The following is a 72089-nucleotide window of genomic DNA, read 5'->3' as shown; positions in this document are numbered from 1 at the left end:
ATGATATAAAATTGAAGAATATTTGAGCACTCTTTCATTATCCAACCTCATGAATTGATCATGCATTTTATCAGCAATGAACTTAGCATAGTCAAACATGATGGTTGGCGGTTGCCCAGGAGAGTAGATGGACATAAAGGCATAATGATTTCATCAACAAACTCACTTGTAGTATAGCCTAACACATTGGATATCATGTCTATGATGTCTCGGCCAAAGTCAGAGAATATGGTATATATGTATGGTGGAGAATCCTTTAGAATGTATTTTTCTTCCCTGATAAAGGTCTGGTATAACTGAGCAAGTTTGATTAAGGTGAGTGTAGGGTATTTTTTCAGCAAATCTCCAATAGAAAGAGGGGTCAGGCTTTGGTTTGGTTCTAACTGTAGCAATTTGTTAATGGACTTAGCAGTGATGGTAAATAATACATAATAGTCAAGGACCCTCACTGCCCTTTGGCTGGGATCATAATTCGTATGGCAATAATGGATAATCTTTGGGAAGATATGGACTCTGGGGAACTGATATTTGGGTAAACCTGACTCCCAAAGCCCTATACAATCTGCATGGTTCAGGTACTGGTTTCTGTACTTGCAGTATAGTTTCAAAGGGGATTCATGGATAGAGGTATCTGAAAATCTGAAAATCTTTATCTGCTAGTGGGAGATGGTCTAAATCCCTGTGAGGAGTAAATATGGGCATGACATTCAATGCAATTGGGACATCCATCCTTGGTTCTTGTGGATTCAAGGATGGGGACGAAGGGTTTTTAGTGAATTTTAGGAAAAAAATTGTCTAATTCAGGTATTTTGGAGTCACCAGGCAATTTTCTTACTAAAATACTTAGGAATTGGAAGCAATTTAGTCCATGTTATGGAACAAAACAAGGTTTTTCAGTGAAGTGGGATAAATACCTGGTTTCGGCTTTTGGACTAGGTAATGGTGATTGTGCATTGTTTGCAGGAAGCACATAAGTCTGCAAGGTGGTTTGGAGTTCAGCAGCTTTGGTAAATTGGTAGTTGGACATAGGTTGATGATTGTACGTACTCTGGTGCTTGCATGGAGGTTAGAGTCCTCTTTTTCACGATAAAACAAAAAACAATGCATTTTTTAGTTTTATTCATAAAGTCAATGATTTTGGCAGGTGCACTAGGAAAAGGAAAGTTGGTGTTAAGTGAGGAACGTGACAGTTTATCGTTTAGTGAGAGGCGGTAAGCAAGATCGTATCCCACCACTTTCAGGATAAAGTGGTTTTAGGGGGAGGCCGCTCGATGCTATTCATCGGGTGCCACGTAGCAACGGAGTGAATAGTGAAACCACCCATACCGGGCGGGTAAAGGTCATCCTTCGGAGGATGCCTGATATGAGCATCGACTGTAGGATCTGAAGGGGTTAGATCGCACGATGATTGGGGCGATGATTTGATGTGAGGTTTAATGGAGGGGTCCAATGGGGTTTTAATGAGTGGAAGGATTAAGTAACTAAGGATTAGGGAGGTTTAATGACGTCGGAAGGGATTTCATTAGCGGGGATAGATTATTAATTAATCACTGATTGATTAATTAATTTCTTTATTCGATGGTGGGTCATGGTTATTAATTAGTCGCTGATCGACTTAATTAATCCCATTTATTATTTTATTAATAAGTTTATGTTTCAAACTTTGGGGCGAGATATTATTAACATATGGGTTTTAATAAAACATACGGGAAAGGGGTATTTTTGGGATTTATTAAATAATGTTAGAAGTCAATATGAAATGAAAGAGGAAAACAAAGTGTGTTAAGTATAATGTAAGTTGAATTTATTTTCTTTTCACATTAAACATTATAACATAGGCCAAATGTGCATTTGTGGGTTTTTATGAAAAAAGGGTTTTGCTTGGGGGGATTACTTTTCCTAGGAAAATGGTAATTTTACCTTAGGAAAAGGGATTTTTTAGAGGAGATGAGTGAATTATGGAGGGGGTGATTGTTTATAAGGGGCTTTTAGTACTTAGACCCTATAAGTTATTGGGCCGAGGGTCCGGTTCCTCCAAAAGTTAGAGAAATGCTCTGAGCCCCTTTAACTTAAGGTTTTTGGTACTTTTGACTTTGCTTATGGGAAATTAGTAAAATTAAAGATAAAATGAATGGGTAAATTAATCACTTGACTTTGTGTACTTTGGTAAATGCTCAATTATCATCCATACTTTAGAAATTTGATGATGAAGGTAAATGATATGATCTTATCTAATCCGTCATCACAATACTTCAACCATCCAACTACTTACCCATCTACTCATCCTAAAAATTTTTCTACTCTTTATTAGGGTGCACTTAAGTTGGCAAACCCTTATCAAAACATTTTTCTTTTCTTTTACAATACAAATCTACCTAAGTCTATCCTTATTACATCCAAGGGCTCAGATTAAATTGTTGATCTCCTTTTATTTAATCTACCTATCTACTTATCTACCAAGATTAAATAGTTTGGTCAAATTTTATTCTCTATCTCTAAGCATAAAATTCAAAACATGGAATAACCAAGATTAAACTGTTTGATTACCATGGATTTTTGCATGAATAACAAGTTGCACACAATCATTATTATACAGAAAAGTAAATAGTAGTGACATTTGTACTTGCACACTTTCATGGTCTTCTTGTTTTTGGGGTTCATATTTTCATATTTTTTTACCTTTTCACTCTTTTTGTCCTTTGATTTTTCTTTTAGGACATACCCTCTTTACATTTTTTTATTTATTTTTTGAATATGGAAAACATTTGTAGGAAGCAAAGGTATGTACATATTACAGTTTTAACCTCAGATATTCAAAAATTATGACACCTATTGGTATAGGAACATAAAAAACACCAAGATTTAAGGTGGAAACCTAATGCAGGACAAAAACCATCTGCTGCTATCTTCTTTTAATATAAGAAAAACCTGTTTACAATCTTGAACTGGTGCAGACTCATACCAGTACACAGGAACCCAGCTACAAAAGGTTACAACCATCTCTTTTTCTCCAGCTTCTACTGGAAGGGAGCTACAACCCCCTAGCTCTTGTACTAGCTAATCTGTTTACTAATACATAGGCGCCGACCTACAGAAGGCTCCAACCTTCACTCATTTTCTAGTTGCTGCTGGAAGGGAGCTCCACCCCCCTGGATCTTGTACTAGCCGATCCATTTACTAATATGTAGGCTCAGGCCTACAGAAGGCTCCAACCTTCACTCATTCTCCAACTGCCACTGGAAGGGACCTCCAACCCTTTGATCAAATCACCAGCGTCTACTAGTAGGAAGCTTCAACTTCCTCACTGAAGGCTTCAACCCTCATCATCCTCCAAGGACCACGTTTCATAAATTATCATACTAGATACTCCTGGTACACAACACTACAATATGAAGGCCACGTTTCATCAAATTTTCATACTAGACCCATTAGCAACATTGAAGCTCAAAATCAATCACCTCTACAATACAACCATCAAATACATCTACATCAACCAATCAATGAAAATAAATCATCAATATCTGAATCAACCATAACTAAATCAATCAAACACTGAACACCTATCATCACTGAAGCACATCACAATTAATCACTCTGAACATTCAGAACATTGTCACTAAAACAAAGTCACCAGAACACAAAGCAGAACCCAGAACTTTGCATCAACCACCAAAACCAACTGCAACTTCAAACATCATATTTCATAATGTATACACTACTTTGATGTGCCTAACCAGCGTGTATACACGCTTTTATCAAAGCAAACTATCATACAGATCTGCAAATTCTGACTTAAAAACTTCACAGTTATTCTAGACTTCAGTCATACATAGATCATAACATTTGCAAAATAAAACATGCGTCAGTATTCAAATCTAGAATATTCATGATCAAACCACATAATGATAATTCATTTCAAGTCTTATGATCCCGATCCATCATCCATCATCAACCACATAGGTGCATCCTTAGTTCAGATCAAGCAAAGCATTAGAAACCCATAACCTTCATATTTTATCTAACACTTCATAAGATATTCAATATTTGCACACATTGGCCTAATGATCTTCTCCTCCTTATATAGTTTTAGGCCTTTCTCAATACCTTAGACCAAAACCACTTAGGACCAATACCTTGGACCAAATACCTTGACCAAATACCTCAGACCAATACCTCAGACCAAATACCTTGGAAAAAATACCTCGGACCAAGACCTTGGACCAAAACCTTGATTTTCCATCCCATACATGCTTTTCCTTCTATGAAAGTGTGTGTATACATATACGCTCCTTTTTTTCTGTTAACCTGCATGTATACGTCGCTTGGACAAAGTGAAGCAGCATATACTTCTTAAACCACTCTCTTTCTTCAATCTCTGGAATCTGATCTATAATCCTTTGTTGTTAACCTGTGGAACTATGAACTATCATCTGTGTGAGTTTCGATTGAGGAAAACACTTGTATCATAATGTCAACATGAAAAGAAAGAAAGGAAATAATGCTCATCTAGATGGAGAAGCCATCTAGAGGGGAATTTATAATTCAAAGGGGAAATGATAACGGCTACAATGTCTACATAATTGGTAAGTGAGTGGTGTGTATGACAATGATATGTTATATGCAGAGCTCATTCAAAAATTATTCCCATGTCTGACATCATATTTACGGGAATGAGTGTTAGACATGATACGTAGGATGTGGTCAGGTACAAAGGTACGACATGGTTCACATCAGAGTTTCGTTAGTCCTTATTGCCATCATTCATCTTTATGGCTATGAAATAGTGGGATCATCATTACTTAAACGACCCATGGAGGTGGAATAAGAGATAATCATATAGTATACTTGCTTAGATTAGGATCAATATTCGGTTAATCATACCCATAGCCATCCCACTCAATCACACAAAAGGATTTTCCTTTGTAACGAAGGTAAGTGGTTTAGGATTAGGATAGGGCTAGCAAGTAAAGGTAATAAAAATGAGGATAATCATATGTCATTGCACAATTAATATGAATCCTTAATAGAAAAAAGTAAAAATATTGATCTCATACCTCCATTACCAGATTACACATAAAACATTTCCTTCAGTACCAGATGAACGCAGAGAACTTCTTCAGTACCAGACGGACACGGAGAGATTCTTTAGTACTAGATGAAAATAGAGAGATTCTTCAGTATTGGATGAACACAAATGTCTTCTTCAGTACTGAATGAACATAGATGTCTTCTTCAGTATCGGATGAACACATATGTCTTAGTAAAATCTCCAAATTGAGATTTTGTAGGCTTCCTCTTGAAACTTAACATATTCTGAAGGTCCAACTAGAGTAGATAATGATAATTGTTGATGTTGTATATGAATTCATTTATTGGAACAAACAAGAAAATGAACAATACACATTGGTGCAGGAATTCAAAAATTTCAATGGAAGTGGTGGAAACTGAAGCAAAAGAAGTCACTAATCAGGTTCCAAGGTTTTGTAATCAAAAGGAATTTTGTAGTTGGATATCTTCCTCTTCTTGGGATCAAGCTGGCCTTTTTTTCCTATTTCCATTTCCATTTTATTGGCACATCACCTAACTACTATTGTTCTATGGATTTTTCTCAAGCTCGGATCAGTTAATGTTCATCTTTATTTTCAATTTTAAGAAGTCTGAAAAACCTAAAGAAAACTCCATTCACTCTCCCGTGGATTTTTCTCGACCCCGAGCTAGTTCATGCTCACCAGTATTTTCAATTTTTAGGAGTTTGAAAAACTTAAAGAAAACTCCAATCACTCTCCTGTGGATTTTTCTCAAGCTCGGGCTAGTTCATGCTCGTTGATGTTTTCAATTTTTAGGAGTCTGGAAAACTTAAAGAAGAACACATTTAACTTATTTTTTTGTTAATAACACAAAAATCATCATATACATTTGCACACCTATATACATATATGTACAAAATGAAATTAATTATGAAACAAAACTTACAAAGGTGGATTAGTGAGAGGATGGTTCCTCTTTCCAACCAATTGCATTTCAGAATTATGAAGAACATGATTGGAAAAATCCTCTTTTGATAGTACCTTGTGATAAACTTTCAATAGGTGTCCGTTGATGAAAAAAGAGGTCTTCTCTCCATCAATAGTCTTGATCTTATCTGAGCCATTGTCATATATTGTCTCTATCTCATAAGGTTCGAGCCATCTAGTTGACAGCTTCCCCTTGAAGTTTTTAAACCTATTGTAGTATAGCAAAGCCCAGTCGCCAGGTTGAAAAAGTTTCTTTTTAAGGAACCATTGAAGCCTTGAAAATCACTGCAACAACATGGGGGAAAACCACTGAGTCGGGGACTTGAATATCATCCCTTATCCATTTGGGATAATGGCTCCGACTGGATATAATGGGACCAATTTCCCAATAAAAATGTGATAGAATGGGTAGATTGTTTATAACTAAAACTAAGTGATAGATGGGATGATTTATAAACTAGAATACATGTATATTAATCTATCTATTACCTAGGTTTTACTTATGTTTATGTGAGCTAGAATAATTTTCCTTAGTGTATAATAATAAAGATTGATCAAACACTTACAGAAATTAAAAGCTTTTAAGATAATTATTTTGATTAAATAGTTAACCAAAATAATTGATGAAACACATATCACATCAAATAACATTCATAAATTTCTTATATGTGTATTAAGGATGACAATTCTAACATGTTCAGAAGTGAATTAATACAGAACTACATTAGAAAAGATACATATAATAAACAATATAAAGAGAAATGACTATCAATTCATAAACAAAATAAATATACAATGATAAAATTACCTATGTATATGAATCTGCTCATGACAGAAATAGTCCTGGTCCAGTCTTCCTCATTAAGATGGTTTGAAAAGTACAAAAGTGAAAGCTTCCAAAAGCCTTCTCTACAAAACTTTATGACCCTAATCTGGTGGTTCTACTAAGACAAACTTCAAAAGTACAGCAGTGCAAGGTTCCAAATTTTTTCTTTATAAAATTTGGGGACCCTTTCTTTGTAGACATGAAAGGGTTTATATAAAAAAAATAAAGTATAAAAATAGACAATAAATGAAGGTTTTAAGGGGGTTAAAACAACTCTCCTTAAAATAAGTGACAAAAATACAGAAATAGAAGTTGTTGAAATGACGATATCAAGAATGCAATTGTGTCTATTATTTCATTCATTGCCTGAGCTCGTAAATATCCATCATTGGCTTAACTTCAGGAGGCTGACCTATCCTCATGTGTAGCTATCCCATGTACACTGCATCTGAAAGCATAGGAATCATATCGGTAGATGAGTCAGCAAGGCAACAGAGCATTAGCCACTGACTGTGTGGCTTCACAAGATATTTCCAATATACTTCCCAGTCGAGTTTGGTCAAATTTTTAATCGCTTCTTCCTTTTCTTTTGAAGTTTCTTGACATTGCATTTCCAGGACTTTGATATCAGGAAGACTACCAGGTGGGCATTCTTGAATCAGGTTAGCATTGTGCAGGTTATCATTGATAGTTTCAATGATATTATTTGTAGCATCGGTTTCCCTAGAGACTTATCTTTCTGCCTATTTCAATTGAATGTACTAATCAGTAAAGAGGATTTATTTGTGATATTACTCTATTCTGGGAAGATTTGTTGCTCTACCTTCTGGAGTATCCTTCCATGTTATAAATCCTGATATTTTATCATCAATGTCATTGAAAGTCACCCTCAAATCAAATGATTGATTCATCAGTGAATCAATATTGACACACAGTGGATTGATGATAGATAAATTTTAAAAGAACATTACTTGTTGCCTTGATAATAGAGTATTTAGCTCTAATGCTTCTTTTATAAAGTCCTCCACTTTAGGGTTGTCCTTTAACTAATCAAGTGAAAACTTGAGCTATTGTATTTGGACATCCTTAGTACTGGTCTCTACCTGATATTGGAGTTTTAACTGATCAAAGCTCTGCTGTAGTTGAGACATTTGTGTCTTCATTTGATGGTCAATACTTTGTCTTTGTTCTACCAACTGATGTTCTCACTGTTGAATTCTTTCTTCTTTTTCTGTGGTCAGTTGTCGAACCTTTGATGCTTTGTCAATCATAGTAGATGCATAAGCACCTTCAAACCATGACAACTTTGTCAAATCATATGAAGGATCAATTGGTGTATCCTTCCATACTATATCCATAGGCATATCACCAGGAATGACTGTTGATGATGGTTCTATTCTTATCCTTTTCCTCTGTCTTTTCACCACAACCCGATTCTTGGGATTGTAAAAGATGTCAAGAGGAGGGATTTATTCCACTTTAAGGACAATATCAGATGAAGGGAAGGCCAAGATGATCTCAAATTATTCTGTAGTGACAGCTTTATCAGAAGCCCTATCAGTAAGAGAGCTCTATCTAGTGTTCTGGGGCGTGTTATATGTTTTCTCCATTTCAACATTTTATGCCCCTTGTTGTCCTTTAATTTGTTGACCAAATTGTTTCCATGCTTCATCCAGTTGATTCTTGAAGGGTGTTTAATCAATATGTACTTCTGTGGATTTATTTTCCACTTCAATATCCTAGGAAACCTTTACTGATTTATGTTCAGAATTCTTTTCTGAACTCTTCTGTGAATTCAGCTCTAAACCCTATTCTGACTTCTACTCTGAATTATACTTTGAACCTTGTTCCAAGCCCTTTTTTGAGTCTTTCTTTGATCCCTATTCTAAATCCTTCTCTTCTTGGATAATCAGTTGAGGGATCATCAACAGATCCAAAGGGACATTTTGCAGTCTTCTTTCTCTGTATTCTTTGAATTAGGCTATCCTTTTTAGATTCAATTTCAACATAGCCAGATGTTGCACTTGCAAAAATACCTCGAAAGATTCAAATAGTTCATCATAGTCATCATATTCATCACTGAATTGTCTAATTTTCACTTGGGTAGTGAAATTTTGTGTAACTTTGTTAGGGTCATACTATCTGCCAGGAATGGTAGCAAGATTCAAACATGTAATATTATCAATTTCAAGCGCAGTATGCTTGAAATCATATAGAGAATAAACACCACATTGGATAGGGAATGAAGTCTAAAGAGATTTCTTGGATTCACTTAGGGACTTTGTCAATCTATCCCTTATAGTTTGATAGGCAATCTCCCTAGCCAATAGTTTATCAAGGACACACAATGGGAGAACATGAGGAGGTGCTAGACTTCCATAGACTCTAACATAGGTAAAACTCTCTTTGCCAAACCATGTGCCTATTGGTATGAAATCAATTTTGTCCTCATCAGACAATCTCGAGACCCTTTTGTCAAAAATGGCTTGGTGAATTGGCAACATAACTCCTTGGGAAATATTATAGAAATGGGTGTGGAAATTAGACTCCCACAAGATTTTGTGATATATATGGATGGGAGTGGGATCTTGAATGGTCCATTTCCATCCCATGGTTGGGAAAATTGTAGTGAAGCAAACCGCATCCATGATATATGCACTCATAAAAAATGGTGGAACTACTCTGGTAGTAACATACCAGTGTTGCCTAAATTCTCGGATTTGGAAGGCAATGTTATTTGAAAGGATAGTGACCCAATCCATTATATAAGAATTGATTGCTGCCTCAATAAGAGGAAACCATTCAACTTAGAACTTAGCCATATTAGGGTGCCCAAACAGTCTACACATCATAACTGCGATATAAGAATGGGGAGCAACAAGGGAAGATATATAATACATACCCGATTTCTCATGTGTATGTTTGTTCAGGTAAGATCTCCATTGTTTAATTGGATCTGATGTTCCCTCATTATCACTTGCAAAGTGATCGAGGAAAGTTTTGTCATACACCTTCTGTGGGTCAGGTATATGATACATTTTCTTCAAATCTTCAGTTGTAGAGGACCCAATGACTATTTTTCTTGAAGTCAAGAATGTCCTATCGGAAATGTTGATATTCTCAATTATCCATTTTACCATATTGGTATAAGGAAGGATTTTGGGTCGAGCAGCGATTTTGTGAAGAAAAGAGCTGGCGGCTTCATAGTTGGAGCCTTCAGAGGACGAAGTATTATCTGTTGTTGCCACTCTTTTAATAACCTTAGGTCCTTCGCTTTCAAGAAATTGGTACATGGATTCCCAATAAAATGTTCCACTATCTATTGTGCATGTAGTGTCTGAGAAAAACGGGGGCACCTCTGTTACATCAGAAGCAGAAGGTGCGGATTGTGAAGACTCCATGGCTTTCTTTCCTTTCTTTGTCTTGGCCATCGTGTTACACAGTTTCTTCTCAGGTTTAACCTACAAATTGGAAACATAGACAAATGAAGAGCAATAGGTGTGAAATGAGGAAGCATAGTTTAAATGCGAAATCTATATACAGTCCATCAAAACACCTTAGGGCTTTAAATCATAAATATCGTTAGAAATCTTTAATAACTGAAATCATGGATTTGTGTGGTAATTTATTATCTCATTAATAGATCACATCTCAAAAACCTTTCAAATGGTGTTTAGAACCTGTTTCCATGTGTTCTGTTGATATGCAATAGCAATATCATTGTTTTGTTCTTTGGATATGGGAAGTGTGCGATGCACATGATTTCAATATCACAATTAGAGGTTTTGGAGTAGTGGGGAATGGATATAACCAAAAGTTTTTTGTGATTATGAAATCATGAGGAATGACATGGAATTAGCTCAAGCCCAACTGATGATTAACAAATGTGATTTTCCTTTAAGGTATTCATTCTAATGATTTTATTAAAGTCACACCTTTTAACAAGTAGCTTTATAGCAATCAGAAGATCGAAGGTGAAAGGAACGACGAGCCTTTTTCTAATTTTTTATTCATCTGAATGTGGAATGTTTATAGATTGTGTTAAATTTTTTATCAGGTCTGGATGATTTATTGCATATCACAATCAGAATGGTCCTCGAGTTTTTCATATATCGTGTTCGCTATAAAATTGCGATACGGGCAAGCTCTGATATATAGCTTTTTAACGATACCTAAGCCTTTTTATTTTTGGACATGTTTTGTTCTTAGGGGCTATTCTTTATCACATTGCAAGTTTTGAAAGGATAAAATGAGGAATTGTTCTTTTTAAGACTTGCGAAATGTAATAGTCAAGATTTATTTTAGGAAGGATCCTTCAATTTGTTCGAGCCTAATGAATTTGGGTTTGTTTATTCAAAAAATTCAAATTTGTCCTTTTAAAACCCTAAACTATTTTATTTTCCTATGTTTCTAAAATTTGAAGGGTCCACATTTATTTATATAATAATTTCCTAAGAGACTTACATATAAATAAATGGGGGGTTTGTTACATAGAATAGCAATTGGAGATTCACTAGAAGAACTAGTTATCTCTGATTTAAAATAATGATATTTCTAAAACATTACTAAGTAAAAATAATTCAAGAAAGGAAGACTATTTTTGAAATATTTAGATAAGTAAATTTACTCTGAATATTAAAAAACTCACTTAATCATAATTCCTTTTAAACCCTCTTATAGATGAAAATACTTTTTGTCTATATCTGTCCTTAATTGGTTTTAAGGATAAAGTATGGGGATTTTTACAACTTAGCATTCTAATATACTCATTTGTCATAGGTAGAGCCACTACTGCTAGCAAGCATTCATAGCCTCAACAAGGTTACCTTTTAAAAATCAATCATTCAGAATCCCATCCATTGAAGAGTGCAGTATTTAGAGATATGCTCATGTGATGCAGGAAAGCGTTCCCTCTGTGGATAGAGGCAACCCCTCTAGCCCTAGAGTGGGTCTAGTCACAAACAAGAACAGATCAACAATAACTTTCCTTAAAAAGTCATAGTTGGAGGCCTACCTCAACCGGTGGTCGATGGAGTTCCATTGCACTACTCCAGCTTCCGCTTCCTTCTCCTAATGAGTGATCAACCTGAAACAATGCAAAGGAAATACAACAAAGCACGTAACCGGAAAACAACAATGATCTATTTACTCACAAAGTCAAGAAGTCATGAGCTATCAAGTAAATTATGTACAAGACATTTGTTGATTGTATTAATAATGAAATAAGAGTAAGCTTACAACCAAAGTCTTGACATCACAAGCCTTCTCAAAGGGATCCAGCCATCATGTTCCTCAAGCATTCACTCTTTGAAGATGGATCTCCCAACATGCAATATTCTCTCTTACTCATAAGTTTTACACAAATTTAAGGGCACTTCACAACCTTCCAAAAGCTATCAACAATCCCACACTTGTCACACTCACACCTCCTATCTAGCAAATTCACAAACTCTAATAGCACTGCTCAACTAGCCAACTATCAAAAACTAGTAATGCATAGCAATGGTGAGAGTTTAAATAGGAGAAGGAGTCTCCATGAAAGGTGGAAGAGTGAGCTTATCTCCAAGGAAGGTAGCACAAATGACGGAACAGCCACACCAGAGGAGGAAAGGTGACACAAACTATGCCAACAACTAGGCCTGGAATCATCCAAAAAGCCGACTGTTGGAACAAATTTGCCCAATCTGGATCATCGCGGGGGCATAACTGAGCTATAGCGCTGACATCGCTAGTGAGTAATGTAGCTAGTCAGATCATCGCTAAAGATTATAAGTAACCTCGCGCTGGGACATGAAATCGGACCATCGCGGGAATCAAATGTACTTCCATGTTGGTAGCGCATCTGACTTTATGATCGCCCTTCAGCGCGTATATTAAATCCACAGTTGCGATGAGACAGATAAATTAGGAAAAGTGGGTCATTTGGCAACATCAGAGAGAATTTGTTCAATATGTGCATGTTTGACTTGGACACATGACACAGTAGAAGGACTGGAGTGAAGGCAGCGACAAATTACTGTGTAACAGATGCCCCCTAAAGTATGAAGCCCGAGAGAGTGGGAGGGGTGAAATTCTTTACAAAACTGACTGAGCTAGAACACCATCTGGAAGAAGCTGCACGCAAGTACAACTGATATCTCTGATAATGAAGTACATGTAGTCTAGGCATGGGCGCAGCCATCCAAAAGACATACAAACTAGGTCTGTGGTGTGGATGCAGCCATCCAGCTAATGAGACCATGATAATGATAAAGGTATGGTCGCAGCCATCCATGAAGACTCAGGTATGGTCGCAGCCATCCATTAATGAGTTATGTAATCACAACCCAATCCACGCAGCCCGAACATGTGTAATCTGAGTTCGGGGTCTTGAACCCAACCGATCATAGTACAAATTCTAGCATGTGAATATATGTGCTGAGGTCGAGCATGATAGAAAATCGCTTGATTACTGGTCAATGATGAAAATCGTTAACAAGCGCGATAAAAACCACCAATAATGCCAATGGTTCTCAAGGTACTGTCGAGCACAATCCACGAAGTGTGAAGAAGGAGCTGAAGTCGAACACTCGTGGAATCACCCAATCGATGACCAATGATGAAAGTCGACTGTTAGGTGCGAAGAACTTGCCATTGAGGCATGCAAGCTCTAAGGTACCAAAGGGGATCCCTAAATCAATCTCCTGGATAATGAGCTAATGTCGATAGGAGACGACCCACTGCAGGAGGGCCATAATGTTTCCCCCATCAACTAAACGAGATAAGGAACAAGTGGTAGATGGCGAAACAGAGTAAAAGAGATGGTGGTAGGTGGTGTTACCTCTGGTATCCTATACAACTTATTTCCCAAAGTAACAATAACTACACGAGGCCTTGATTCATACACAGCATGTCACTTCCACAAGTATGGTTGGCCTAATAATACATCACAAACATCAAGGGGAGCAATGTCACACAATACCTCATTTGTGAAGGGCTTGATGTTGTATGGAAGGCAACACTGCTAGCTCACGCGAAGATCTCATCCTTGGTGAAGCCACCCGATGGTGTACGGTTGTGGATGTGTTGTGATCGGTAAGCCCAGCCACTTCACGACCTTTGCCGAAATGAGGTTCTTTTGGCTCCCGCTGTCAACAATAAACTGTAGCAAGGAGCCCTTTACCCACATCTGGGAATCGAAGAGACGCTCCTCCTCCTCTGGATCTTTAGGTTCCTCCTTCTGGATCTTCGTGGTGGAAGCGGTGGCGTTGGGCTCTGCATCAATAGTATGCTTCCCTTTGTCATTCCCCTTGTTGGGTTCTGACCTAGAGTCAGAACATGCATCTGATTCTGAAACCTTTAGCTGGGCCACCAGTGACTGCTTGGCCCGACACTCACTTGTGTTGTGAGTGGAGCTCTTATGGAACTCACACCACTTTCCCATGTCCTTTCTCGGCTTCGCGGCACTGTTCTTTGCTTGCGTCTTTGGGGGGTTGTCTTGCGCCGCCCCACCTTATCTTTGTCCTTTGTTCTGCAGTTTGGGGTCACCTTTCCCTTGCTTCAGATTCGTAGATCCAAAGTCTCGCTTCTTCTGTTTAAACTTTTGCTCGATCTTGACGGCATATCGGTATGCTGTGCCGAGCAAGGAGATGTTCAGGAATTCTATTTCGTCCTAGATGTACCTGTGCAGACAGCTGAGGTATTTGAGTACCAAATGATGCTCTGAATCCTTGATACCCAACTTTGTGCGAAGGGTATGGAAAATATTAGTGAACTCCGGCACATCTTGTCCCTTCCCTTCCGCAACATGGTCCACTTTATGTATTGATCCTCATAGCTTCCGACAAGGTATTACTACTCCTTGATGGCAGCCTAGAATGAATTCCAAATGGGTGCGGCTGAAAATAGTGAGGTCGTAATTTCATCCTTCTGCTTGCAGTAGGTTTCCCACCAGTTCTTGACGTGGGGGACAGCTTTGAGAAGAGAGAAAGTAATCTTTTCCCAGCCGGAAAAATCATGAACAGAAAAATACCCTTCTAGCAAATTTAACCATTTATCTACGGCATCTGCATCTATCTGACCCTCAAATATGGGAATGTCAAAGTTAACTTGTACCTTAAAGGGTGTGGTGCTTCCAGAGTAGTCGCTGGAAGTAGATGTGTTGCCCCTAGGTAGCCGCTGAAGGATCTGGGCAAAGTTGTCCATCATCGCGTTCCTTTGTCGCTCAAGGGCCTCTTCGAGCAAGAATTTGATAAGATCTCCTACCCCCTCGTCTTTCTTTTCATCCGCCATGGGAAACCGTCGGGATTTGCAAGGCTGGTCTTGCAAAGGTTCGACCAGTTCAAGCCCTAACTCCTTATATCCCGTCCTCGTTGGGGACATGCAAAGAAAGACAAAGAAAGAGTAGACCGCTCTGAAACCACTGATCCAGATTTAAACAAGAACACAACAAATTACAGATATAACCATACATACAGAGTTGCAGCAGAAATAATACTTCATTTCATTACTGTAAAATATTGAAATATGCTTACAAACAGAAATGGAGATAAACTAGCTAGGGCAATGGTAGCTTATCTCTGAGAAGATATGTGGAGGCTACATGCCTCTGAACTACGTTACAATAAGGCTCAAGAGCCTTTTTGTTATTGAGCAATAAGAGCAAACCCTACACAACCAAAACCCTAACCCGAGGAGATGTAACACCAAGAGTTTATGGGCCCCGTTGGGGTGAGTTGGACAGCTAACTTCCCGGGGTCACGACTTGGCCATATTATCTCTGTTTGACATGCATGATAACCCATTGGAAATATCTCTCTGAGGACTACGACGGAAAATATGATTTTAGACAACAAAAAAATCGTGGTAGATTTCCAAAAAAACGTCGTTTAGGGCCTCAAAACGGCGCCAAAAGTTTAGGACCCAAAAAACTGCTAAAAATAGTAAATTGTGCTACAATTAAGGAAACTGAAAAATTGAAAGAAACAATGGTGGGGGTCCAAGTAGAATTGGCGGGTGGCCACCAATATCCACCTGGATCAATGTCCAAACAAGAAATCCAACAAGCATGTTGTAGCGGTAACAGGAGGAGAAGCACTCTCTTCTTAGTTCGAATTGGATTTTTCCTTTATAGCTTACATGGTAAGCTCAGTACGAGGTAATGTGTGGTACATTAAATTAGGGGCTTCATTCCACACGACAAGGAACAAATATCTCTTCAACAATTTGGAGGAGAAAGACATGTGATTCCATATCGAGCTTGGAGATGATGGTAGGTACTTAACCAAAGGAGTTGGTACAGTGAGATTTAAGAGGAAGTTTGGTTCCCTTCTCCATCTCAATAATGTGATGTATGTTCCAGGATTAAAGAAAAACCTTGTCTCGGTAGCAACCATTGAAGACAAAGGGTATGATGTTGTATTCAACAAAGGGAAGGCCTACTTCAAGCATTATGCTTTAGGAAAAATCAATCAGATTGGGGTTAGGATCAAGAATCTCTACAAATTGGAGGTTGATGGATGTGCATCCTTGAACAGCAAGGCAGAGAGTTCCTAGAGTAGAGATGCGGTGGTTGAGCGAGAGCAGGATAGACCTCTCAAGATGGAGCCTCAGCTAGTATCTCAGTTTCAGTCTAATCCAGATAACAGTTGGGCTGACTAGCAGGATGATGATGAGGACCATAGCCCATGGAGAGTGCTTAGTGGAGGTAGCCACTCAGTCAGAGACTTCCAGTATAGGGAAATTTCAAGCCAAATGGGCAGAGGATTTGGTTAAGGGAGATCAAAAGATATTTGAATCTCCCAGCACCAAGAAGCAGGCACCCAGATACACAAGGCACATGACACTTATGACTAAATTGGTGAACTCACAGAGCATGGTGAGAAAGAATGGGTCTTCAAAGAAAGTTCTACAGAAGGAAGCCAAGAAGTCTTCTAGTTCAGGTGGAATAGTTGCAGCAGTAGAGAACTTGGTAGAGTTGATGACAGGTCCATGTGGACAAAGTCTCTTCTAAGAAGGGTATGATGTTGTATTCAAAAAAGGGAAGGCCTACCTTAAGCATTATGCTTCAGGAAAAAACAATCAGATTGGGGTCTGTATTGAGAACCTCTACAAATTGGAGGTTTATGGATGTGCAACCTTTAGCAGCAAGGCAGAGAGTTCCCAAAGTAGAGATGTGGTGGTTGAGCGAGGAATGATAGAGCTCTCAAGATGGAGCCTTATCCAGTATCTCAGTTTCAGTCCAATCTAGTTAACAGTTGTGCTAACCAACCAGATGATGATGAGGATCATAGCCTAGGGAGAGTGGAGGCATCCACTCAGTCAGAGACTTCCAGTATAGGGAAAGTTCAATCCAAGTGGGCAGAGGATTTGGTTAAGGGAGTTCAAAAGAGATTTGAGTCTCCTAACACCAAGAAGCAAACACCCAAATACACAAGGTACACGGCACTTATGACTAAATTGGTGAAATCATAGAGCATGGTGAGAAAGAATGGGTCTTCAAAGCAAGTTCCGCAGAAGGAAGCGGATAAGTCTTCTAGTTCAGAGGTACTTGTAGTAGTAGAGAACATGGTAGAGCTGAAGACAAATCCATGTGTAGGAGGCTCTTCCAAGAAGCCCTTCCTCACTAAGAGGGAGTGTTGAAATTGTAGCAAGGAATGGCTTATTTGACTTGTGCCTTATTCAAATATGCTAATTTTAATTCAGTCTCATAGATACTTGAGTTAGTTGTCAGTTAACATGTGTGGTGTGGCCTATCACTGAGTTATTTTTAGTTAATTTGAGTTAGATGGATTTCAATGAGTTATGTAATAGTTGATAGCTAAAATTTAGCTATCTAGGAGTTAAACTCTAGTGTCTGTCAGTTAATTGGTCTCTAGTTCTAGAATAGAGTTAGACTTGAGTTTTTGAGTTTAGTTGAGTAGTTTGAATTCTGTTAACTCAACTTACTCTTAGTTAACTAGTTGTAGCTACTAAAATTAGCCCTCGTAGGTCATGCAATTAGAATTGTCTGTTGAGATTGGAATGAAGACATGGATTTATTTATTCATTGTACACAGGGTTTTGTGCAGAGGCTTTAGGATCAAGCAAAGCAATTTCTCTTGGGAATTGTCCAAGGAAATAGGATAAATTCCTATTTGTTAGGGGCAAAATTGCACTAGAAAATAGGAGCTCCTAGCAAGCCTTATTTGCCTAAGTGTTAGGCATGTCTTGTAGAGATTTGATCAGTATTGCAGAGAGATTCATGCTTGAAGCGGACTCTATGTAATAGATCAGATTTTTCAGTTGATTTAATACAAGCAAGAGGGGTTTTTCCCAGTTGGGTTCCTAAGATAAATTATTGTGTTCTATGTGTGATTGTGTTTCTATTCATTGTTTTCTTTCTACATAAATTTGGTAGAGAAATATTGTGTCTTTTGCAGATCAGTTTTCTCTCATTAGCAGTTGCAAGGTTTCAAGAATTTTTCTACACAATATTGTTGGAAATTCGTAGAAGAATATGTGAGGAGACTAATGGAAGATTCTAGGGCTTCCTCCTCCATCCTCTCAACCTTGGGTGCCATCTTTACCTCTTTCATCCCCAAAGGTACTCACGTTGATTCCCCCTTTGATTTTCACCCCATTGCACACTGTAATGTAGTCTATTGCTAACAAACTCAAACCTCTCCTTCCTATTCTCATCCCTCTAAACAAATTGCCTATGTTGAAGGTAGGCAAATCCTAGACAACATTATTTTGCCTCATGAATAGATTTATTCACTTAAATCTTCAAAAAAAACTTGAATGTTTATTAAACTAGATATGTCAAAATATATTAACTAACTTAGCTAGAAATTATTCATTTTTCATATGCTTAAAGCTTTTCGTTTTAAGGGTTCTTGGATTCACTAGGTCATGGCTCTTGTACAAAATCTTTCTTCTCCATTCTCGCAAATGGTTCCCCCCCATCCCCTTTTTACCCTCTAGATGTATCAAGCAAGGAGATCCTATTTCTCCTAGTGGCAAAGGAATTGGGATATGCCTTAAAAGTTGTTGCTCTGGAAGGTGCTCTGAAAGGTTTTCCTACTAGAATTCCAAACTCTCCCTCTACTCACCAATAAAATTGTCCTACTGTTAGAGATACCATTGCCTTTAAGATTATCCTTAATAATTTTTTCAAAGCTTCAATTACCTCTATTAATTTAGCCAAACAAAAATTTTATTTTTCAATACTCCCTTTGTCATTCAATTTTCATATTGTTTGACTCCTAGATATTCAAATTATTTCCCATCCATCCAAATATCTTGGTGCCCTTTTCATGGAAAGGCTTCTTTGACAAAAGGTTTTGGAAGATTTGCTCTTAAAATTTTAGAAAATAGTTTCTTGTTGAACCTTTCGATCGCTCAACCTTCCAAGTAGACTCATTCTTTTGAACTGTATCTTGCAAGCTCTTCCTCTCTACTTACTTTCAAGTTTGGCTACCCCCAAAGTCATTTAACAGAAAATTAGGAATACCCAGAGAAATTTCTCCTGGATGGGACAACTCGGGAAAGAAAATGCACCTTGGTGGCTTGGGACAATATTTGCAAACCCAAATTTCTTGGTGGATTGGGTTTGAGGGACTCTGAAATTCTTAGCCAAGCACTCAAAGCAAAAACTTGGTTGAAATAGTTACGAAATCCAAAATCTCCATGGAGTTGAGTTTGGAAAGCAAAATATACATGGAACATAGAGGAAACACAAACTTATATGTATGAAAGGAAATATATAAGGTTCACATATTTGGAATACAACTTGGAGAAACATGGTTCTTATCAAAAATCACAGCTTAGAGAAACATTTGTATTTAATAGTAATCTTATGTGATTTGAAATAAACATGAATACCATGTCCAAATATAATTATATTTTCAAGAATATTCTTTTATTTTCCCAATAAATCTAGTTGATAATTCTTAATTCACAAAAATTAATAAACATGGCAATGATATTTTCAAAAATAATTTCCTTTTAATTTATTCAATAAAGCTAGTTAATAACTTAGTAATGGAAATGTTATTTCTAGATATTTTTACTTGTATATCGATTGAGGATAGTGTCCAACATTTTAAGTGAACACTCCACACATCCTTGAGGACTAAATGAAGCAAAGTGATTAGAAAAGAGTGCATATAGGATTATAAAAGTGTGAAGAAAAGAGAGAGAAATGTTAAGATTGTTAGGTCAAAAAAAACGTTAGAATTCAATGGACAAATGGTAAACCAGTGAATAAAAATGACTAATGGGAAAAAATGTATTTCTAATCCAAATTAAGATTATTATAATAATGATATCGAATAAAAATTTTGAATATATATATATATATATATGAATTCCATATAAATTGACATTGTAATAAATTCATATAAATTGAACATTATAATTAATTCCATATAAATTCATATTTATAATTTAAATTTTAAACAATATTAAATAATAATAACTAATTCAATTATTTAAAAAGAATTTTTTTTAATAAATAACTCATTAATTATAGAAATAATAAGAGAGATAATTAAATAAATGAGTAAAAAAAGGAAAGAGGGAAAATATATGCTAAAGGTTGGGGAAAGATTAAAGAGATAAAGAAAAGATTATTAAAATGATTATTAAAAAAAGGGGGAGAGAGTAATTGATAAAAGGAAAGAAAAGTAAACTAGGCTGAAATAAACCGAAGACCAAAGCAGGGAAATCAATGTTTAAGGTTGTGAATTAGAAGTTTCTAATAATGGTTTAATTTGTAGTCATCTTCACAATTAAAGTCATTCCAATGTTTTTCGATTTCGAAGGCTTCATAGATGACCCGAGTGAAATAGAAGGGGGGGAGGGTTAGGATTTTAGCTTGGTCAAAGCACATGAGGTGATTAGATTTGAAGGAGTGTTCAGCAAGGGCATATTTTGAAGAGTGACACGTATCAGCAATGTGTTCTTTCAGACATGCTTTTACGAATCTACCAGTTTGGCGAATATAAGAATATTTACAAGAGCATGGAATGTTATAAACTCCAAGGGCCGCCAATGGATCTAATTATTCTTTGGGAGATTTGAATAATTGTTTTAAAGCCTTGAAGGGTTTGAAGAGTGTTTTTATGTTTTTCTTGGATAATAATTTAAAGATGTGATATGTGGTTCCTTTTATATAAGGAAGCGAAATCATAGCTCTAGGGGGGGAGGGTAGGAGGTTGCTTAGAGGAAGGGAGATGAGCTACCCAAAAGCCTTACCGATTTGGCTATAGGAATAACCATTGTTTTTAAGGGCTTTCATAAAATGAGATCTCTTTAGAGAGGAACTCAGGATTAGAGATGTGAATGGCTCTAGAAAATAAGGTTTTTAATAGATTTTCGGGCTAGATGGTGATGGGAGTGGACATGGAGGTATCGATTAGTATGGGTCTTTTTGTGATACGCTTGATGAGAAAGTGAACCATCAGGGCCACAAGAGACCAACACATTCAAAAAAGGTAAAGTGAGGTGGTTTAGGAAGCTATGAAGGGCAGGGATCCCATGAGACCAAATAACAAAGGTATCGTCAACAAATTGCTACCAACATTATGGCTTAAGGTGACAAGAGATGATGGCTTTAACTTCAAAATGTTCCATGAAGATATTTGCGATCACTGGAGATAAAGAGGATCCCATTGTGGTGCCTTCAATTTGTTCATGACACACTCCATAGAAGGAAAAGAACATGGAGTTGAGGCAGATTTTTATGAGATTAAGGGTTGCAAGATCAACAAGATTTGTGATTAAATCAAGGGTTTCACGAACAAGGATTTTTGTGAACAGGGAGACCGCATCGAAGCTAACCATGATGTTAATAGAATCAAGATGAACATGAGCAATCTTTTGAATAAATTGTATCGAGTCTTTGATGAAAGAAGGGTAGTGTTCAACAAAGGGTTGAATTTTATCAAAAAGAAATTGAGTGAGTGTGAGTAGGCACTCTAATGGCACTGACTATGGGCCTAAGGGTGATGTCATTTATATGAATTTTCGGTTGTCCACAGAGTCTAGGAGTGATAGGGTGGCACGAGATAAGACACTTTTGAATTTTTGGGGAAGAGAAGAAGATTTAATAGCTTTAGTGACAGTGGGAGTAATAGATTTGACAGAATTTTTGAAAAGCGATTTCTAAGAGAATAAAATTTCAAGGAGCTTAGATTCATAATATGTTGAATTCATGATGACAGTGGCGTTCCCTTTATTTGCTTGAAGAATAAGGATATCAAAGTTATTATTAAGTTATTGAATGGCTCAAAATTATTCAATGGAAAGGTTATGGCGTGTTGGTTTAGCATGCCTAATCTGCTTCATGAGAGGGGAGGTTATGAGTGATGGAATCAATGGCACGCAAGATGCCTTCAAATGGAATTCATTTAGGAGTCAGGGAAAAATTGAAGCCTTTTTCTAAAAGTTTCAAGGCAGAGGGAAAAAAGGATAGTAGAAGAAAGATTAATAACTTTGGCATGAAGATTGGAGGAGGAAAGGGGAAGCGAGGAAGGAGAAGGTAAGGAGGGGAGAAGGGGGGAGGGAGAGGAGGGTAGAGACTTTCCCAATAAAGGGCTTGGGAGGTTTGATATAGAGTCAGGAGGGTTAAGAGAGCAAGAGGCTTCTAAATTAGGGTTAATATGAAAAGAAGAAATCAGATGATGGTTAGGTGAAATTAAATTTGGTAAGAGGAAATTAAATTAGGGTTAGGGTTAGATTTAGAGGAAATTAAATTAAGGCTAGAATCAGAGGACACAAGAGAGGGAACTAGGGAAATGGTTGAGGGTACCGCGGGTTGGTTGGCCACAAAGGGCTAGAAAGAGAGTGTTGAGAGAAATGAAAGGGGGCTTGCTGAAAAGCTTAAAGATGAGGCAACAAGAGCCTGTTTAAGGGGCTCAAAGGTTAGAGGAGTCGAGGGAGGCGAGGAAGGGCTCGAAGAGGTCAAAAAGGAGGATGAGGAGCATGTAAAGGCATAGCAAAGGCAGAGATGCGGAAGAGAAAGGGAGCTAGGGGAGGAATGCTTAGTATTGTTCTATTTTTCCACAAATGTTGTCAATAATATGCTAGCAAGGGTTGTTGAAGTCGCGGATGAAGTGCCAACATAAAGAGAGGTTGAACTGAAAGAGAGAGGGAGTGAATGAGAGGGAGTGAATGGGTAGGAACAAAGATGTTAACCACCACCATGGAATTTGCTAAAAACAAATGATCTGAATGAGCAAAGAGAAGTCCAAGGGTGGGAACATGATTGTTATAATTGGAGGAGGAACTATCAGGGGTGAGGTGCTACATTAAACCCGAAGTAGTAATGGAACAATTCGGGTAAGAGGAAATTAAATTAGGGTTAAGGTTAGATTTAGAGGAAATTAAATTAAGGCCAGAATCAAAGGAAACAAGAGAGGGAACTAGGGAAATGGTTGAGGGTACCGCGAGTTGGTTGGCCACAAAGGGCTAGAAAGAGAGTGTTGAGAGAAATGAAAGGGGGCTTGTCGAAAAGCTTAAAGATGAGGCGGCAGGAGCCTGTTCAAGGGGCTCAAAGGTTAGAGGAGTCGAGGGAGGCAAGGAAGGCCTCAAATAGGTCAAAAAGGAGGATGAGGAGCATGTAAAGACATAGCAAAGGCAAAGATGTGGAAGAGAAGGGGAGCTAGGGGAGGAATGCTTAGTATTGTGCTATTTTGACACAAATGTTGTCAATAATATGCTAGCAAGAGTTGTTGAAATCGTGGATGAAGTGCCAACATAAAGAGAGGTTGAACTAGAAGAGAGAGGGAGTGAATGGGTGGGAACAAAGATGTTGACCACCACCAAGGAATTTGCTAAAAACGAATGATCCGAATGAGCAAAGAAAAGTCCAAGGGGGGGAACATGATTGTTATAATTGGAGGGGGGCTATCAAGGGTGAGGTGCTACATTAAACCCAAAGTAGTAATAGAACAATTAGCATCAACAGGGTTTTGATTGATAAGATCAACTTTGGGTAAAAAACAAGTAGGTTGAAAATGTGTCGTATGATTGGTTGGCAAGGCCAAAGAATTATTTAATCCATAAATCATATTTAATTAAAGAGAATAATTTTAAGTGGAGTTTAAGAACCCGGAATGAGAGCAGAGCGAGAGTCAGATCTGATGAAATGAATTTCAGCCTGCAATAACACATGAATCTTAGTAAGGCCTCAGAAAAGAGTGCATATAAGATTAGAAAGTGCAAGGAAAAGAGAGAAAATTGTTAATATTGTTTGGGGAAAAGGAACGTCAAAATTTAATGGAGAAACATGCACACCATCACCATATTGAAACATCTAAAAATAATATCTTCAAGAATATTATTTATTATTGTCCAATAAGCCTAGTTGCTGGTGTTATGGATATGTAACATTTAAAGTACTATAAATGTAACATCTTCCTCTGCTAAATTCTAATTTGATCATCAAAATTAATTTCTTAGAAAAAAAACTAAATAAATGACAGTAGTTAAAATCAAGATTCACCACCTCTAGTAGTTAATGAACATCAAAAACATTTTCAATCAAGTAAAATTTGTATCATATCAAACGAGAAATTAAGAATGAGCAGTTTCTCCTTTGATTTACTTTGATCAATGGCATAATTATAATTTTCAATAAAACAAAATAAGGTATACTATATCTTTTCACCAATGTCAACCATTATGCTATGAAGAGTTCATAACTTAAGTAATGTCCTAACTATTATTCTACTAAAACTCCTAGTCAACAAAATTATAATATATGTGAATACCATGTTCAAATATAATGATATTTTCAAAAATATTCTTTTAGTTTTCCCATAAAAACCTAATTGATATTCACAAAAAATTAATAAACATTTTCAAGAATATTAACCTTTTAATTTATCCAATAAAAGTAAACCAACTAATGATTCTTAGTTTATAAAAATGTAGTAAACATGAACCATATTAACAAAAATTTAATAAATATATAAACAACTTTTTAATGATATTGGTTTAAAAAAATCTAATAAAAATAAAGATAATTACCAACCTTTAGACATCTAGAAATTAAAAATAATATCTTCAAGAATATTACCTCTTGTTTTCCAATAAACCAAGCAGATGTAAAAGCCAATTAATATCATTATAAAATTTAATAAATTTGGTTCACCTGTTTCAAAAATAAATTTACAAAAAAGCCAAATATAAATAACATGTTTTGTATGCATATAAAATGTTTTGAAATAAATTAACAAGTAATCAAACTCACTTTTTTTACCTCAAAAAAATCTCACTTCAACCTCATAGAAAATTTCTAAAAAAATCTCACTTCAACCTCATAGAAAATTTCTATAAATCTGATTAGATATAATTTCACATGATAGAAACTTTGACCATGAAAAAATATAATTTCACAGGATACAAACTTTGACAATGAAAAAAGATAGTTTCACATGAGAGAAACTTTCACAATTAAAAAAAAAGATGGTTTCACATGATAGAAACTTTGACCATGAAACATTGCCACTTGGAGTTTTCACCCATTGACCATGAAATATCGTCACTTGAGTTTCCACCCATTTCAAGATATATATGGATTATTGAAAACTCAAAATTAAGTTGTCCAAATATTAATTCACTTCATAATATTTTGTTCCAGTGGGTCAACTCTCTCCATAATGTTTTATTCTAGACAACTGAGATTTCAATTGTCACCATTTTGAAACATCTAAAAATAAATAGTTGCATATTCAAGATGGATATGGATGATTAAAATTTCAAAAAAAATGTGAACCAAAATAAAAACCGTCAAAGTCAAATTTCATGTGGTTGAGTTGAGAGCAGCAGCCACATATGAAGGTTAACCATCCAATGGGGTGTCCAGGCTTGACCGAGCCTTGCACAATCCTAATGACAGTGGCTTGTTTGTGGATAGAACATTCTTCCATCTAACACTGACACTATCCTGGCCTAGGTTCAGCCTTGCTTTGAAAAAGAAAGGAAAAAAAGGCCCAAAACACTCCTTGACTGGAAAAAAACAACAAAAATATAATGTAACAAATAAACACACTAAAAAATAAGTTGTCCAAATATCAATTCACTTCATAATATTTTGTTCCAGTAGGTCAACTCCTTCCATAATGTTTTATCCTAGACAACTGAGATTTCAAATTGTCAACATTTTCAAACATCTAAAAATAAATAGTTGCATTTTAAATGGTAAACCTTTTCAAACATGTAAAAATAAATAGTTGCAATCTCATCTTAATGATGGTGGTGGTGGTTAACTTGCACAAATATGGACTACCTTTACAAATAAGTTGTCCAAATCTCAATTCACTTCATAATATTTTGTTCTAGTAGGTCAACTCCTTCCATAATGTTGTATCCTAGACAACTGAGATTTCAAATTGTCTAACATTTTCAAACATCTAAAAATAATGGTCAACCTTTTAAAACATGTAAAAATAAATAGTTGCAATCTCATCTTAACAATGGTGGTGGTAGTTAACTTGCACAAATATGGACTACCTTTACAAATAAGTTGTCCAAATATCAATTCACTTCATAATATTTTGTTCCAGTAGGTCAACTCCCTCCATAATGTTTTATCCTAATGTTTTATCCTAGACAATTGAGATCTCAAATTGTTAACATTTTCAAACATCTAAAAATAAATAGTTGCATTTTAAATGGTCAACCTTTTCAGACATGTAAAAATAAATAGTTGCAATCTATCTTAATGATGGTGGTGGTGGTTAACTTGCACAAATATGGACTACAAAAATAAATAGTTGCAATCTATCTTAATGATGGTGGTGGTGGTTAACTTGCACAAATATGGACTACAGATGATGGTTGTTAACTTGCACAAATATGGACTACAGATGATGGTGGTGGTTAACTTGCACAAATATGGACTACCTTTACAAAGAGACTATCTAATAAATAGTTGCAATCTCATCTTAATGATGGTGGTGGTGGTTAACTTGCAGAAATTTGGACTACCTTTACAGATGATGGTGGTGGTTAACTTGCACAAATATGGACTACCTTTACAAAGAGACTGTCTAATAAATAGTTGCAATCTCATCTTAATGATGGTGGTGGTGGTTAGCTTGCAGAAATTTGGACTACCTTTACAAAGAGACCGTCGATGGGCTGAGCGCAAATTCGCCCACAATGAGAAGGCATAATATTCTCATTCTTCCTATTGAGGCTTGAATAATTGAATGAATTTGCTTCAACACAAAGGATACTAGGAGAATTTATTTAAATCATAGAGGGACAAAAAAACATAATTGAATGAGAATTTATTTAAATCATAGAGGGACAAAAAAACATAATTGAATGAATTTGCTTTAACACAGACAGGATACGAAGAGAAAGAGTATTTATTTAAATCATAGAGGGACAAAAAACAAAAATAATCATATACTCAAACACTCCTTTTTTTTTTGAATTAACCAAATAAAAATAACAGTTGAGTCCTCCTTTCCGGTCGCTATAATCTTATACTCGAAAAAGGACATCAGTGGTTCATCTTAGGAGATCACCTAGGCGTGTGGATTTCCAACCCAAATAACTAGTACACAACAAAGTCCAACCGAAAAGATTCTTATTCGTCAATAACTATATTATTACATATACGCAAAATATCCAAACTCAAACGTTTCTTAGCTCGACAATAATTTGATAAGCATCAGAAATTAGCAATTTGAGTCACTAAACATAATAATAAAAAATATCTTCTAAACAAAAACTGTCACTGGGGATTAATTCGTTTCCAATGTTACTCTTTAGAAACTATTTTTTTAAGTCTACCTTGGCAACTTAAAACAGAAGCAGAATATTCTCAGTCCACATGCCCTAGCACATAAGTCCATTGTTCATATGGAATCAAATTATACATCAAAGCAGCCTACATTCTGGATTAATCCCGAATGTGCGCTTATTTCACAGCACATTGACTTGCAATACACAATTTTCCAAATATCCAGACCTCAACAGCATTCTGTACATAAAAGGGATTGCATGTGAGGCGTCTATGCAAGAGTGCATACATGATCCACGGCTGTAAATAAATGCTGCCCATCTACAGCACTGAATGGTCCTCCCATGCATCTGTAATAGAGAGATTAGCAACAATTTCAGCGATAGCAATGGTAATTTGGCCATCATAAACTTGGCAGTGATAGTTTGCAAAATATGTGATGAGTAATTACCGGCATAGGGAAATATATGTTGCATGTTTCGGAATTTGTCTGTGCCCCTTCTAAGTTGAAATTTCAAAGAAATGTAATGCCAGCCGAACCCTCATTAATTTGCAACTATATAACACAATGCCAAATACTTATATGCCCTCATCCCTCTATCTGCAGTAAATGGCTTGATCTATTTGAGGTGGGATTGGCTTTATTTCAGTGCCAAGTTCCTGCTCAATCTTGTACCTATATTGTGAAAAAATATGTTAGAGATAGTAAAATTTAAGCTTCATATATAACTAAAGCTTAAATACATAGAAGAATAAAGGTAATTCAAACTTCAAAGAGTATAAGGACTTACAAATTAAACCGATCCTCATATGTAATCAAATTTACAGCGAGTCCTAGATGACCAAACCTTCCAGATCGCCCTACCTGTATAAAAGAGTAGATGTATGACTAAAATGCTAGCATGTTCATGTGTATAATCTCAAAAATTGTCAGCTTTTAAGACAAACAGATGAGAAACAAAAAGACTACAGCAACGGAAGATAAAATACTTACTCTGTGCAAATAAGTTTCTGAATTCTTAGGAAAGTCAAAATTGATAACAACATTAACCGCTTGAATATCTATTCCTCTCGTAAACAGATCTGACAAAATAAATTTAAATGGGGAATAAGATAACAAATAAGCAGCAGAGTAAAACAACGGAACATATAACATTCGGGCCATTTAATGGTGGCAAGATATTTGATTTACCTGAAGACACCAGATTTCTACAGGCACCATTACGGAAGTCATGGAATACTCTGTTCCGGTGAGATTGTAACATCTTCGCATGGATGTAAAAGCATGAATATCCAAGCTCCGTAATTTTTTTAGCCAAGAGTTCTACTCGATTAACAGAATTGCAGAAAATTATTGACTGGTTGATTTGGAGCTGCAGGAACATGACAACTTTTTGAGATATGCTTAAGATTTATCTTGCATCAAAATAAAACACGATCACATTTTCAAAATAAAACACGAGCACATTTTGTTCAATGGAGCGATAAAACCAACCTTGGAAAAAAGTGTGTTGAGACAATGAACCTTTTGCCTCTCCTCCACAAATGCATAAAACTGTGTGATACCTTTGAGAGTTAGTTCATCCATAAGGTTTATCACATATGGCTTGCGCAAAAACCTATCCTTAAATGATTTGACAGTGACTGGAAATGTAGCAGAGAACAATAATATTTGGCGGGTTTTAGGAAGAAATCTGATTAGCTGTTCCACCAAAGGTTGAAACTCTGGAGAGAGGAGTTTATCAGCCTGAAAAAGAAAGAGAATTTTGGAGACAGTCAACACCTTCAGTGTCAAGAATTCACCTCAAATAAAATGAACACCAATGTCATATAGGGCTTTATAATCCATCCAAAATATACAAATATAATAACCTATATGCATGCAATTTGCTAGTTGAACAGGATATCAAACATAATTACAAACTTTAAATTCCCCAAGTGATATTGAATAACCAATTCTCACAATCCGTGCACTGTATGCCATGTCAAAAAAACAGCTATACTGAAAAGAACCTCAACTATAAAAGAACTTACAGAACATAAGCAAAAGTCACAGCAGCTAACCTCATCCATTACAAGCATTGTACAATCTTTCAGGTTGCAAACACCCTTATTTGCCAGATCCAGAATTCTGCCTGGTGTGCCTACAAGTAGATGAACTGGCTGATACAAGCGCATGATGTCATCCTTTAAGCTAGTTCCCCCCGTACTAACCATTACTTGAATATTCAAGTGCTTGGCCAGCTCCTTGCACACTTGTGACGTCTGAAGTGCAAGCTCTCTTGTTGGAACTAACACAAGAACTGCACCAAAGAACCAAAAGTTACTGATTCATAATAAGCACCTAAATAATACTTCACAGAATTTCTAATTTCCATTAGCCTGGGCAAAAGACCCATGCAAACAGGTTTTTACCCAATAATTAACATCTTTACATGCGCTGGAAGTTTAGCTAATGTTTTTTGTAAAAAAAATAGTAAATAGCTCTCCCTTCATTTATCAATTACACTTTGTGTACAGTCCACCGTGATCACCTTTTGAAAATTCTTTTGGAGCTGGCACCAGACAGAAATGTTCTTACCCTGCAGGTATTTGCATTCCATGTTTGTTGCCAAGTGGATGAGGAACGAGTTATGGACTCAGTCACTTTACTTCCTCTAATTGCAAGTGACCTGGGCAAAAGACACTATGTAAACAGGTTTTTACCCATTAGACCCTACAGTTCTTTGAATTCCATGTCTGTTACCAAGTGGATGAATGAGGAACAAGTTATGGACTCAGTCACTTCCTCTAATTGCAAGTAACATGTGCAAAAGACACTATCTAAACAGGTTTTTACCCATTACCAGATCCACCAGGTCTTGATGCTGGATCCCAGATTCACATTTTATATCCAGATACTATGGATCCACACAGATATGCATAACATCTGCCACATAAATGGATACTTCAAACCCAGAAAAAGGTCTGAGACATTGACCTTTTTATTTTCAATTTTTGATCAAGGAAAATGACAGTTGATCATGATGTAGTTAGACACACTCTGAATCATATCAAGAGTGATCATCGATGCAACTACATTTTGTATTTACAGTTATCTTTTTTGTATGCATCACGATTTCAGTCTTCAGATTTGCAGCTGGCACCAGACAGAAATGTTCTTACCCTGCAGGTCTTTGGATTCCATGTTTGTTTCCAAGTGGATGAGGAACGAGTTATGGACTCAGTCACTTTACTTCCTCTAATTGCAAGTGACCTGGGCAAAAGACACTATGTAAACAGGTTTTTACCCATTAGAAGGCTGGACAGAAATGTTCTTACCAGTGAAACAGGAATCGCCGATTCCGGCGATTAATCGCAAGTATGAATCGGCTCGGCGGCAAAAAGTTCCGATTTGAAACTCGGCGAGTCAACTCGCGTTGACCGAGTTTAACTCGTGGTCAACGCGAGTTTGACTCGCGATTCCTGCGATTTACGCGACTCTGCGATTTTTTAGCGAGTCCCGCCAATTTCACATAGGGTTTTCGGTTCCGGTTTGCGTTTATAACATGCGTCGTATTGTTTAACGGTGATACTGGTGCATGTTTCATTGGTTGATAGCGGAGAGGCAGAGTGTAACAGTGATACTGGTGCGTGTTTCATTGGTTGATAGCGCAGAGGCAGAGCCGCAGAGTGATACCGATAGCAGTGATCACAGTCCCGAGTCCGCAGTCTTCACTGTTCAGTCGACAGACTCGACACCGCAGCACCACAGAGCAGCATTCGAACTTCGAAGCCGCAGAGCCTGCGTCACGTGTGAGCCTTCAGCGGCCAGCCTTGACGTAACAAAGAGGTAGCTCGGGTTTTCTCAAATCATATTCGACGTAAATTACAAATGTGTAATTTGACTGTGACATAAGTAACATCAATGTGCTTTCCTAAAGATTAATGTGTTTTCGGCGTTTGAGTCACCATCATATTGCTGTTCAATCCATTAAAATTCTACCTTAACACTGTCAAGTTCGCCAACATGTGCTGTGCAAGCTCGAGTACATGTATTCCTTTCACACTGATTGTGTTCTCATTTGTTCCTAAAGATAGGAAATCTCTGTAGCGGCTAGCCACAGTTGTGTCACCATCTTCATGCCAACCCACCTGCAGGCTGCAACCTTCATTACCCTGCATCCTTTTGACTTACCAAACAGACAAGTAACTGTTGCTAAGGTGTGTGCATGAGTTTGGCTATGGGTTGAAGTGTGCGTTAGATGTCAAGACTCAAAACAAGTAATCAACCTTTTAGAACTTACCTCTACACATGCATTAGGACTCACCTCCAGCTAAGTGTGTCCCCATTCTTGCATGATATATATCGAAGTCTTATGATGGCATGCACCTACTATGTGCTGTCCTAGAATGCATCCTCATGCAGTCTCAAGATATAAAAGTTACCCTCTCTTGATGCATGCACCTTCAAACTGCTGTAAAAGAGGAAAGTGTGCTGCTATGTTGCAGTGATTAGTGTGCCTTCTTTAGCTAGGCAAAACAGTTCATATCCTCTTCATGAATGTGCCCTGTGTATAAGCAACTTTTCGGTGCTTGTTTCAATGGTCTCCCTAGTTCCTGCAAGACAACATGTTAATGGGCCTCCCTAACACCAGATCCATACACTGCTGATTCAACAGAGACCATATTTCTACCAGCAAAACCTGAATACTGTACAAGCCTACAAGGCTTCTTTCATGACTATCTTGGTTCACACCAGAGGAGTGAAATGTATGAGAATTTGATCCATATACAGATCTGAGATGACCCAATGCTCTACCCATACTACCCAGTCAGAGTTACAGATATGAGTGTTTCACTGTTTTGTCCATATGTCAAAGTTAGAGGTATGGGTGATCACTGATTAGTGATTACTGATTAGTCTAATTTCTTCCAAAACTGTATGTGCCTTATGATAGAGAGATGGCTGCCCAAAGGTAACAACACTTGGATATGCTGTAATTTTCTTTGTACGTTACCTAATGGCAGGAACTGGCAGCATAAATCCCTGTGTTTTCTTTTGGGGGCAGACCAAATTTATGGCATTGGTCCAGCAGAAAGGAAAAAGAGGGGTTCTGTCTTCATTTAATTTTTTAAATTTCTAGCATATTTTAAATTTTTGGATAATTTTTAAATTTGATTTTTTGTTGTCTTTCGCAGGAGCCACAAATAAAATAGAAGCCAGACTCCAAATCTTAACAGAAGCCACAAATTAAACACAAGTTCAAAGCAACAACAATGCCGAGAGAGAAGGACTTTGCTTGGGCTTATTGTGACAGGATTCCCGGAGACCCCAGGCTCCTTTGTAAATTTTGCAAAACAAAATGTAGTGGAGGCATTTATAGATTCAAGTTCCACCTTGCACAAATACCTGGCCATGATATAGGTATTTGCGGCAAGGTTGACGACAATGTCAAACACCAAGCAGCCTTGGCCCTTGAGATGTTAGAGCAGCATAATGCCAAGAAAGCAAAGCAAAATGCTGAAATAGGAACTGTTGGAGTTGAACTTGATACTTTTTCTGCCACTAGCCCCATGTCACCTCAATCTGTTGAATCCTCAATGCCATTCCCAAGTTTTCCACACATGCCTCCAAGGCCAAGTCAAACTCAAAGCCATGCGAGTCCTTCAACTCCTTCCTTCAACACTGGAGGTGGAAACATAAACACCTTTTTTGCTCCCCGCACAAAACCCAGTTCCCAACCTACCTTGGATGGCACTGGTTGGAAAAAAAATATCCATAGTCAGGCAAGGAAGGCCATTGCTAACTTTTGGTACTATTCTGACATACCTTTCCACTGTGCCAGAAGTCCTTATTGGCAAGCTATGATTGATGCAATTGCTGCTGCAGGTCCAGGGTTCAAAGCCCCTACATCAGAGACCCTTAGGACAGATATGTTGTTAGAGAGTGTTGAAGATGTCATGCTTGTGCTAGCTGAGTTTCGTTCATCATGGGTAGAAACAGGGTGCACCATCATGAGTGATGGATGGACAGATCAGAGGAATAGAACTTTAATAAATTTCCTTGTATCTTGTCCCGCAGGCACAATGTTTCTCAAGTCAGTGGATGCTTCAGATAAGGTTAAGACTGCCCAACTTATCTGTGAAATGATGGAGGAAGTCGTTCAAGAAGTGGGAGAAGAACATGTTGTACAAATTGTCACCGATAATGCAGCGAATTATATGGCTGCTGGTAGACTTTTTGAGATGAGGCACCCCACTATTTTTTGGACCTCTTGTGCTGCCCATTGCATAGATTTAATGCTTGAGGACATTGGTAAGCTTCATTGGATACATGAGGTTGTGGAGAAGGCAAAAGCCATAACCAAATACCTATACAACCACACTATTGTCCTAAACACTATGAGAATATACACTGAAGGTAAAGAAATTGTTCGACCTGCAGTGACTAGATTTGCAACAAATTTCATATCTTTGCAATCTGTGGTTGAGCAAAAGATAAATCTGAAGAGGATGTTCTTGGGACCTGAGTGGATGGGATCTAAACATTCCAAGACCCCTGAAGGCATCGAAATTGCTGCACTTGTGTTTAATGATGGCTTCTGGAAAGATGCTGAAGAGATTATTGCTGTGACGGAGTCCCTTGTTAGAGTTCTCAGGTACTTTTAGTCTTTTAACTTTTTCATTTTTTAAATTTCATTTCAAGCTTCTTTTTATTTACAATGTTTCATATTTCTTTAAATTTGAATGCTTGAACTTTCAGGATGGTTGATGGTGACAAACCCGCTATGGGTTACATTTATGAGGCGATGGATCTCGCAAAGGAGGCCATCAAAAGAAGATATGGGGATGATGAGACAAAGTATATGCCTCTTTGGGACATTATAGATGCACGTTGGGATAGGCAATTGCATTCCCCCTTACATGCTGCTGGGTACTTCTTAAACCCACAATATTTTTATGATAAGAGCAAATTTAATGAGGATGGGGAGGTTGGCAGAGGACTTATGACATGCTTGGAAAGGTGCTTCCCTGATCCAGAACAACAAAGTCGTGTCTTTTCCCAACTACAAGATTATAGGGCACCATCTAAATTGTTTGCCTATACCAGTGCTATAAGACAAAGGTCAAAGATGTTGCCAGGTACCCAACTTGAAGGCTTCATCAATTCATTAAATTTGTTTAAACTTTATTTTGTATGTTAAATGTTTTATTAAATTTTCTTTTCTTTTTAAGTTTTTACTATTTACTAATTTGGTACTTCTAGTCTTCTACTCACAAACCCTTACCACTTGCTAGGTCTTTGGTGGCAAAACTTTGGTAGTGATACGCCAGATTTGAAGAGATTTGCCATTTGAATCTTAAACCAAGCATGCAGTGCTTCAGGTTGTGAACGCAACTGGAGCATGTTTGAGAAAATACATTCTAAGAAGCGCAACCGATTGACACAAAAGCGCTTGAATGACCTTGTATTTGTCCATTACAATCTACGACTTCGCAACAAACAAATACAAGGTGAGATTCGAGAGCTTGAATTTGAAGGTTTCATAATCTAGTTCGTACTTTAAAAGTTTAAAGTTCAAACTTCAAAGTGAAATTTTAATTCACATTTCAATGTCTCATGATAATGACAGGTATTGATCATTCACCAATCGACCTTGAAGAGTTAGATTTGCAAGCTACAAATGCGGCAGAATGGGTTCAATTAGATGAGCCTCCTCTTTTCAGCCTTCATGACTTGGAGAACTTTGAGAGTCAAGCAAGCGAAGGAGTGGGAGGAATCGCTTCTAGTTCTCACTCTTAAGAGTCTTAGACTCTTAGTTGCTGATTTTTTTCTGATTAGTATGCAGTTTTTAACTTTTTTGTAAACTTTTAGAAGCATATGCTTCTAAGGACTCAAGACTCAGTGCTTTGGATCATGTGTGGACTCATAACATATATGAGATACTTATTTATTCATGATATTTTGGACATCTATTGATATTATGCATTGTTTGGACATACCTTTACCCAATATTAATGAAAAATGGTTTTTTTAATTCAATATATGTGTATATTTTTATTTAATGAATTTGCCGATTTTTTCCCGATCCGATTAAAACTCTTCGCTCTTTTGCCTCGCCGATTTATTGCCGATTCTGAGTCTGGTAACATTGGTTCTTACCCTACAGTTCTTTGGATTCCATGTCTGTTACCAAGTGGATGAATGAGGAACAAGTTATGGACTCAGTCACTTCCTCTAATTGCAAGTAACCTGGGCAAAAGACACTATCTAAACAGGTTTTTACCCATTACCAGATCCACCAGGTCTTGATGCTGGATCCCAGATTCACATTTTATATCCAGATACTATGGATCCACACAGATCTGCATAACATCTGCCATGTAAATGGATACTTCAAACCCAGAAAAAGGTCTGAGACATTAACCTTTTTATTTTCAATTTTTATCAAGGAAAATGACAGTTGATCATGATGTAGTTAGACAAACTCTGAATCATATCAATAGAATGATCATCGATGCAACTCAATTTTGTATTTACAGTTATCTTTTTTGTATGCATCACGATTTCAGTCTTCAGATTTATAAATTATCTAATGATTTCAGTTCTAATGTTGCAATGCATGAATTTTTTTTATTGTTTGTTCCATTAAAAAAAAAAATAATCTACCAAAACAACTAAAAATAGATTTTTTGATGTAGTATAGAACACCAATAGCACCTTCTAAATTCTAATACATTAAAATAGCCCATCTTTATAAGGCAATGAAAACTACAGTACAAGCTCATCATAGTCTAGATTTAAGAGTACATCTATTAATGTCATGACTCTTCTCCGTTCACTTGGTTGGAAAAGAAGATGTGTGCTTTACATATTTATTCTGTGGCTGCATTAATTGGCACTATTTGGTGTTCATGGAAGAGACAATAATCTAGGGATTCTCCGCAGATTAGGTATGACTGATGGAGGGGGCATCACGATAGTTTGAAGACATTCAAGAAGATACATGAAAACTAGTTCAAGGAGACTCATCATGAAGTAACAAAAAAACAAGAGTTAGCAGATCTCTGAGATACAGACTGTCAATAGTACATAAAGAAAAGTTGCAGCTGAAAATGGAGTTGCAGATTCTTTGGTTTCCATAACATATGAGAAGGCCATGATAACCATAGTGAATGTCAAAGGAAGGTGGTCACAAAGTGAGGAAAGGAAAAGAGTCATAAAGGATAGTTTGAATAGCATGGAAGTCGTAATTGTAAATATGAAGGAGAATGGCCAAACATGTAACAAGTTAAGGATAAAGGACTGAGCACAGGGAAGACTCAAGGGCACTAGGGAAGATTACTGAGAGAACAATACACCAACTGAAAAGCTACCATTCCTTCAACCTGTAGTTCATGTAGAAGGCAACCAATCCGGCGATGATCATGAAAGATGGAAAGAGTTGCTAATTTGGCCAGTTACTGATATAAAAGAGAACCACTTTAATATTTACAAAAACCAAAAACAATTAGATGTGATTATGTAGAAAAACTTGTTAGGGACCTATCAAAATTTATGATATGGTCTGCCTTCGCTAAGAAATAACAGAAAGAGCATGGAATCAGTGTTATATCAATAAATCCCCATACCCTCAGTATCTTAAGTGTGTTTATTTCAAATTGTGTGAGCAAGAAGAATAATTTAAGCCATTTTTCATCTGTTATTGAAATGAATAAGAATTCAGAAGAGTTTATTAAAAGCGGGACGAGGTCCAAGACACTAGATATTGCAATAGAGTTATGAAAGACAATCCATTGGTGGAATCAAAAGCTTAGATGTTACCCACAAAAAGCTTGCCACAGTGTAGTCTCAGAGCCAAAAAACAGACAAGACAAAACATAATGTTCTTCCCAACATGCAGAAGAGACGAGACAACAACAATGAACTACAGGGACATATTGTCAAATATTCTGAACCATGTAATAAATTTGCAAGCTAACAAAGGAGTGAAAGAGATGGGGAGCAACTCCACAAAGTCTCATCACAAGCAAAAGCCATTGTGATGCTGCTGAGAAATATTATGAACAAGATTAGCTTACATATCTTTACTCAGCATTACAATGGAAGAAAGTAAAGGTCAAATTGGAGACTATGAAGGAGACATTGATATCAGAAAAAAGATATAATGCAGATTATATTGCTCCAGAAGACAACAAAAAATAAAAATAAAAAATAAGGAACAAAGATCTAACTCAAGTTGCCAGGCACACAGAATTGGACATATTGAACATCTTCTCACCAATCTTTTTAGACCAAATAACCCCAACTTCACATGGCCAAAAGCCTCAGGTAAGATCAAATTTTTTCTCCCTAGTGAGCTATATCCCCTTTAATTATGACCAGCAAAGAATACAACCCTTCTAACTATTGTAGTGAAACTGATTATTGCATTCAACACATTAATATTGGATAGCTTAGCTAGGACAAACAACCAGCCATGGCAAAACTGATCATAGGAACAATTTCTTCTCAGCCATGTCAATACAGGTTGTTGGGGCAACGAAGATATATATATATATAGTCCCAGTTTACATTAAATGCATTGTGTTGTAAATAACAAGTTACTATGTCCCAATTATTCTTTGCAAGTACTCAATTTTTTTGTGCTTTTGACGAGCTGCATAATACCACATGCTGCTTTTATAGAAAAACTCTACACACAGGATACTTCCTTGTTCCAACCATTATTTATGGAGCTTCAGTAGATTGTAAGCATGTCCTTTCAACCAAAGGTTAATAATAAATTCCAAATGTAAATAAGACACAAAATTACCAAGTCCACACAAAATCACTTTGATTATCATTTCATGTCCATCAACTTGTTGCATCACAAGAATCCAAAAGGCATATATCAAATGATTAGTAGCAAAGGAGTCCACAGAAAAATAAAATTTACCTTGTATGGTATTTTTATTTTGATCAATCTTCTCTATTGCTGGAATGCAAAAGGCAGCTGTCTTTCCCGTTCCATTCTTTGCCCGAGCAAGAATATCACTCCCTGTTAAAGCAATAGGAATACTTTCTTCTTGAATTGGAGAGGGCCTTTCAAACCCTTTCTCATAGATTCCCATGAGCAGCTCTTTTTTGAGAAAATAATCTTCAAATTCATTTCCTTTTGTAGCTGTAACATCCTACAGAAAATATCAAAATCTAGTTGTAAGAGCATGATACACAATAGGAAGTAAGATATAATAACCAAAACCATAAGTTAACATTCTTCCCAATATAAATAAGATAATGCAAACACCACAGAAGCAACTGAAACACACAAATATCACGAGAATCACCATTGAGGAAAACAAATAAAAAATAACTTTCCTAATTTCTTTCTTCAAAGAATTTGTGTTTTTCTAAAACTCAACTAAATGCAGCTCAAACAACTCTTCTTTGAACCTGCATTACTTTTTTTCAAAACTCAACTAAATTCAGCTCAAACAGCTCTTCTTTGAATTAGCATTACCTTTTTTTCAAATCTCAACTAAATTCAGCTCAAACAACTATTAGTTGAGCAAGTATTGATTAGGTGTGAGGCGTGCCACATTGAAGTCATAAATAGTACTTTGCAGACCCAACGTTAACAGAGGTTCTGATATTACTTTTCCTAGAGTTTAATATTCTCTTATCTACCCCACTATCATAATGTTCACAGCAGTGTCATAAAGTCTAAAAAGATTCCACCCATACACGCAATACAAGTCCCTAAAACTATCATCGACTTTCATTGTACAATAAACCTACAAGTATGTGACGGGTGTTCACCTAAAAGGTTGTTATACTAGTACATTCATCCTCTGGTGACACATTCATCCACTGGGAAAACATCCCATGGTTCATTGACACCTCAATCCCATCCCACACCTCCATAAAACAAATGACTATCCTCACTGAGAATTCATTCTTATATTAGGGTTTCATTCTAAGCTAGAAACTGCACACATGTTTTCAGCTAACGTGACTGAATCAAAGCACTCTTGGTGATCAGACTTTGTTTGAGAACAATCCCCGCCCGTCAAAAGAAACACAGGTCACCACAATAATGCAGTCAAGAGTTCATTAGAAGTCAAAACAGCTGAGAGAAGGTGAAATTCCACCAAACTTGACAGCCCAAATTGCAGTATACATCAATGGACGAGGCCAAGCATCCCAGGAGAATTTCATGTAACCAATAATTTTATCGAACGTCGTCAATATTTGTTTCTAGTTAAGGTAAACAGCATGCTTAATGAATGGTTAAGAAAAATATCTTATTGGTGAAGCAAACATACAGAGCAAACATTATCATCACACAATTAATATTTGACATTGCAGATTAAAAAAGCATATGCACATGATTATTCTACGTTTTAGAAACTCTCCGATATATGAAAACATGCCATTGGAGACAGAAATACAACTGGGGCAGCAACTGACAAGCTTCTATAGTCCTAGAAATTACTCTAATGGAATCATAAATTGCACTATTTTTTTTAATCCTTGTTTGAGAAAAGCATACCTCAGTCTTGTACCTAGCATCAGCTTGTGGTATTTTCAATTGGGCCTTCCAATCTTGCGTGCTGGATAAACATAAAGAGAAATTATAAGTGATTTTATATTTTATTAAATACTGTTATTCTATACATTAAACACCATTTGAAAATATCATACCATCCTTTAAATTACTGATACAGGATATGAACATAATCAATTCATTGCAATAAGATAACCATTGGCTATTACCGTGAGAAGAAAACTAATACTAAAATATAAACATGTGACCAGTAAAAAATTCCCTCTCTGGAAAAATACACTACCAGCGTTTCAGATACATTCAACAATTTTCAAAATCTGATCAATGCAATCATCACTAAGGTCATGCAACAAGGAGAGCTCCCCCGGTTATCACGATATTTGTAACTATGCTACCCAGTAATAAAGAGCTAAGAATACATTTGGAACCACATCGAAAAAACAAAAACAAAGTTGCATACAAGCACACATCAGCAATACAATGTTCAATGGACATGGAAACATATTGCCAAATAACATACCTCGAACCAACATCTTCTGTCAGTATCTTTTCCTCCGGTTCGTTATGATTTTCTTCTGGAGCAACATGCACAACAGGTTCAGAGTGAATTTGATGATTCCTGCTTTGTACCATATATTGCGGTTGTGTTTGTGATTGCTGGTAGGTCTGCCTCTGTTGTGGATATTGCTGTTGCTGGAAATTTCTTTGAGGATATGATTGGTGCTGCTGTTGTTGAGGATTTCTTTGAAATGGCTGAAACGAGCTTCCTACACGGCCATTCGCCATGTTTGACCCGTTATTAGCACGGGGATGCATATTAAAGATCGCTTCACGGTTGACCTAGACTAAAAACTGATCTGTGAATCCTTCGACCTTGAAATCTTAAAATTAAAAGTTTTGGATATCAGATTCTGATTAAACTACTAAAATTTCCCTAAAATATGCACAGATCTGGTAGTTGATGCACGAAAGTCTCCAAATCCTGGCCGCCTATTTGCAAAATAGAACACAGTAAAACTGCTCCCGTAGACAGTACCCTACAAGCTTTGTCTCAAATATTCTCTTCTTAGAGATATTACCACAACATCTCCCAGAGTTGCTCCTTTCGCACGCTTTGTACAATATTTAATATAGCATTTGGCGATTTCCCAGAAATAAAGACAAGATAAACAAAAATTTACAGCTCAAACGAATAATCAAAAACACAGCGAATATGTTTACAGCATCTGTGCCTTCGTCCAGCTGTCCAGAAAATAACCGGTAAAGCGATCTACACGAAGAGTGAATCGCAATAATTTCCAAAAGCTGACCAATAGCGACGCAAATGTTTTAAATCACCAGCAATCGAAAGAATCTTACAACAATCTAAAAGCGCTCCGTGAACCACCGAGGTTGTTCATTCACAATCAACCCAAGGCTTAAGCTTCGGTTAAATTTACAACCCTCCAAAGAACTTTCATGCAGGGAGAGAAAAGAATTAACTGTTTTGTCCCAAGAAAGATAGCTTTTTCAGATCAGATATGCCGCTTCAAAGTATGTTTTCCAGGTTTACCGCTTCAAAGCAGTTTTTTTCCCAGATTTGCCGCTTCAAAGCAAAGATTTTTCAGATTTAATGCTTTAAAGCCCTCGAGCAGCAGAAAGCAGAGCAAGGCATCGATCTCCAACAGATTTTCAACAAGAGGACTTCATTTATTTAGATCCACCACTTTTCGAAAGAATATTATGCTTCCCCGCTTCAAGTGAAATATTTTCAGACCGTGTTATATGAAGTCAGCTGACGGCAAAGCAACCTGAGCAAGACACCGTTCTCAAACCGACTTTCTACAAAATCAATTTATTTATCCGAATGCACCACCACCGACCGACGTGGAAACATCCAAATCGCCAAGAGCTATCGCTCTTTGAAACCAAACAGTAAAGGAATCGAAACCCTGGCTAGAAATCAACCCAGCCTAAGGAACATGAAACCCTTGATTTTGTTCTGAGGCGTCTTTACCGCACCTTTCATTCAAAAGCTCTAAAAATTGTAGTCAATAAAACCACTGTGAGCATCAATCTTGTGACGTACCTTTGACAGCCGGAGAGGATTTCAGCGGAAACAGCTATCCGGCTTGGTGGTCATCATAATCAGGGTCTGAACTTACTAAATTTGAAGCAATTTTCCGTTTAACAGACCAAAGAAATTTCCGTAATGATGAAGTGGATGCGCGTTAACACTTGAGCTTCTGCTGTGCAAACCCTAACCAAGGTTAAACCGACAATCAAGGTTGGGTTGAGAATCAGTATCATTAAATCCAAACAGTTTGGAGAGTTGTTAGGAGGAGTGCAACATTAGAGGGTTTTATATAGCAGAAAGGAAATTTCTTTTGGACCGTTGGTGAGGTTGGTGAGGAGAACTCAACATTTTCTTTTCTTGTTGTAAGGTGGGTATGTGGATTTTCAAGTTTACGCCTAAAGATGAGCAGGTGGACTAAAGGGTATTTATATTTTGTTAATTTAATAAAAGTGGTATTTAAATTTGATAGGATTTAAATAGGAAGCATTTTAAGATGTTTTAGATTATTACATTTTAGAAAAATATATATAATTGGTGATTTGTTATAAAAACCTCAATTATCTTAGTATTTTATAATAAATAATGATTTTAATTTTTTAAATTGTGTATGATTTGAATTTTTTTAAATTGTGTTGGATTTTTTTTTATTAGAGTGTTAGAATTTGGGATAATGGAGGAGTGAGCATGTCACTACACCTCTTTTCATTATATTTAGGGGGTGGTGTGGGCATTTCACTACATGCACTCACACGTGTAAATAGTTATTACCATCTTTCAATTTCATGGTAAACTTCTCTTCCTCCAAGTGCTCTAGGTTGAGAGACCTTGGTCGCGTGTTTTTATGCTATATTTGTGACATTTTTTAAAATTGTGTATGATTTGAATTTTTTTTAATTGTGTTGGATTTTTTTTCGATTAGAGTGTTAGAATTTGGGATAATGGAGGAGTGAGCATGTCACTACACCCCTTTTCATTATATTTAGGAAGGGTGATGTGGGCATCTCACTACATGCACTCACACGTGTAAATAGTTATTACCATCTTTCAATTTCATGGTAAACTTCTCTTCCTCCAAGTGCTCTAGGTTGAAAGACCTTGGTCCCTTGTTTTTATGCTACATCTGTGACATTCGTCACCACAGGTGGGACGATTCCTTGGTGAGGGGGCATATCTGGGTGCGAAGATTCAAGGTTATGTGGAAAATTGAGGGTTTCCACTCTAGTGTGGAGGATAGCTTATCTACATAGCCATGGCTCGGCATGCAAGAGAATTTATGGAGGCTTAGCTATTGGGTATGTGTATCTCCAATGCATGCATTAGACGTTGAGCAATAGCAAGGGGAGAAGACAAAGAAACGTAGTGGTGGTACTCTCTCGAATGTTGGCGGCAACCACAGCGACAGCCATTGTTGGGGAGGGAGGTGGCAGCCATCAACTCGCCCTCATGGCGACAGAGGTTCATGCCCGATGGGCTAGCCAACACTGGGTAATTGTGACATCCGTCGCCACATGTGGTACAATTCCTTAATGCATGAGGCAGTGAGGGGCTCATATCTGGGTGCGAAGATTCAAGGTTATGTGGAAAATTGTGGGTTTCCATTCTAGTGCAAAGGACATTTTATCTACATAATCGTGGCTAGCGTACAAGGGAATTTATGGAGGCTTAGCTACTGGGTATGTGTATCTCCAACACATGCTTTAAACGTTGAGCAATAGCAAGGGAAGAAGACAGAGAAACATAGTGGTGGTACTCTTTGGGATGTTGGCGGCAACCACGACACCAACCATTGCGGGGGAGGGAGGCGGCAGCCATCAACTCACTTGTATGGCAACACTGGTTCATACCTAATGGGCTAGCCAACACCGGGTAACTCTTCCTATGTTCAATTCCTTCTACTTTGAAAATTTATTTACTAGTTTAGCTTATGTTTGGTGGTTGCAAGTATGTAGTGCTCAAAGCATAGTGGGGGCGAGCATTGGTTTTGGTCTTTCTACTCATGGTGGTTGTTAGACCCTACCCATAGCCCTTTATTTGTCTCCCCTCGGTCACTCAATTTTATTAAAAATCGTCACATACTTCCCTTACAATCTATGTCTCCCTTGGCTTTACTTATATTTGGTTTTCTAATTTATAGTCCCCATGATTTGTGGGTTTTCTGGGGCATATTTTAATCTCAGTCCCTGGCAACTTGATGCAATATGCCCTAGTAGAGGATGCATTATTGTGGGGAGTTTCGTGGCAAAGGTCTTGGGGGTTAACCGCGAACCCAAGCCCAAGCTCAAGATGTAATAACAATTTTTCACTCCTCCACACCTCCATAAATTCAAGAGGACATTTGTTAACTAGATGCCTTGACCACTAGTGATCAACAAACCTACTCTTACTCATAAATTCAAGCTAAAGTAGCAAGTTGGGTTCCTGGCCCTGATCATGCTAGGGGAAGAAAGAGATAGTACTTGATATCCATTACTCTCTCCATTGGAAAATGAAGACACTCTTGGGTAGGGTCTTGAAGGAGAACATGAAGACTGCATTGATATAATATTTTTCCTTAATGAAATCCAACATGTTTAACACTACTAATGCTCTTGTCTTGCTAGCTTGGATGTTCGGTGATCCAGGTGGATCTCTAGATACCAGGGCATGAAAAAGGCTCAAAATTCAAAGTGGCAAAAAGACGATTAACTTGACATCAGATCAAAGTGCTCGTCGACTTGATTCCAACGATGCGAACGACACTCCAATCTGAGTCTGGATGAGGAAGACAGAGGCAATCAAAGTTTTGGTTGACTTTTGCTCACTGGGTAGGATTAATGGAGACACAATTTTGAATTTTTCCAGCAAAAGGAATCCGGCCAACTTCGGCCGGTCGGATTCCGGGTGAAATTATCATCTCGTTAAAATGTCTCCTTCCGTCCAAATTTCGAATTTTCAAAATGGGCATATTGTTATAATAAAACAAAAATCATATAAAAAAGGGGTGGCGGGCCACCAACCCCACCACCCCAATCCTTATCACATGTATTTTTGGAGGGGCGAGCCACTACCCCCGGCCCCTCCCACCATACGCAGCCATTACCGTTGGGGACCCATGAGTTTAGGTTGGGCCATTACCATTGCATACGCGGAGGGGGGCCGACCCTTAAGGCATGGACCCAACCACACAACCGCCCACATAAATAAGCATGGCGCAGGTGACAAGTGAGGTGGGCGGGCCGCCCAAGGCAGGCCTAGCCCGACCTCCTATTTTTTAAAACAGGGTCCGTTGTATAAAATGGGAGGGTGCGGGATTTGACCACTCGACCCCCTCCACAACAAATCGGATCTCTAACCACTCTTCCCAACGGAGATTTTGTAAACTCCGCCCACCTTTTTTATATTTAAACTCAATCATCAGTGTGCCCAGGAAGCAGAGGAGCATGCACACAGTTCGAGACAGGTTCATTTGCAGGTGGCGGAACCATGAGCAGTGCAAAGAGAGGGGCAGAACCATGATATGAGCAATTTCTCCAAGGGGGCAGATTTTCACTTTGTCAGATTTTGACAAATTTTATATGGTTTCAACATTTCTCGATGCCATGAACGTAATGGTGCTGTCCATTTCTCCAATAGAGTTCTGCATTTTTTCAAACATTTTCTAGAATGGAGGTATAAGACTCCTTTTTTGTAAATGATGATTGTACTGTTCTTTCTCATGCCACTTAATGAATGAAGGCCTCCCCATTGATCAAGCAGGGCCCGAAGACGTATTCCAAATCGGACGAACTCTGTTATCAAGTCTCTCATCTTCTTTCATGCTTTGTGTGTTTCTCCTCTTCTCTCATGTGCACATTAAATTTCTATGTTTAAGCTACAATTTATGCATGTAATTCTTTAATACATCTATAAGCAAAAGATGTTGTATCATTCGGCTTTCTCACATAGAAGGTTATCTCCAATATAGTTTGAAACCTCCAATACCAGCAGAACCAATGCTTAGGATCAGAGCCTGGTTACTTCATCTGATTCTTGATGTTGGGTTTAGCCACTTGGTGTTCTTCTTTTACTCCTTGTAGTTCAATTTATGTTAGTTGTCATGAACTTCATAGTGATAGTCGCTACCATTTTGAATCATCTTAACTATTATCCATGGTCAACAGTTTTGGTTTCCCTTGAGGTAGACTGTGACCAGATGTAGCTTAGATAATGATATATATTGTTATATGAGGGCATTTTGAGGCAATACAATTTCAAATTCACAAAAAAATTGTGTGTATATGTGCGTGATTTTAAATCGCTTTTAATTTATGTGTTTATTTTAGTTGGAGGTCTATATCAATCATTTCTCTTATTTTATTTTTTAATTTTGGTTGGTAGAATTTCATATTGTATTAAAATAGATGTTACATACAAATGTTTGCATGTGATTAGTTTGCCACTAAGGAAACCAGACAAGTCACACCTCAAAATATACTTTGTTCATTTGAAATGTCTAAAACTGTAATAGAAATCTAAATATAATTGTGTGATAATATTGACATAAATAACCTTGCCTATTTTGTCCCTAACATTTTTAATTGCCAAACAAAGAAAGGAACTAGACTTATTGACAAAATTACAAAACATGGTTGGTCATTCAAAGGGTGAATCCACCTATATGGTGAGAGGTGGGATGGTATTGTCCTCAAAGTCTGTGAACTCTAAATTAGCCATTTTTGCGCTATATTCATCACCTTCCTGTCCAATTTACTCATCTAGTTTTGGGACACGTCCAAGCATAGGAGGATTTCTTGTTGCTCCTTTAATCTCTCCACAAAAACTCATCACATTATCATTTTGATTTACAAATAGATATCTACAATCTGCATGTATTTGTATTACGAGTCCTCTATGACAACTTAGGGCCAATTTCCCCTTCATTGTAACTATCTCTCATATATGTATATATATATGAGAATTGGGACAGATTCTTGAGTTTGACGAAGGAGGTTGGTTGGGATTGGAAATAAGCTTGACATGTTTTATGACAACCACTGAAGGTTGGCGGGTTTGCCATAAATTGATTAGTTCTACAAAATAAATGGAGTTGGAAAGAAGGATAGTAGAACCATGCCTACCTTGGGTAAATGTGCAAGGTAGAAGGGACAAAATTGGATGAGAGTTGAGTTGCACTGACAAATGAGGGACTAAGAAGTCAGTGAATGAGAAGTGGGGAGAAAGGAGGTGCTGACACACAACACTCCCTCCACCAGTCAAACATAATAGAACCATAGGTAATGAGAAGGAAGGTGCGACAACATTGTCAATGCATGCAACAAAAGATCTTGCCCAGAGCCCTTTATTTGCCTCTTGTTAGTCACTCAATTTCATTAGAAGTCGTCACAAACTTCCCTAACAATCTATGTATCCTTGGGCTTTACTTATATTTGGTTTTCTAATTTACAGTGCCCATGGTTTCTAGGTTTTCTGGGTAATATTTTCATCTCGGTATTTGGAAAAATGATGCAGTATGCCCCAACAAAGGATGCATTGTTGTGGGGGGTTTGGTGGTAGAGGTCTTGAGGGTTGACTGCAAGCCTAAGCACAAGCTTAAGATGCAATAACCATTTTTCACTCCTCCACAAATTCAAGAGGACATTCATCAACTAGAAGCCTTGACCACTAGTGATCAACAAGCCTACTCTTACTCATAAATTCAAGTTGAAGTAGCCAATTAGGTTCCTGACCTTAATCATACTAGGGGAAGATAGATCTAGTACCTGAAATCCATTACTCTCCACTAGCATATAAAGGCACTCCTGGGTAGGGTCTTGAAGGAGAAACATGAAGATCGTAATGATATAATATATTTCCTTAATGAAATCCAACATGTTCAGCACTACTAGTGCTCTTGCCTTGCTAACTTGGATGCTTGGCTTTCTCACAAAGAAGGTAATCTCCAATGTGGTTTGAAACCTCCAACACTAGTAGGAACCAATGCTCGAGATGCGGCCCTTGTTACTTCATCTTATTCTTGATGTTGGGTTTAGCCACTTGGCATTCATCTTTTACTCCTTGTAGTTCAATTTATGTTAGTTCTCATGAACTTCATAGTGATAGTTGTTACCATTTTGAATCATCTAAATTATTATCCATGGTCAACAGTTTTGGTTTCCCTTGAGGTAGACTATGAACGAATGTAGCATGGACAATCTATTGTTGTATGAAGGCATTTTGAGGCAATACAATTTCAAATTCATAAAAAAAAATGTGTGCATGTGTGATTTTAAATCGCTTTTAATTAATGTGTTTATTTTAGTTGGAGACATGTTGCACTCAAATTATCAAAGTTCCAAGGAAGTGGAAGTGTCGATTTTTTCCAATAGGATCGGATCACATATCAACAATCCATGTGTCATGGTCATCCCATTCTGCAATTTATATATTGTAAATGATCTTATTAAAACCTTTAGTCTACGTAACAACCTAGGTAAGCCTATAATTTGATGATGAATTCCATCCTAGGAGGTTTTTTAACCTCATTGATTACCTGTGTTTTTCGACATGGCTAATCATAGGAGTTTTTTCTCTCCAACTTAAACCTCAAAGCTAGGGCGAAATTTATTGTCGGATTATTAGGTGACTCCTAGTGTTTTAGTCAAGTCTTATGTAAAAGTGGTTTGGGAATTTGCTTAATTATTTTATTACAAATCACTTGGTTTACTAGATCATATTGCATCACAGATGGGTTATGTGTCTTGAGGGTCTAAGATGAATGTGTATTCCCTATTTGAGTCTTGTAAATGAAAATCATATGTATTAGAGGGCTGGAAGAATAATTAATCCACTCTTGTGTAAATTAATTAATTTTTCTGGAAAAATAAAATTAAATCCTAAGCCAAAAAATTAATTAGTTAGAGTCAAATTAAATCCTAAGCGAGAAAATTAATTAGTTAGAGTCAAATTAAATTGCCTTAGGAAAATAAATTCTCCAATTGGAAAAATTTGTGGGTCTTAAAAGAGTCAATTTTTAAAGGTTCTCCACCAAGGGAATATTGTATATTTCAAGAAAATTTGGACCCTTGGACCTTGGTGGTTAAGTCAAAGTCAAAGTTTTGAGGAAATTAAATCAAAATAATTAATTTTGAGCTAATTAAAATGGAATTAAATGTTAAATTCGAAAATCCCGCAAAAAAAAAAAAAAAAATCAAGGGCCAAGATTAAAAGATCTTTTAGTGTTTATCAACGACCAAGATTATTTTGGCAAAAATCAAAGAAACTCTCCGTTATTTTTCCATTTGGAGGATTCATCTATAAATTACAGAGTCAGTTGAGTCTCTAGTCATCTTGATCTCTGGCTAGAATTGCTGCTGAAGCATTTTGTAAATTATTGTCCCGTTGGGAATTATTTTTTCTACTATAATAAAAGACTTTGGGGTGCAACTCGAGGTGTTCTTATCGCTGATCTATGGTTTGTATTGACTACAAGCTTCCTATGTGGTGCTTTATATTATTATTTTGACATAATACATAGTGTGTGCAGGTACTCAATCCTTGGTCTCCAAGTTCACAGACCGTTGACAAGGGTTGCTTTGCTTGGATCTTTAATTTTTGTAGGGTGGGTTGAATCTTCGCTTGGGCTATAATGAGCATTAATTTTTCTGAAGCGTTTTAGCCATTCTTTCAAAGAAAAAATATCATAAAATTTATTTTAAAGACCCATAGATATTTTGTAAATTAAATTGTAAATTATTTTTCTAACTTGAGTTGATTTATTTTGTATATATTTTGGGTTTTTTGGTGTTTGAATTTTTTGTGCAAGAAATGCTTCAACTTGGATATGAAAAAATTCAAGGGCTTTCAAAGCTCCTAGAGGTGGATCTAGGCCTAGGAAGGCAAGATCCACCGCTAAAATTCAAAGCCCAATCCAAATGGAGAAATCTGAAGCAAAATTGAAAATTTTCGTTAAGGGTTTGAAAAAAAAGTCTACCCTTGTGGGCCTAGCATGGTTCCTTTCCCTTTGATTTTGGTTATTGTCATCCCTCCTCCCTCCACATCCCTATCCACAACCATACCTCAGGCATTGGCCTCCTCCATTGTCCTCTAGCCTTCTCCCTCTTCGTTGTCGCAACCCTCTCCTGGTCCCTATCCTCATTTTCACACCCCTCTTCATTAAGTTTATCCCTATTCTCCCCTATTATGAGCCTATTCCCTTTCCTTTCCCTTACTTTCCCTCATGGCAGGCCTTCCTCTCCTCTGCTGGCCTTTCTCTTACCTTTCTTTAGGCCTCTGTTTCCTCCCTTCTCCCAACAACTCCCTTATTTCTTCTCTCCTCTGCCTCCTTTCCCCACCGCAGGCCTAAAGGCCTTTTCCTAGCTTTTCCTCTCCCTCAGCTAACACTCATAACCCTCCTTTATCCCCTATCGCAGCCTTATCTCCTCCCTTTCCTTCCCTTACTCCCTCTCGACAAACTACTTCCCCTCATCCATGAACCTTATCCCTGCCTCCCTTGCCCATTATCTTCTAGGCCCCACCTATTCATAGCCCTCTCCTTCCATGACAACCTCTTCCTCTTCCTTTTCCATAGCCTCATCCCTGCCTATCGTAACCTAACCCTAGGCCCTTCCTGGTCCCTTATTCCTCCAACGTGACCTGTAAGGGCTCCCTTCATTCAACACAACACTTTCTTTTAGTCTCCTTCATCACTATATGCCTCTATCCATCGCTGATTAGGCACCATTAATTTTTTTAGGTTAATCCTTTCATATTTTTAGCAGAGACAATGGTGTTATTGCAAACCTACATGTGGTCTTACTGTTAGAGAGGGTCTGGGAATCCTCACTAGTTGGTATTCTAACTCTTGATTCCTTACTATTTGTTCTAGAATTAAGGCGTTTGCTTACAGTTGGTCTAAATCTATTTGCAAGCTCCTTAAGAAGTAAAAATTTTCATTGCATCCATTGTTCATTAATGACTGTCACATTTTTCTAAAGCTACACTAAGGTCTGAAATTACCAAACATTGGCATCTCACGAATGGACTGTTATGGTCATTCTCTGCTCATTAACTGCATCATTGTATCCCTAAGTGTTCACTGTTTGCATTTATATGGGATGTTTGATTCTACACCGATTTATGCTCTGTTGTCCCAAGACAATCATCTGAAGTTTTTAAATTTCAAGGGACATACAAAAGTTTCATCATTGTTGTTCCAAATCATGGTTATATTAGACTGAGTTTTGATTGGCATGGCGTTCTAACACATATGTTGAAAATGATTCAAGTTTTGCAAAAGCATTCAATACCTTGGGTGTTTCTTGTGTCTAAATATACATTGGTATTAATCACATATTGTTGAATGATTTCTATTGTTGAAAGTAGCAACAAGAAATGTTAAAACTAACATCAAGAAAAATCCTAATTTAATTTTTCCTTGAATTAAATTGGGAATAAAATTGTAACTCCACGTCTCATGACAACTTGTAATAGCTAACTAAGTTAATTTGACTTAGTTAGCTCATTTAATTCGAGTTGAGGGTATAACTAGAGTCATGTAGAGTGTCTCCTACAATTAGGAGCACTAGTTGAGTTTATTTTGAGTTGTAATTATTTAATTTAGTCTAACTGAGTTAAAGTCAGTTAAACTAGTTCCAACTGATGGAGGAATTAGTGGGAGGTCCAGTAGTGAGGTGTAACCTGCAGTAGTGGGGTGTAACCTATCAAGCAGTGGGGTGTTGTTTGCATTGATCAACCAATAAACTGAAGATTCACTCATAATTAACTCATGCATGTCAGATTAGATAAAGACCCAGTTGAGATTGGAGTTTAGGGACAGTGTACTATCAGCTGTAAAATCATCTAAATTAAACAGATGGTGCATGCAGTTAGAAGAAGGTCTAAAATAAATCATTCCTTAATTAGAAAACTCACTAATTTTAACCATTCAAATTGCCTTTAAAAGGAGGAATGAAGGCACAAATTTAATCATTGTTTTGGTGAAAACAAGTTGGTGAGACCAAGCAATAGGAAGCACAAGTTTGTGTGTGGGGCTTGTGAGGGTAAGGAATTATGAGCTTGAAGGCTTGGAAATTTGGCTAAGTATTGGCCAAAGGCAGTCAATCAGGGAAAGGATAGAAAATACTTGTGCATGTTGAGCTCAAGATTTAGCAAAGCATATTGTATTCATCCAGATTCTTTGACTAATGCAATATACAAATAGCAGGGGTTTTTAGTTGTGGCTTTCCCCAGAAAATTATTGTGTTATGTGTGATTGAATTCTTTCTCTTATATGCTTCGTTATTTCATCGATCATTTATTGTTTCCGTTGATGAGTAGAGTAGATTCAAGTCAATTGTTTTAGCATATTATAATCTGTAGTTTGAATCTACAAGGAATTTCTACATTGTATCAAAGCTATATTTGTAGAAATTTCTCCATGGTATCAGAGTTAGATTTGTAGAAATATATACATGGTATCAGAACTAGATTTATAGAAATTTCTACATGGTATCAAAGCTAGATTTGTAAAAATTTCTCCATGGTATCAGAGTTAGATTTGTAGAAATATCTACATGGTATCAGAACTAGATTTATAGAAATTTCTACATGGTATCAGAGCTAGATTTGTAGAAATTTCTACATGGTATCAGAGCTATATTTGTAGACATTTCTACATGGTATCAAAGCTAGTTTTGTAGAAATTTCTACATGGTATTGAAGCTAAAATCACAATAGAAGAGAATAATTCGAAGTTGTCCTTGCAAATTAATGGAGCTCTAGTTCAGGGCAGATCCAAAAGATCCTATGTGAAGACTTCTTAATGGAGCTAGAAGGCTGCTAGTGGGCAGATCAATGAACCAATGTTTAGCGACACAAAAAGAAGTTGTGATCATTGATATTGGTATATTGAGGAGCAAAGAGGTTTCCCATGGGGAGATCGAGACTCAGAGGGAGTAGCCCTATGAAAGCTAGTACTTCAAGAGCTAGGGAGTTCAAACTCATTATTGCAGTAGTTGTTGCAGCAATGTAGAAGCAACAATAGAGTAGTAGTAACAACAATATGAGTATATTAGATTTAGCTCATGCATGAAAAGCCTTGAGGATCAAGGCATAGACTAGAGACTTAGTGGTTGAGAGGGAGCATGAATTACCTCTCAACATTCAGCCTCAACAAGTTGTTGAGCAGCCACAATTGGAGAATCAGAGAGGAGACTGAGTGGAAACATCCACTCAAGCAGAGACCTCCAATAGGGAGGGATTTCTAGCCAAGTGGGTAGAGGGATCACATGTAGCCATACCTCTAGGTGAGAGGTGGGGTGATGTGAAGCAATAGTCCCAAGAGTTGCAGAATTTTTGGCAGGGCCCATTGAGGTGTTTTTTTGTCTCATGGATCATTACCTTGCTATATGGGCCCACAGTATTCAGTAGCAGGAGGATCAATGTCAATAAGATATAGAGGAGAGAAGAGTAGTGTTGACAGCAGAGCAGGAGGCTCAGTAGCAGAGTCAGCAACAACACCGTTTTCCCAGTAGATAGTTGCAAACACAATTGATTCAATTTATTTTGTTTGGATGTTTTTTTGGGGTTGCAAATGTTGCAGTAGCAACAACAGTGACAAGTGTTGCATGCAGAACATTCCAAAGGTACTAGATCATGATAGAGTTGAATTCCTTTCTTGTTGAGAGGGAGTGTTGAAAATAGCAACAAGAAATGTTAAACATAGCATCAAGAAAAATCCTAATTTAATCTATCCTTTAATTAAATTGGGAATAAAATTGTAACTCCACATCTCATGACAAATTGTAATAGTTAACTAAGTTAATTTGACGTAGTTAGCTCAATTAATGCGAGTTGAGAGTCTAACTAGAGTCATGTAGAGTGTCTCCTACAATTAGGAGCACTAGTTGACTTTATTTTGAGTTGTAATTATTTAATTCAGACTAACTGAGTTAAAGTCAGTTAAACTAGTTCCAACTAATGGAGGAATTAGTGGGAGGTCCATCAGTGGGGTGTAACCTATCAAACAATGGGGTGTTGAATGAAGTACATTGTGGTGCTGCTTGTTGTGATCAACCAGTAAACTGAAGATTCACTCATAATTAACTCATGCATCTCAGATTAGAGAAAGATTTAGTTGAGATTGGAGTTCAAGGACAGTGTACTATCAACTGTAAAATCATCTAAATTAACCAGATGGTGCATGCAATCAAAAGAAGGCCTAAAATAAATCATTCCTTAATTAGAAAACTCACTAATTTTAACCATTCAAATTGCCTTTAAAAGGAAGAATGAAGGCACAAGTTTAATCATTGTTTTGGTGAGGACGAGTTGGTGAGACCAAGCAATAGGAACCAAAATTTGGTGCATGGAGCTTGTGAGAGCAAGGAATTAGGAGCTTGAAGGCTTGGAAATTTGGTTAAGTATTGGCCAAAGGCAGTCAGTTAGTAAAGGACAGAAAATACTATTGCAAGTTGAGCTCAAGGTTGAGCAGAGCATATTATATTCATCCAGATTCTTTGACTAATGCAATATATATATAGCAGGGGTTTTTAGCTGTGGCTTTCCACAGGAAATTATTGTGTTATGTGTGATTGAATTCTTTCTCTTATATGCTTCGTGATTTCATCGATCGTTTATTGTTTCTGTTGATAAGTAGAGTAGATTCAAGACAATTGTTTTAGCATTTTACAATCTGCAGTTTGAATCTACAAGGAATTTCTACATCTATTTTGCTAGCATCTTGCCACTTTGATATCTAGCTTGCTAATGTTCCCTAAACTTGACTATCTAAGAAATTTCATTGTCTATCTTGAGCAAATTCATCAATTATATATTATCTTTAGAAGATATTTGAATAAGTGATTTTTCATGGTTATGATTCTAGATGCTTATCTATCGTGAAAACTTTATATTATTGAATCGTTGTGAAAGGAATTCATTTCATTCTTAGATAAGTGAGTCTTTTGGCTATCTTGGTAATTGATTAACTTTGTAGGTTCCCTTATGATTAAGCATTGTCCATCTATTTCAGTTAATAAGTACTTACTGTCATAATTCAAGAGTAACCATAGCTAAAGTACTTAACACCGACAACCTTAAACCATGAGTTACTCACATTCTAAGCAACAGTTGTCCATCAAGTTACTTGGCATCTAATTTGCAAATAAGTGAGAATTTGACTCCATAAGGCAATGGTCTCAACAGTAAATCCAATCTGGCATCTTGCTTAAATTAGCCAAGTAGCTAGGCCACTCAATTGTGTCTCCTAGATAAGTTGATCTCCAACTTGACTCTCATCTTATTTCCACAGAGACTACCCCCCATAGCCTGTTGCTGGGAGACAGTTAGAATGGAATGGGTGGGGATTAGAGTGACAACCCCCGTCCTGAGCGTTGTCATGGTTCCTATACAATTCGAGCGACAACATTTTCTAGCTTCGTTATTGGGGACCAATTTATTGGAATTTGGTGTTGACGACACTCTCATGAGTATTCCTGATCTTTTAGTCTTCCATCATTCTTCATCTTCTGATCACCTTGTCATTTTTCCTTTCATTAATCCTATCATCTTATTCATTCACACCCTTAGCACCTGGACCTTTAGGTTGATTTCCTATTTTGGGTGTTGAATCCACTTATTAATTCATTTTTCTCATGCAGGAAGCTCTACTTGATCCTAACTAACTTTTTGGTTTTTACCTTTTGGATCTTGGATCTAGATTCATGTTCAAGTGGCAACTCCACTTCTTTCATTTTTTATAGGAATTTTTGGTAGAAGCTCGCTTCTTGTGGATCTCTTATTTTCTTGAACATGGATATCTCTCTCTCTGGCATCCATCAACTTCCCTTTCCCCTTAAGCAAGTCATCATGGGTGACTTTTTTACCCCTTGTCACTTTACTAACATTCTTCATAATATTCCAGGAGATGCCATTGATAATTTGCCTTCCTTCACGGGTAATAATGTGTTCACTGCTAGTGAGCACCTTACAAAGTTCGTTTTTCGTATGGAAAAGTTTGGTGCCTGTGCATATGTTGAATATGAGGATGTCAAGATGCGACTCTTTGTTCTCTCATTAGAGGATGATGCGTTGAATTGGTTTAGAAAATTCCCTGATGAAACTATTGACTCCTTATAATCAATTTTTGAGGCCTTTGAAGATAAATATGCAAATAAAAGGGGCCTACCTTGTGCCTCTCGTACTGGGTAGAAAGCTAAAAGTGGTCATCAAGAGACTGTGTCCTATTGCAAACCTTGCGAAAAATTTCATAATGAATCCACTTGTGTCATTGCAAGATGAACCCTCGACAATGGAAAGGTAGGGAGAAGTTGTCAAGTTGGTAGCAACAATGAAAAGGAAAAAGATAAGCAACTTATCAATGAATTAACTCAAATAATAAAAACCATGGAACTTAATCAAGAGAAATTGATGGAAGATCATTCTAGGGATATAAAAGCCTTGTTCACCAAATTACAAAAACGTGATGAGGAGCTAGAAAGCATGAAGGTCAACCACTTCGATCAAGTGGCCACCATGAAAAACCATTTGATCAATATGGAAGCAAATCATAAAGAAGAAATGAGTTCCATTTAAGTAAATTATGATAAAGTAATAAATGGATGAACAGGTCGTCAGCTATAGAGAAGAGGCATGATGAGGAGGTAAAGATCATGAAATCTAATCCCTCTAATCAAATGGATTCCATAGAGGAAAAGCATGCTTGAGAGATGGAGGCTATGAAATATAATATGCATAATCATTTGATTGCCATAAAAAAAGATCATGACAAAGTAATAAAAAATATGGAATTTGGTCAGAGTTGTCTCTAGAATAAGTTGTTGACCATGGAGGAAAGCCATGCCAAAAAAATCAATGCTATGAAGCTTGAACACTCAGATTAGATGGGTGCCATGGGAATTGAAAAGACCACTCTTTAGAATAGACTACAAATAATGGAAAAGATACAGGTACAAGAACTTCAGTATGAATCAAATAATGAAAGGAACAAAGAGCCCGCGACAAATCGCAAGCCTCCCAATCCACCAGAGCAATTCTCATCTCATTGCCAGGAGGTTACTTTCCCTACTCAATACAACTTAGTTGGAAGTACCAAAATTGAAAAAGAAGCTGAGAATGGTTAGGATTATGTGCCACCTTTAACCGAGTACATATAGAATAAGATTGGGCATACTTCAAATTCTTCAGATCCTTCATCCATGCATTCTCAGAACTAGGACAAGAAATCTGCAGTGGTCTCATTATTGACATCACAACCCACTGGGAAGCAAAGTAAAAGGAAGAATAAAAGAAAAAGGATGAAGTTTGATGCATTTGATGGCCGAGAGCAGCTCGATATTCGAATGAGTCACAATCCTAGCATTTTCAGAATTCAACGTAGTACATCTAAGAAGCAACCCACAGGCTTGCTAAAAAATGATCAATATGCACCATGTTGATGACATATGATGCCATTTTGTATAATATTTCTAACCCTATCCCCTTTTATTTCATGTTAGTTAGATAGTTTTACTTTCAACATTTATATTATCTCATTTACATTTCAGTTTATTAGAGTAGATTTTTCTATCCCAGCAATGTATTTCTATATATGCATATGATTTTGATGTTGAATGGATATATATTTGATGGACTTCTGTTTTCTTGGATGCAAGATTTTGGGGTTCTCACGTTACTTCATGGAAGCAACGCGCCCCCATATGGAGCCAGATGTTGCACTCAAATTGTCAAAGTTCAAAGGAAGCGGAAGTGCCAATTTTTTCCAATAGGATCGGATCACCTATTAGCAGTTTATGTGTCATGGTCATCCCGTTCTGTAAGTTATATATTGTAAATGATCTTAGTAAAACCTTGAGTCTATGTAACAACTTAGGTAAGCCTATAATTTGATGACGAACTCCATACTAGGAAGTTTTTTAACCTCATTGATTACCTGTGTTTTTCGACATGGCTAATCAGAGGATTTTTTTCCCTTCAGGCTAAAGCCCAAAGCTAGGGTAAAATTTATTGTTGGATTATTAGGTGAGTCCTAGTGTTTTAGTCGAGTCTCATGTAAAAGTGGTTTGGGAATAATTTAAGATAATTAGCTTAATTATTTTATTACAAATCACTTGGTTTACTAGATCATATTGTGTCGCAGATGGGTTATGTGTCTTGAGGGTCTAACACGAATGTGTATTCCCTCTTTGAGTCTTGTAAATGAAAAATCATATGTATTAGACGGTTGGAAGAATAATTAATCTCCTCATGTGTAAATTAATTAATTTTTCTGGCAAAACTAAATTAAATCATAGGTGAGAAAATTAATTAATTAGAGTCAAATTAAATTGTCTTAGAAAAATAAATTCTCCAAATGGAAAAAATTGTGGGTCTTAAAAGAGTAAATTTTTAAAGGTCCTCCACCAAGGGAATATTGTATATTTCAAGAAAATTTGGACCCTTGGACCTTGGTGGTTAAATCAAAGTCAAATTTTTTGATGAAATTAGCTCAAAATTAATTATTTTGAGCTAATTAAAATGGAATTAAATGTTAAATTCGAAAATTCCTCAAAAATAAAAAATCAAGGGTCAATATTAAAAGATCTTGAAGTGTTTATCAACGACCAAGATTATTTTGACAAGGATCAAAGAAATTAGGCGTTATTTTTCCATTTAGAGGAATCATCTATAAATTAGAGAGTCAGTTGAGTCTCTAGTCATCTTGATCTATGGCTAGAATTGCTGCTGAAGCATTTTTTAAAGTATTGTCCCGCTGGGAATTATTTTTTCTACTATAATAAAAGACTTTGGGGTGAAAATTGAGGTGTTCTTGTCGCTAATATGTGGTATGTGTTGACTACGGGCTTCCTATGTGGTGCTTTATATTATTATTTTAAGATAATACATAGTGTGTGCAAGTACTCAATCCTTGGTCTCCAAGTTCACAAACTGTGGGGAAAGGTTATTTTGCTTGGATCTCTAGTTTTTATATGGTGGATTGAATCTTCGCTTGGGATATAGTGAGCATTAATTTTTATGAAGCATTTTAGCCATTCTTTCAAGGAAAAAATATCATAAAAATTATTTTCTCAAAATCTATTTTAAAAACCCATGTATATTTTGCAAATTAATTTTGTAAATAATTTTTCTAACTTGGGCTGATTTATTTTATATATATTTAGGGTTTTTGGGTGTTCGAAATTTTTGTGCAGGAAAAGCTTCAAATTTGATCTGAATAAATTCAAGGGCTTTCAAAGCTCCTGGAGGTGGATCTATGCCCAAGAAGGCAAGATTCACCGCTAAAATTCAAAGTCCAATCGAAAAGGAGAAATTTGAAGCAAAATTGAAAATTTTCGTCAAGTGTTCGAGAAAATCTTCTACCTTTATGGGCCTAGCATGTTGAGAAACTTTTATACCTTTGTGGGCCTAGCATGGTTCCTTTCCCTTCAGTCATGGCCATTGTTATTCCTCCTCCCTCCAGAGCGCTAGTCGTAGGACTGCCTTAGGCCTTGGCCTCCTCCGCTGTCCTCTATACTTCTCCCTCTTAGCTTCCACAACCCTCTCCTGCTCCCTCTCCTCATTTTCACACCCCTTTTCTTTCAATTTCTCCCTATTCTCCCTTGTTGTGAGCCTCTTCCCTCACCTTTCCCTCACAGCAAGCCTTCCTCTCCTCCACAAGCCTTTCCATTACCTTTCTTTAGGCCTCCATTTCCTCCCTTCTCCCTGCGGCTCCCTTATTTCTTCTCTCCTCTTCCTCCTTTCCCCACCACAGGCCTAAAGGCCTTTTTCCTAGGTTGTCCTCTCCCTCAACTAGCCCTCATAACCCTCCTTTATCCCCTTCGCAACCTTATCTCTTCCCTTTCCTTCCCTTACTCCCTCACGACAAGTTGCTTCCCCTCCTCTGTGAGCCTTATAAGTGCCTCCCTTGCCCATTATTCTCTCTGCCCCACCTATTCCTAGCCATCTCCTTCCACAACAACCTCTTCCTCTTCCTTTTCTACAGCCTCATCACTATTTGTTGTAACCTATCCCTCAGCCCTTCCTGGTCCCTTATTCCTCCAGCGTGATGTCTAAGGCCTCCCTTCATTCAACACAACCCTTTCTCTTAGGCTCCTTCATCACTATCTTCCTCTATCCATAATCGATTAGGCACCACTAAATTTTTTTGGGTAATCCTTTCATATTTTTCGCAGAGACAATGGTGTTATTCCAGACCTATAGGTGGTCTTACTGTTAGAGAGGGTTTAGGCATCCTCACTTGTTGGTATTCTAACTCTCAATTCCTTACTATTTGTTCTGACATTAAGGCTTGGTATAAATCTATTGCAAGCTCCTTAATAAGTGAAAAGTTTCATTGCATCCAATGTTCATTAATGACTGCCACATTTTTCTAAAGCTATACCGAGGTCTGAAATTACCAAACATTGGCATCTCACCAAAGGAATGTTATGGTCATTCTCTTCTCATTAATTGCATCATTGTATCCCTAAGTTTTCACTCTTTGCATTTATATGGGATGTTTGATTCTGCATTGATTTATGCTTTGTTGTCCCAAGACAATCATCTGAAGTCATTAAATTTCAAGGGGAATACAAAATTCTCATCATTGTTGTTCCATATAATGGTTATATTAGATCGTGTTTCGATTGGCATGGCATTCTAACACATATGTTGAAAAGGATTCACTGCAAAAGCATTCTGCACCTTGGGTGTTTCTCGTGTCTAAATACACATTGGCAATAATCACATATTGTTGAATGATTTCTATTTTGCTAGCATCTTGCCACTTTGAGATCTAGCTTGCTAATGGTCCCTGAACTTGTCTATCTAAGGAATTTCATTGTCACTTGTCCATCAAGTTACTTGGCATCTAATTTTCAAATAAGCGAGAATTTGACTCCATAAGGCATCGGTCTCAACAATAAATCCAATATGACATCTTACTTAAATTAACTAAGTAGCTAGGTCACTCAACTGTGTCTCCCAGATAAGTTGGTCTCCGACTTGTCTCTCATATTATTTCCACAAGGACTACCCCTCATAGCCTGATGTTGGGAGATAGCTAGAACGTAGTGGGTGAGGATCAGAGTGACAACCCCATCCTGAGCATTGTCGCAGTGCATGTAAAATCCGAGCGAGATCAAAGACCTATATCAATCATTTATTTTATTTTATTTTTTAAATTTGGTTAGTAGAATTTCATATTATATTAAATTAGATGTTACATACTAATGTTTGCATGTGATTAGTTTGCCACTAAGGAACCGAGACAAGTCACACCTCAAAATATACTTTGTTTAATTGAATAGAAATCTAAACAAGACTGCATGATAATATTGACATTACTAAACTTGCTTCTTTTGTCCCCATCATTTTTAATTGTCAAACAAAGAAAGGAACCAAATCTATTGACCAAATTACAAAACATGGTTGGTCATTCAAATGTGAATCCACCTATATGGTGAGAGTTGGGATGATATTGTCCTCAAAGTTTGTGAACTCTAAATTAGCCATGTGTGCACTATCTTTGTCACCTTGTTGTCTGATTTCCTCATCTAGTTTTGGGACACATCTAAGCAGAGGAGGATTTCTTGTTGCTCCTCTGATCTCTTCACAAGAATTCATCTAATTATCATTTTGATCTACAAATAGATATCTACACTCTACATGTATTTTGTATTTTGAGTCCTCATGACAGCTCGGGGCCAATTTCCCCTTCATTGTAATTATCACACACACACACAAATATATATATATATATCGAGATCGAGAGAGAGAGATAGAGAGAGAGAGAGAGAGAGAGAGAGAGAGAGAGAATTATAAATAAAAATTGGATTTATAATTAAGGAAAATTAGAGTTTGGAATATATTTTAAAATTTATAAAAAAAATATTTTTGTGGAATAACTCATTTTTATAATTTGCTTAAAGATAAGTATTGAGAGGCTTTGTTTTTTTTTTTTTTTTAGATAATTATGATAGCTCGATTGAGTTATAGGCTCGATCAAGCCTATTGCTCAATCGAGACTCTGTTTAACCACGTTAAGGGCTTGATCAAGGGTTTCTTATACCCTTGATTGAGCTATTTGAAATTTTAATTTCAAACACTTGATCGAGCATTTTAAGCACTTGATTGAGCTATTGAGGGCCTAAAAAATAGAGTTTTAGCTCCTCTTCTGTAGATTTCTCTGCAACACCATTTTGGATCCTAATAGGCTCAAAGCAGAATTTGTCCTTAAGTGGGGGAGTTTATCATGTTGGATTAAGGAAGGAACCCTATATGCAATGGCACATGAGTTTGACATTTTCAAATTCATATGATATTTTTTTATCTAATTTCTTTTAAACATAATGATTGAAACTTTTTTGGACAGTTTCAAAGGGACTGAATAAAAAATCAATAACATAAAATATACAAAACGGATATTTTTCAAAAAATACAAATATATTCATTTACCAGTCCTCTTCAAAAGGGTACTCTTGGTTTTTGAATTTATTTAAATAGTAGAAAAAAATATTACATGAACACGTGTCTACAAAATGTAATTGAAATATTACTTCGCTAACTTCGAAAAATAATAAAAAATACAATTTTACATTAAAAAAAATAATATGAAAAACTTAGCTCTATGTGTGTAGATCATGCTCAAATATATCTATATATATATGAAATTGCACATTTTAGACTAAGTTGTGCTACGTGAACACACACGTACATCTTAAGATTTGTGAAAATTTGCAAGGAAAATCATTTCATTTAATGGAAAATTGACATATTATACGACATTAATTTTTTTTGCAAAAAATATCATTAGGAAAACAACATAATTCTCCACATATTGTCTTTTTACTCCGAATAAAAATTCATAATGCTTGTATGAATTTTGAGGGCTTCAATTTGATAAAAGAGTAAAACTTTGAAATTTCATCACCACATTTGGCCCGAAAGTGTAACCCATATTCATGCATTCACCTCGAACAAAATGCACAATATGAATACAAATATACCAAACAATGATCAAGTTGAATAAATGAATACCAATATATCAATCACCAAATATCTGAATATTAATTACACCTCTACAACCATATCACTAATCAAACCAATGCAAACCCTTTTAACAACACTATCAATACCAAGTCAAATTCAACACTAGCAACATCAAGGCAAACACCAAGTCAAATTCCAAGTCAAATCTTCACCTTCATATGCCAAGTCAAACCCTAACACTGTCAAATAAATCTCATGCTCATAAAACCCTAAATGACCAACACTATCAAATGCATAGCCATATACTCAAATAAAAAACAAATCTCATCCATCAACAAAACATCATCAATCATCCATCACTTCACTAAATCAAGGAAACCTGTCATAATCCCTGTTAGATGTTAAGCCAAGCCAATACTCATCTATGCTCATCAGGTCATTCAAATCAAATCCTTTCACAACAATCAACTCAAGTATACACTAATCAGCGTCTATAATATGAGTAAAGAGCAAGAAATAGCATGTATGTCAAGTTCATAAATGATCTCTGTCCCAACAAGTCATAACACTTCTGTCACTGCAACATAAACCATTCAATTCTCAACATTAATACATAAACCTCATTTCTCATCAATCATTAACATACTCATCAAGCAGTGAAAACATCTCAAACTCCATACACTATACTCAAATCAACCATTAGCATATTGAGCAAAACAAGTTCCCACATAAAATGATCTTCAATACAACCGTAACTTAATACATTGTGCAATCATCCAACAATTTTGCATCAAACCCTAATGCAAGGACATATCTCAACCTTGGCAACATGAAAGGATTTTCAGAGGACTAACAACTTCAATAGAATACAAACAACAACATTAGACTCATAAATCTTCGTCTTGCACTAATCACATCAAAAACACATGAAGAGTTTAGTATAGGACCTCTAAAGAAAAACTTTGTTCAAAATCATTCACACTTTCATCCTTCTGTCACAGGTCTCTGCATACATTAAGGCATCATATACTATCTTTGAATACAAGCTAGTCTTAGTGCTCAATGATATCACTTCAACTCACAATCATTTCAACAAAGCAACTCTTGCAAAACAAACAAGTTTGTCATATACTTTCATATCCATTCATTCATATACCTATATTCTATGTGCACAACTAGCAAAAAAAACATCAGAGGAAAACCATCAGCATACACATATCTCAACATACAACCTCTTTCTATCACCCAAAACTTCATTGGTTATAGATCCATGCACAATTTATCAAGTTATTGCTATATCTCTGCAAAATCCTAGTCACAATACAAATCTCAACCATGAACCAATATCTTCATTCATTGATCATTGCATATATTATTCAAATCTCTAATAGGATAAGTCATGCAATTAGATCTTTGCATAAGACAAAAACTCTTCCAAAACCCTCTCTATGCAATAAATACAAATCATAACATTGTCACAAACTCAATGTAATTATTGGCATACTATAAACAACCCCTACAAGACAAACATATTAGTCATAGAATTTTTCCACAACACTCTTCTTGCAATGGATCTTTGCATAAGACATTTAGGCATTGGTACAAGGAAATCTCATCATGTGATTTTTCAGTAACTTGGAAAATCAAGCTATAAAGAACAAATCATTTGAACCACACACACTGATTCCTGCAAACATACATTGTCATCAAGGCATTCTATACATACAACAAGCACTTCTCTACATCACAAATATTGAGATACTACAATCTCAACCTCATATAATCACTGGTCATATATTTCATTGCGATCTCATCAGTTTAAAATACATTGGATATCTGCCATTATTCAACAACAACAATCTGATCATATCAATCTAAAACATTACGAAAATGAAATGGGGATTTCTCAACTAATCTTTTTCAGTTCTTGGTTCTGCATAGTGTTAACAACTTAGATTATTAGAAAGAAAGCGTATCAAACAAATATATTCATTGGTGCTTCAAACCATCTCCAAATCTATGAGATTTGAATCTCCTCCATGCACCCTCATGCACTTCTATTCGAGACCAATCATAAAAATAACTCATCGATTGCACACCAATTTCTGTAGCTCGCTTCTCATTTTATAGTCATTTTATCCCTAAAATACTACATGAAATTCCATTGGTTTTAATTTGCTGGGTTATTGACCATGTCAATTCATCCCCGCATGCACAAATTCCATGGGCGAAACCTTAGTTTCACTCGTGGTTTTTAATTTTTACCACCTACAGGCAGAACCACTATGACGAAAATGGATCTAAATTACTATAGTCACTTAGTTTATATGGGATTCCCCATGGTTGAGACCCTATAGCCACACTATTGAGGTTTACCTCCCTATGAATGTAGCTGAATTTAGTAAAACCCTTCTCTTCCCAATCTAGAACTTTGAGGCATACTTCCTCATCTCCTACAACAACTGTACAAAATTTTGGAGTTCTATATCACCCTATTAAACCTTTGTAGGCCTCATTCAAACCTCTTCAACTTCCTACACTCAAACATGCACATATAGACAAGTTGAAAAACTAATCTTGCACTTAAACCTTATGATAGAAATTGACACCTAGGTATCCAAGTCCAACATCCTAAGTCGACATCCAGGTTGACATCAAGGCCAACACAATAGCCATAATGCCAACAATCTCCCCCTTTGGAGTTGATTTCAACCTACTTCAAAACAACACAAGGTCTTTTCTCCCCCTTTGACATCAAGGGAAAAGGGAAGGACCCAACTGAGAGAAGTACTCCCCCTTATAAGCGCAACACTATAAAATTGAACTTCTAATGTGAAACAAAGAGATCAACTGCAAGTTATGATCATACCTTCTCATACTAACTATGCTTCCCCTAAGCATATATTGGACCATGGAATGAAAGTACAAGGATTTATGAAGCAAATACATGGTTGTTCATAAGTACATCTTTCCCATAAGCATGACTAACACAACCAATAACTCAAGTTTACATTAATCTCCCAAAGCAACATGATTAAATTCTACATTGTTTGCAACATGGGTCTCTTCTTGACATATGCATGGTCAATATATGGTATCCATCAATAATAGAAGTAAAATACATGATGACTATTCTCAATATTTCAACATCAACATAGTGGGGCTTCATCATAGAAATAAAGACCTTTTGAAGCATCTCAAGCCATTAACAATCCATTAGGAACCAACCAACATCAACAATGAACTCTTTGAAGCAAGATCATGACATAGTGCCAACAACACATATATATGGATGTAATCTCAATGCAAATCCTTGGAAGCATCTGAAATCTTCATAACCATGTGGTATAACATCAACATATCAACATGCAAATCAATAGAGATAGAAACAACCCAAATAACGTGGTATATTAACAATAACATATTATATCCTTCTTATCAAGGAAGATGTCAATCAACATTAAGAAATGCAAGAAGAATGATCAATAACAACAATGAACTCATTATATATCAACATCAATAAACTAGTATCAGATAAGTAGTACCCATGTTTCATAATGTCATTCGAAGCATAGACGATGCTCCCCCTAAACCTATGCCAATAATTCATCCTAATCTATATCATAGATCAACACACCCAAACATCATATCAACAATCTACAATAAACCAATGTCAGAATCATAATGCCAACAATGAGTTGTTGGGAGCACTGAGAAGCTCCCCCTGAACATGTCATATCTTGTCCTGTACATAACAACTTAAGAAGATGCAACATTAGTAGCATAAATCATCACCAAAAGAATAATCTATCAACATATGAAATTATCATCAAGAAAAATAACACATATGCATAGCTCCCCTTGAGATCATGCACTACTGATCCTATGTACCTGATTGTCATTAAGCTATTATCTACTCCATATAAACTTCCGAAGTCCTTTCAAAAAAAAAAAAAAAAATCATCAGATATAATACACTGCAGTGGGGAATGTCTTCCCATACCCTAAATCTGAAGAGGAGGAACTTGACTTCTTATTTCTGCCTAGATTTTTCTTTAGAACATATAATTTGTCTACATTTCTTAATCCTTTTTCTATAACTTTTCCAGTGTCTTCTTCTATAATTTTGCATCCAGTTGATGTAAATACAATTACATGCCCTTTATAAGCTATTTGGCCTACACTTAGAATGTTCTGCTTTAGCCCTTCAACCAAAAATACATTAGCTGCTTCTCTATTCTTAACATCAAGATCAACATTACCCTTTCATAGCACCTTTGTAGGTGAACTATTTCCAAGAATAACCTTACCACTCTTGTTTTTGAGAGAGATAAAATTTCTCTTATTTCCAGACATGTGATGAGAGCATCCAAAATCCACATGCCATTGATCTTCTTCTTCAAGTGAACACAAAGCAAGGCCACACCTCACTTGTTCCTCTTTCTTCTGCTTAATATGAGGAGTATTGGTGGATCCATCTTTTTGAGGTCTTTTGGTAACAATATTCTTGTCTAGTTGATTTCTTTGGAGGGAATATATTTATTGTCTATATGAATTCATTGTCTTGTTCCTGCATTCTTTTGCTACATGTCCAAACTTATTACATATATAACACCTTACATGACCAGAGAAAGGGGAAAGAAAACCATAATATTTATGCTTCATATTTCTCTTATTGGATCAGTAACTCTATGACCAAATACATTGCATGTAAAACAATACCCCTTAAAGAAACTTGAGTACCTAGGAACCGATGATCTTCCTATGGAGAAACCATTTGCCTGAGATCTGAACAACTTGCTTTTGCAATTGGTTGCAATGTGTCCAAAGTGATGACATATAAAACATTTAATATCATCAACCAAAGGAAATAATTAATTGTTATTTATGTTATTGGGTGTAAATGATTTAATTTGAAAATTCACTTTCCTTGATTGTTGATTTAGTTGACTTCTTAATTCTTTACCAGGATTTTCAGAGTTTGCTTTTTTAACCTCATAATTGCTTGTACAAGCTTGTGAGCTGGATTCTCCCTTAACAGTTTCATGAAATCCAATGCCTGATTTGATGGAGGGAGATCTTTGTATGTTAAGAAGATTGTCTAATATCTTGGTACTATCATGAAATTTAACATGTTTGTCATTTATGCTAATTTACCTTTTATAATGCTTGCCTCAACCTCCAGTATTTGACACTGATCTTCCCTTTCCTTATATTACTGCTTCATTCCTTAAAATTTTCTACCTTCTTCTAGATATGTTCTTAACTTGATAATTTCCTCTTTAATCCCATTCTCTTTTTTGTTCAAATACTTTAAGTAGCTCCTCATTCATTTGTTTGACTTTTCAATAAGTAACCTTAGAGAGATGATCTCCGCTTCAAGTCCTTCACAATATTGTTTCATTTCTTTAAGTTTTTATGTTATTGTTGTAGTATTCACTGATCCATCATGATCCATGTTTTCATATTCCTACAACACATTCTCAATATTGTTAATCCTTTTCAAAGCATAAACACATTTTATTCTAAGTTTAAATACTTCCTCTAACCTATCTTCTTCTGAATTAGTAACTCCATCTGATATAGTAAAGGTTGTTTCATTGTCACTCTTATCTTTTGACAGCCTACAATTTCCTTTAGATTCACTTAGTGTTTCATAAACAACACTACCTATTGGTTTACTTGATGAATATACTTCCTTTACTTGTTTTCCTTCTCCTTCATGGATGGCCTGCAAATTATCCCATGCCTCCTTTACAGTTTCATAGTGCATAACTTTCTCTAATACTGAATCAGGTATGTTACAAAAGATTTCATTTAATGCCTGACTATTGTTCTGGAGTTCTTGTCTCAGTGGTGGAGTTTTAGTATAACAATTACAGAGTAAATGTCAAACATCAGATCCGAGGGATATTATCCTAGACTTCATCTTCTTCTTTTTCCAATCCTGATAGTTAACATCATTAAGTATGAGAAGACGTTTATTATCCATAGTTTCTGACTTGCCTTGTTCTACTACTGGTTGTCCTTGATTGATTATTGTAGATATTGACACAACATTAGATACATCACTGTCACAACTTTCCTTACTTGACCTCTTCCTTTGTGTTGCCTTCTTCTTGTGCTTCCTTCCCATTGTCCCTGATCTACTTCCAAGCAGTTAAGCTTTACTGGAGAGACCTCCTCTAATACCAATTGTTAGAAATACTGATGGGGGGGGGGGGCGAGGTGAATTAATATTTCATTCCTAATTTAAATTTACTTAAATTATGATTTCATTTCAAAATGATCTTGAACCATTATTTCATTAGCAGGATGTTGTGTTATAAACCATGAGCAATATTAAGTATAAAAGCATGTAAACTAGAAGAATGTAAAACACATCAACACATAGGGACACACGATTTTTAGGTGGAAACCCAATGTGGGAGAAAACCACTATTGTTATCGTATTTGTCTTCTTTTATTATTATGAAGAAAATGTTTCACATCTTGTATTGGCACAGACTCTTACCAGTATGCAAGTTCCTACTTGCGGGAGGCTACCACCTCTAGTTTCTCCAACTCTAATTGGAAGGAAGCTACTACTTTCTGATCAAGTTTACCAGATCCTACTGGAAGGAAGCTCCTACTCCCTCACTGAAGGCTCCAACCCTCAGCACCTTTGAATCATGTTTTAAAATATTTCACAATGGATCCACCTATCTCAATTAACAATAAAAACCTGTAGGCCACCTTTCATCAAATTTTCAAACTAGACCCACACCCAACAATATGTGCAATCTGAATACCATTATACCAAACACTGATCAAGATGAATAAATAAATACCAATATACCAATCAATGAATAATTGAATACCAATTACACCTCTGCCACCATATCACTGATCAAACCAATGCAAACCCTCTTAACAAAACTATCAATACCGAGTCATATTAAACACTAATAACATCAAGCCAAATACCAAGTCAAGTACCAAGTCAAATCTTCACTTTCAAATGCCAAGTCGAACTCTAACACCGTCAAATAAATCTCATGCTCATTAAATCCTAAATGGCCAACACTATCAAATGCCTAGCCATATACTTAGATAAAAAAAAACAAATCTCATCCATCAATAAAACATCATTAATCATCCATCACTTCACTGAATCAAGGAAACATGTAATAATCCCTATCAAATGCCAAGCCAAGCCAATACTCATCTATGCTCATCAAGTCATTGAATTCAAATCCTTTCACAACAATCAACTCAAGTATACAGTAATTAGCCTTTGCAATATGAGTAAAGAACAAGAAACAACATATATGTCAAGTTCACAAATGATCTTTGTCCCAACAATTCATAACACTTCTGTCACTGCAACATAAAACATTCAATTCTCAACAATACTACACCAACCTCTTTACTCATCAATCATTAACATGCTCATCAAGCAGTAAAAACATATCAAAGTCCATATAATATACTCAAATCAACCATTGGCATAGTGAGAAAAATAAGTTCCCTCATAAATTGATCTTCAATAAAACCATGACTCGAACATCAGACAAATTTGCATCAAACCCTAATGCAAGGACAATTCTCAACCTTTGAAATATGAAAGGATTTTAAGAGGACTAACAACTTCAATAGAAGACAAGCAACAACATTAGACACATAAATATTTGTCCTACATCAATCACTTCAAAAACACATGAAGAGTTTAGCATAGGGTCTCTCAAGCAAAAAAATTGTTCAAAATAATTCACACTTTCATCCTTTTGTCACAGGTCTTTGCATACATTAAGGCATCATATAATATCTCTGAATACAAGCTAGTCTCAATGCTCAATGATATCACTTCAACTCACAATATTTTCAACAAGGCATCTCCTGTAGAACAAACAAGTTAGTCATATAATTTCAGATCTAATCAATCACATACCTATATTTTGTGTGCACAACTAGCAACAAACAAACATAAGAGGACAACCATCAACATACACACATATCTACACACAACCTCTTTCTATCACCCAAATTTCACTGGTTATAGATTCCTACACAAGTTATCAAGTTACTGCTATATCTTTGCAAAACCCTAGTAACAATACAAATCTCAACCATGAATTGATCTCTTCAACTCATTGATCAATGCATACATTATTCAAATCTCTGCTAGGATAAGTCATACAATCAAATCTCTGCATAAGAAAACAAATCTGCCAAAGCCCTTTCTCTATAATAAATACAAATCATAATACCGTCATAAACTCAATGCAATTATTGGCATACTATAAACAACCGCTGCAAGACAAACATACATGTCATAGAATTCTGCTACAACACTCTTCTAGCAATGGCTCTTTGCATAAGACATTTAGGCATTGGTTCAAGGCAATCTCACCATGTGAATTTTCAACAACTTGGCAAATAAAGCTATAAAGAATGAATCATTTGAACCACACCCATTGATTCTTGCATACATACACTATCATCAAGACATTCTCTGCATACAACAGACCCTTCTCTCCATCACAAATAGTGAGATACTACAACCTCAATCTCATATAAATATTGTTCGTATATTTCATTGGGATCTCTGTTGTAACTTAATTTTACCTATGCATTTGATTTTTTTAAGTACATAGTTTCTTTCAAAAAGTAAGTCAATTTTTTTTTTAATAAGCGAGCAAGTCCAAATTCCGTTTAAAATTTTGTGTCGGTGTAAAAAAAAATGATTTAAATAATTATTTTATGTAAACAAGTCACTGTCACTGAAGGATCTAAATTGTGAGCACTTTCTGACATCTAAGATTTCACCCGCCTAGATTAACAACTATCACACGATTCGGGACCCCCGTACTCCCGACGGATAACGAAGGGTGGGTGGGGGGGGATCAACAAAGTTGTTTTCACTTTACAATTATCTCTACGTGGAACACTCCCAGTCATTGTGGGACACCCCCCCCCCCCCGCAATCTTAAACCATTTACCGACTACCCCCACC

At 36.6% G+C, this 72089-nt stretch overlaps 2 protein-coding genes across 3 annotated transcripts; one reads left to right on the top strand and one right to left on the bottom strand.

The window, feature by feature from the left end:
• Positions 1–27389: 27389 nt before the first annotated feature.
• Positions 27390–42412, bottom strand: LOC149176822 (uncharacterized). The gene is made up of 10 exons (XM_089419984.1): positions 40616–42412; positions 40081–40141; positions 38485–38719; positions 29627–29865; positions 29058–29309; positions 28755–28935; positions 28557–28645; positions 28354–28427; positions 28014–28238; positions 27390–27912 (listed from the first exon to the last, which is right to left on the bottom strand). Exons 1-9 carry the CDS (start codon positions 40909–40911, stop codon positions 28160–28162), a joined length of 1506 nt encoding a protein of 501 aa, XP_089276110.1. The 5' UTR covers positions 40912–42412; the 3' UTR covers positions 27390–27912; positions 28014–28159.
• On the top strand, positions 30721–35588 carry LOC149176823 (uncharacterized). Of its 2 annotated transcripts, XR_016258078.1 has the most exons (3): positions 30721–34203; positions 34308–35059; positions 35179–35588. XR_016258078.1 is itself a non-coding variant. In XM_089419983.1 (2 exons), the coding sequence occupies exons 1-2, from the start codon at positions 32822–32824 to the stop codon at positions 34747–34749; spliced, it is 1824 nt and encodes a 607-aa protein (XP_089276109.1). In that variant the 5' UTR covers positions 30721–32821; the 3' UTR covers positions 34750–35588. The 2 variants fall into 2 exon arrangements, 1 of the variants encoding a protein (XP_089276109.1); XM_089419983.1 differs by having other exon boundaries at positions 34308–35588.
• Positions 42413–72089: the final 29677 nt, after the last annotated feature.

The sequence above is a fragment of the Pinus tabuliformis genome, chromosome 4_1 (assembly GCF_031772625.1).
Source record: "Pinus tabuliformis cultivar Carrire ecotype Pingquan chromosome 4_1, CPIR1, whole genome shotgun sequence".
NCBI classification, from domain to species: domain Eukaryota; kingdom Viridiplantae; phylum Streptophyta; class Pinopsida; order Pinales; family Pinaceae; genus Pinus; species Pinus tabuliformis.
Note: the sequence above shows the minus strand (reverse complement) of the source record. Positions and strands in the feature narration are given on the sequence as shown.

Bases quoted from the DNA above. Each gene is read 5' to 3' on its own strand.
- LOC149176823 (XM_089419983.1), top strand. From the start codon at position 32,822: ATGCCGAGAGAGAAGGACTTTGCTTGGGCTTATTGTGACAGGATTCCC. The intron at 34,204-34,307 runs GTACTTTTAGTC...TTGAACTTTCAG, and splicing joins TCCCTTGTTAGAGTTCTCAG to GATGGTTGATGGTGACAAAC.
- LOC149176822 (XM_089419984.1), bottom strand. From the start codon at position 40,911: ATGCATCCCCGTGCTAATAACGGGTCAAACATGGCGAATGGCCGTGTA. The intron at 29,310-29,626 runs GTTAGCTGCTGT...TTTCTTTTTCAG, and splicing joins CAATGCTTGTAATGGATGAG to GCTGATAAACTCCTCTCTCC. The intron at 28,646-28,754 runs GTAAATCAAATA...TTATTTTGTCAG, and splicing joins TAGAAATCTGGTGTCTTCAG to ATCTGTTTACGAGAGGAATA.